The 72,089-nt window shown below is 45.1% G+C and overlaps 1 protein-coding gene and 1 pseudogene across 4 annotated transcripts; one reads left to right on the forward strand and one right to left on the reverse strand.

The window, feature by feature from the left end:
• The first annotated feature begins 6,371 nt into the window (after positions 1-6,371).
• On the forward strand, positions 6,372-25,422 carry LOC123443603 (transcription factor HBP-1b(c38)). Of its 4 annotated transcripts, none has more exons than XM_045120064.1 (9): positions 6,372-6,648; positions 8,497-8,612; positions 10,022-10,099; positions 10,191-10,250; positions 18,117-18,194; positions 18,278-18,329; positions 18,482-18,753; positions 20,045-20,250; positions 24,894-25,422. In XM_045120064.1, exons 2-9 carry the CDS (start codon positions 8,556-8,558, stop codon positions 24,940-24,942), a joined length of 852 nt encoding a protein of 283 aa, XP_044975999.1. In that variant the 5' UTR covers positions 6,372-6,648; positions 8,497-8,555; the 3' UTR covers positions 24,943-25,422. The 4 variants fall into 4 exon arrangements, with proteins under 4 accessions (XP_044975999.1, XP_044975996.1, XP_044975997.1 ...); XM_045120061.1 differs by having other exon boundaries at positions 6,374-6,648; positions 19,999-20,250; XM_045120062.1 differs by having other exon boundaries at positions 6,376-6,648; positions 8,476-8,612; positions 19,999-20,250.
• An 813-nt stretch (positions 25,423-26,235) lies between these two features.
• Positions 26,236-31,120, reverse strand: LOC123441648 (annotated as a pseudogene).
• Positions 31,121-72,089: the final 40,969 nt, after the last annotated feature.

Below are 72,089 nucleotides of genomic sequence, written 5' to 3' on the forward strand. Positions count from 1 at the left end.
CCCAAAGTAAACTTCAGATCGACCGTGTCAAAGCCAAGAAAAAAACACTCATGTCATTCCCCATCAATGCGGACCCGTGACATGTGGACTGATAAGAATGAGACAATGAAATGTGAGCACGTACATGAATATTTGTACTTTTATCCACCCATTAATATATCGGTGGACTGACGGACTGAAAATATAGTAAGTAAATTACCATACCTAGATGCACCACTCTCATTGTTGCTCACAATCATAATAGCAGACTTGGAGTCCTGCTCTGTCGTCTTGTACTTGTCTCGAAACTTGTTGGCCAACATTCGTCCAAACCACAAGTGAAGCAGCCATCTTTCTTCTTGTTCTTCTTGAAGGTCTTCTTACCCTTCTTCTTAAAATCACCATTATGTTGGACGTCGTTCTTTTCCTCGAACTTGTGGGGGTTGGAGAGCCTTTGTATCATATTTGCAACAGAAGTTCCATCGATCCCTTTTTCGTGCGAGTCATTTGCTCTCGACTTCTGTTCAACACTCAAATGACCAAAGACATCCTCGACTGAGAATTCTCGTCTCTAATGTTTCAGAGTTGTAGCAAAGTTCTTCTAGGAAGTTGGGAGTTTAGCGATGATGCATCCCACAACAAATTTAATTGTTAAACACACTTAAGAATATCGAGCTCCTTAACGATGCACTTTATCTCATGAGCATGTTCCAATACATAACGATTCTCAACCATTTTTTAATCGCGGAATTGCTCGATGGCATACATCTCTCTACCAGCATCGGTCGCGTCGAATTTAGAGTCGAGCACCTCTCACAAGTCCTTGACAACCTCCATATGTAAATATGCATCGACCAACTTATCCCCGATCACACTAAGAATTGCTTCGTGAAAGATGATGATGGCCTCCCTTAACGCCTTCTCCTTATCAAGAATAACCATTCCCGTGGGAGTAACACTATCGACCGAGAACACGTTAATAGATGTGAGCCATAAGGTGGTTTTGTCGTGCCAACGCTTAAAGTATGTACCGACAAACTTATCCGGTTTCAGTGCAGGGGCAAAGCCATGGACCGAAAATTGCCTACACATATTAGGTTTTTGGATTGTTGAGTCTATTAGCAATATTTCAATTAATTTAATCCACGAGTAAATCATGAGCACATCGTTGACAGAATTAATTACATACTGATTACGATCCAAGTAATCACGTACTACACATATAGTTGAAACATCTATGGACATAGTTGGTACTCTTAAGACACAAATAGACATGAGCGGAATCAACGAGTTATAAACTCCAGTAGGCATTGTAGAAGCTGCGTCGACGGTGATAGTCTCCTCGGCGAGACGGTCGACTTTGTTGGTGTTGGACATGATGATGATGGAAACAACACACAAGTATACTATGTAGTGGAAGCACACGAACACAGACGAGCATTCACATAGGAGACGCTCCCCAAAAACCTAATCACCTCTCTCTCGTACATCATGGAAAGACGGGGTTCCGAGTGAACGGAACGTTGCATGGGAAACAAAAAATTTCCTACGCACACGAAGACCTATCATGGCGATGATCATCTACAAGAGGGAGATCGGATCCACATACCCTTGTAGATCGCTAAGCGGAAGCGTTAATAAACACGATTGATGTAGTGGTACGTTTTCACGATCCGTCCCATGAACCGTCTCGTGGTCCGTCCCGATCAAGTGCGAAACGGACAACACCTCCGCGTTCCACACACGTACATATCGATGACGATCTCCGCCTTCCTGATCCATCAAGAGAGATGGGGATGTAGATGAGGTCTCCGGCAGCGCGACGACGCTCCGGTGGTGGTGGTGATCTATTCCTGCAGGGCTCCGCCCGAGCTCCGCAAAAAACCGATCTAGAGGAAGAACTACGATCTAGAGGAGAGGGCAGCACGTGGCAAAGTTGTGTCTCAAAAAGCCCTAAACCTCTAGTATATATAGGAGGAGGGAGGAGGCAGCCTTGGCGCCACAAGGGAGAGACCCTTGGGTCGGCCGAAGTGGAGGAGGGAGGAGTCCTCCAACTCCACTTGGATTAGGACCCCTTCCTTAATTTCCCACCTCTTTTGGAATTTCCACTTTTTCCTCATGGGCTTTCCTTGGATGAATTTGTCAGCCCATTATGCCTTATTGTGCATCCAATAAACCCCATGTGGACCCCTTGGGGCGTGGTGGGCCCACCCAGTGGGCCCCCGGAACCCATTCGTCACTCCCGGTACACTGCCGTCAATGCCCAAAAACCTTTCGGAATCCAAATACCAACTTCCTATATATCAATCTTCATTTTCGGACCATTCCAGAACTCCTCGTGACGCCCGAGATCTCATCTGGGACTCCAAACAAAACTTCAGTCACGAACACATATAACTCAACTATATCGAAACATCACCGAACCTTAAGTGTGCAGACCTTGCGGGTTCGAGAACTATGTAGACATGACCTGATACACTCTCTGGTCAATAACCAACAGCAGGACCTGGATGTCCATATTGGCTCCTACATATGCTATGAAGATCTCTATCGGTTGAACCTCTATGTCAAGGATTCATATAATCCTGTATACTATTCCCTTTGTCCGTCGGTATGTTACTTGCCCGAGATTCGATTGTCGGTATCACCATACCTAGTTCAATCTCGTTACCGGCAAGTCTCTTTACTCGTTCCGTAATACAAGATCCCGTAACTAACTCCTTAGTCACATTGCTTGCAAGGCTTGTGGTGATGTTGTATTACCGAGTGGGCCTCTCCGTCACACGGAGTGACAAATCCCAGTCCTGATCCATGCCAACCCAACAGACACCTTTGGAGATACTTGTAAAGCACCTTTATAGTCACCCAGTTATGTTGCGACGTTTGATACACACAAGGTATTCCTCCGGTGTCCGGGAGTTGCATGATCTCATGGTCATAGGAACAGATACATTGACATGCAGAAAACAGTAGCAATAAACTGACACGATCATATACTACGTTTATAGTTTGGATCTTGTCCATCACATCATTCTCTCAATGATGTGATCCCGTTATCAAGTGACAACACTTGTCTATGGTCAGGAAACCTTGATCATCTTTGATCAACGAGCTAGTCAACTAGAGGCTTATCAGGGACAATGTTTTGTCTATATATCCACACATGTATTTGTGTTTCCAATCAATACAATTATAGCATGGATAATAAACGATTATCATGAACAAAGAAATATAATAATAACTAATTTATTATTGCCTCTAGGGCATATTTTCAACACAGAGTTCTGCTTGACTCATTCCCGCAACCCGTGGTATGGCGTGGCGGGAGGCGAACGATGAGCTTGGAGGAGCTACTTCCATTCTTAAGCTCCAATAGCATGCGGAAAAGAATCTGTTATAAGGAGATCTAATTCCTCTTCAACTAGCAATGTGAGACTAAATTTTCAACCACATCCATTGCTATATGAGTCCTTGTAGATTTTTTGAAACTGTTAGATGGGCCCTAGATCCACCCTCATATTTCAACACCTTATAATGTTTGACTTTTAAAAGAATCCATACGCTATAATATGGAGTGGGAGTAGTACAAAATATAGGCTCCAATACCGAAAATACGAAGGAAAACATGATATCACGCGCACCTATGCGAATAGTGATTCATAAAAATACTGAAAAACATTTTTTTTAATTTCACGGTATTCTACTCACGTGGGAAGTTTTGTAGTGTGTCGACACCCATAATAGTTCTAGTAAAGAACATATAATTATGACCACACTATTCATCAAAAAACATTTCTTTAATATAGCATCGATTTTGTTTTTTATGCCCAGATTACTATGGATGTGATCTTTTCGTGAAACTTCATACGCGAGTATACTGGTTGATTACGTATATTACATAAAATAGATACTGATTTTTTAATTTATTTATTTTTTTGAGACAATTTAAATTTATTTCCCTTAATAATAAAGCACGCAGTGCTTCTTTCGTACGTTGTCGGTCATTTTGCAGAAACACCCCTTGCTTTTTCGGTATTCAAGCCGCAGTATGTTTTTAAGTTATAAAAAACGTTTCGCTCATTTACATAAACCCCCCTCCTCGACTTATCCATTCCCGTCCTGAGAGAGAGAGGACGCACGACGCAGACGTTGACTTTGTCGGGGGAGGGGTCGGCGAGGAAGGCCTCGGTGACGCCGAGGATGGGGTCCTTGGGCGCCGGCTCGACGTGGCCGAGGAGCGACGCCATGGCCCGCGCCGGGAGCATGGACGGGGCCCGGCGCTGCCGGATAGCGGAGGCCGCGTGGCGGTACAGCGCCATGGCGGATCCGGCTTGAGGGGTAGGCGGTGGGCTTCTTGGCCGGCTGGTCGGTCGTCGGAGCAGGGGAGGGGAGGGGAGTGGTGGAAGGAAATTTGTGTTTGTGTGTGTGTGTGTGTGTGGAAGCTCGCCAGAGATTCGGCAGGGGGAGAAGATCGCATGGTACGCGGACGGCGAGACTGTCGTGCACGGCGAGCACAATCCCAACATCGCTTATGCCTACGGTATGTAAATCCGAGTGATTGATGGTGAGACTCACTAAATTTGAAGTTTTGGAGGATGAGTGGATTGCTTGAGGGCCCGAAGTAGTAACAGAAGCATAACTGCTACCTTCTGAACAATGCCACGATTCTGGTCTTCTGCACATATGCTGAGTAATAGTGTAACACGGTCGATAAATTATACAGAAATGTTGATATATAATTGTGTAGGCATATTGTTCAATGGAATGATCAAATGTTTCTGCTTGAAATCGTTGCCGCATTCATTAAGTAACAGCAAACTCTGTTTTTAATTTCAAATTTCTCTTCTAAGTGGCTAATGTGAAATTTGCAACCAGATTGTGTGTTTGGACCAACTACGACAACACAACAGGTATATGATGTTGCCGCTCAACATGTTGTCAGTGGTGCCATGGAAGGAATAACTGCTTCTGATCATGTATTCTCTTATTCCTCTGCATTCTGTTTTGTAAAGAATTCTTAATGTTTTGTGGATAGGAACGAGAAAGCAGATGGAGCAACAGAATGGAAGAGAGGAGCGGTGTAGTTTTTTTTATTGCTTTTGATAGCAGAGAGAGCGGTGGGGATGGAGATGAATGTTAAGTTTTTAGGTGGAGGTAAAGCTCCTCTGTCCTACTTCCTCCTATGCGTCTGTAGGAGATCGAGCGAGGAAATAATCAGTTGAGACTTGAGAATGATTGGTAGAATAATAGGCAAGGAATTGTGGTGGTGGAACTCGGGTGAAGACTGAAGAAAAGAGAAACATAAGGATTTTTGTAGCACCTTTCATGTAAGCGGTTTGGGGAGGCAGTGAACGATAGAGAAAATGCAATTTTTATGTGCAAAGATCGTGCTGAAAGTAACACCACGTTGCACACATTTTACTTAGCTGGAACCCATATGCCGACACTTTGCCGAAACGCGGTCATGCTCCACCCGAGGTTGCAATTTTCAATGCCTGAATTTTTTGTTGGCCAAACTGTTAGAACAAAACCTGAAAGTATTAGCTTACCATGTGCTAGAAATTTCAAATCTGCCTCGGAATGTTTTAGTCTGTTCATGTGTTTATCTTGGAATCAATAGATAATCACATACCAGAACTACTGAATCAATATATAATCACATACCAGAACTTTGGTAGTATATAGCTCAAACACAAAGCTGGATTGTTAAGCTTATCAGAAGAGAAACCTCACATGTAATGGTTCCATGAAACTGGTTTACATTCTTCATTGTTGTGCTTCTGGCACAATGGGTGTGTAGAATGGACAGATTTACGAGACATACGTGTTTGCATCAACACATCAAAGTTTCTTTGCGTACTGGTAGTTCTACTTCCGATGTTTCTGCAGTATATTTCTGTGGGATATTGTTCTGTTTGTAATGGCTCTGAATGTGAGGGTGCTAAGAACTACTTGCTGTGTTGTGTTGTTTCCTTCATTACATGAAGTAGATTGAATGACAGTAAAGACTCGTGATATGATATCTCACTATATGTCTATATGTCTATTTCAATCTACTCTTTATGTTTCTAAATATAGAACCTTTTAAAGATTTACCTTATAAATTATATACGATGTATATAGATATATTTTAAAATATACATTAATTAGTTCATAATGAAAAATATTCTCTTCCATTTGATAAGTGACGAATACATAATTTTGTTACTTGTTGCAACACACGGATTTTTTCGTCCGATGCAGCGCACGGACATTTGTACTATTATTTGTAAAAGGTGTGGGCTGAACCATGTTCACAAAATCCGCTTTCGCTCCACATCGAAGGATGGTATGGGCCATGAGGAGCCAGGAGAGGCAATACATATGTTTCCTTTTTTGCTCACGTAAAAAGAAGAAAAGGGAAGAAAAGAAAACTAGGGTTTGTTCCAGTCCGTTTCCGGGGAGCCCCCCTCCCCCCCAACTCGGCAACCAAAGACGCGTCGTCGTCGTCGGGACCTACGGCGGCAGGAAGCCGCAGTCGCGTACTGGTCGCTGGGCTCATCGTGCCGGCCAGGAGCGGCGGCCGCGGTAGCTCGGGGAGCTTGCAGCAGCGGTGGCCGCAAAAGGATCGGCGACGGCGGCACCCTACTACCCCGTAGCCTCCGATAGAGGCCCCTCTTCCTGTTCGAGGTGATTCGAGGCCCCTCATCTCGTTCCCTTGTTTTGCTGCGGGATGGATTTACTGCTAGCTCGCAGCGAGTTTACACGGTTACATTTTGGTTGTCTTTCCAGATTGTTGCGCTAGCTTAGCTCCAGTCATGTTCTACGTACTGCAGTAGATTGCAATGATAGGAAGGCAATCGGTTCCTAGACTTAGTAGCCTACTATGAGTTGTGCGAACTTTAAGTGATCGGAATGTTAAAAAGTTCTCTTTTTTAGGTCATGATAAATAAGCGTCTAGTCTTTGTGGCTGTCGATATAGCCTGCTTTTGGCAATTCTGCCTTTTAGTTGATTCCATTTTTTGTTCGCTGTGGAGGTATTCGTAAGTCGTAGCATTACATTTTTTTGTATCATCCGGTTCTTGTTTAGAACGGAATTACGAATACTCTAGATAATTGCCAGCCCACACGATATTTTTGTTATGTTTCATGCACCAACCAGTTACTCAGATTGTTGCGCCAGCTTAGCTCCAGCTCTAATACAATATTGAAGTCATACGATATTTTTGTTGGGTTCGGGTGTGGGTGTGTGTGTTTCTTAGGGCTTGTTGAGCTGTGCCCTCAGCGGAACCCTTTGCTGGTGTCTTGTGCTACTTATGTGCGTGTGTGTGTGTTGAACTTGTGTCGAATGTTGTGATCTGGCGGTTTGCTTTATTTATAAAGCGGTGCGAAAGCCTTTTTCGGCAAAAGTCAGAATTTATGGAGAAGGTTAGGCATTGCACACATACTTCAACACCACTCACGTGTGCAGGCACTCTCGCCTCAAAGTGGGCATGACAGGCACTCTTGCCTCCATGTTTGTGAATACGGTTGACCAAACGAGCTGGTGTATATTAATTCAAGATAGGTAATTTTCCTCAAGGTCATAAAGATCGGTCATCCAGCGTGGACTTCTGACTCTAAGTGGAAAGTCTTTCTTAGCCAGGACTCGAACTTGAGAACTCTGACCCTGATACCATGTTATGTTTCACGCACCAACCAGTTCACCCAAAAGTCTGAACTTATGGAGAAGGTCTTCCATTCCACATATGCTTCAACAATTTTAAACCAGAATGTTGACCATTTTCTATGTTAGGAAATGATGACCACAACCTTTAAAAAAAAAGGAAATGATGACCACAAGATATACTGTACTGAAACGTGTTTGGTTCCAATCCTTCACTTCCAATCTAACATGAACAGTGGCGGATTTGTTCACGTGAAAAGTGGAAACTATAAATGGAACCGCCTTATATTTGGAGGGGATTGTGCCATAGATTATATTATTTGGGTTTCAGCTATTCACAAATGGAAATATGAGTAATAAGATTCACGTTACCTGGCAATGGCACTTACTTGAGTCATCAATTTATTTCTTGGTTCCAATTGTGTAACTACAGAAATTAACACCTCAAGCCTGCGTGGAAGTCATGAGTATCCATGTCAGGTGTCTCCCCAGGCTGACATTTACTATGCTGCATGTAGAAATTTATTTGTCACATATAAGTTTTGCTTGTTGAACTATGTTCTCTGATATAAATGCATGTTATTTACCAATCTTGTTATTTCAGTCTGTTTTTCAAATTAATTAATCATCTGTTGCTAAGTGCCACCTAGATATTGAGTAATTAGTAAGAAATTGGCAGATTGATCATGTCTGGCTTACATCGGTCTTTAATCTTTGCATAGATATTACTCCCTCCGTCCCAAGATAAGTGTCTCAACTTTGTACTAGCTCTAGTACAAAGTTGTACTAAGCTTGAGACAGTTATTTTGGGACGGAGGGAGTATGTGTCATTGAAATGGTCTGTTCATCAGTGTTTAGGCATATATCTGCAGCTTTGTCACAACAAAGGAATCTCTCTGGGAGTTACATTGAGCACTAGGAATAATCTGCAATGGCAGAGGCCAGTCCTAGAACAGAAACGTCAGATGATACTGATGAAAATCTTATGGTAAGTCTTTTCTTACCTTAATTAGCCCAGCTATTGTATGTACAACAGCCTGACTTTTTTTACTGAATGTATATGAGTGATGATACGATGATGGTAACCAACGATATCAATAGTGAGGTTTATCATTTTCATTTGGAAACAGAATCAGTGGTTATGAGATCAACTATTACATTTAAGAATGTGAGCAATAGTAGCAACAGAAGTTGAAATAAGAGGGGTTGACCAAATGTAGAGGATGTTCTGTAAGATATTTCTATTTGCTTGCGGTTCATTCAATGGTCTAAATTCGCGGGAGATGTGTAAACTAAAAAATCGGTATACAGTGATCTGCACTATGCTGCTACTTTTTTTTTGAGATCTTGTTATGAAAGAGGCACTCTTAGAATGCTGGGTAGATTGGAGAATTTGTATGGTATCCATCAGGCCTGTTTAGATTATACTACACAATAGAACATAACCTTCACATTTCATAATCCAATCCAATATAACTATGTGTTGTGAATTGACAGTTCACATAGATATTCATCAAATTAGGAGTGAACAAAACATGAACAGTTGTCTTTACCTATTAAGATATCTAGCACAATATTATTTTTGAAATATAATACTCTCTCCGATCCATATTACTTGTCTTATATTTGTCTAGATACAGATGTATCTAACACCAACACTTGTCTAGATACATCTGTATCTGGACAAACCTAAGACAAGTAATATGGATTGGAGGGAGTATAACACTTGTTAAGTTGGCTCACTGCTTGATACGATCCTCAGACCTCTTGACCTTGTCTTAGTTCCTCAATAACCATTTATTTGTATTTTATCTTTATGATAGGTTGTTAAATTGGACAATCAAGAGCATCACATGTACAATTACAAAACACATATAACATAGATCTTGTAACTCATCTTCTGAGGTCCATGTAGATTATGTGGTAGTTGATAATGGTAATTTTGACAGTTATGATATGGGCACTCGAAATACCTTATGTCTGCGATGCAGAACATACATGTCCTTGATAGATGATAAAACAATATAGTAAACAAAAGGATACACAAAACGGGAGCTGCTATGATAAGTGGCCATATTCATTTTTTGCATATAAGTGACTAGGAAGATGCCCTAACACCCTTAACTGGTCCACTAGTTTTTCAGGAGCAGAAGCATAAAAGAAAAGTAAACTAGTTTTGCTTTTCAGTTATGTAGTGGAAAATCTTGTTCAAAATTTATCCTGAAACATTGGGAATCTAGGAGAGGGAAATTAATTGTTTAAAAATAAGAATAACACGAGCTTGATAGTTATGTTGTCATCCGCAGCTTGAACCAGTTTTTTCAGCAATCTAGGAGAGGGAAATTAATTGTTTAAAATAAGAATAACACAAGCTTGATAGTATTTTGTCGTCCGCAGCTTGAACCAGGGAATGCTGCTCTTGCTGTTGCTTCTGACTCTAGTGACAGATCCAGAGACAGAAACGGAGATCAAAAGGTGAAAGTTTTCAAGTAGCTTTCTCCATTTCATTTCACATTATCGCTCCTGCAACTTGCAAGAAACACTTTGCTAATAGCGTATATTGCAGACAATGCGTCGGCTTGCTCAAAATCGCGAGGCTGCAAGGAAAAGTCGTTTGAGGAAAAAGGTACCTGGATGTTACTTTTAGCTTCTTTACTAATGACAGTGCTTTTGTTTTTATGAGACTTTTGGTTCACTTGGTATTGCATTCTACTAGTACTTGAATTATGCTACTCATATGATTAAACGGTATTTTGCTATATATTTTTTTCTGTTGGGGCTCAATTATTGTGGGACGGGGGTCAACAGGAAGTTGGAGTTAGTAAGGAGGCAAACCTTGGAATCGTAAGGTTTTAGACTTAGTAGGACTAAGACCGAGTACATGAGGTGCGCTTTCAGTACTACTAAGCACGAGGAGGAGGGAGATGTTAGCCTTGATGGGCAGGTGGTACCTCAGAAGGACACCTTCCGTTATTTTGGTTCAATGTTGCACAAGGATGGGGATATCGATGAAGATGTGAACCATCGAATTAAAGCCGGATGGATGAAGTGGCGCCAAGCTTTTGGCATTCTCTGTGACAAGAGGGTGCTACAAAAGCTAAAAGGCAAGTTCTATAGGACGGCGGTTCGACCCGCAATGTTGTATGGCGCTGAGTGTTAGCCGACTAAAAGGCGACATGTGCAACAGCTAGGTGTGGCGGAGATGCGCATGTTGAGATGGATGTGTGGCCACACAAGGAAGGACCGAATCCGGAATGATGATATACGAGATAGAGTTGGGGTAGCGCCAATTGAAGAGAAGCTTGTCCAACATTGTCTGAGATGGTTTGGGCATATTCAGCGCAGGCCTCTAGAGAGGTCGGGGTAGACTGAACTTGACATGGGAAGAGTCCGTAAAGAGAGATCTAAAGGATTGGAGCATCACCAAAGAACTAGCCATGGACAAGTGAGCGTGGAAGCTTGCTATCCATGTGCCAGAACCATGAGTTGGTCGCGAGATCTTATGGGTTTCACCTCTAGCCTACCCCAACTTGTTTGGGACTAAAAGGCTTTGTTGTTGTTGTTGTTGTTGTGGGGCTCAGTTATTGTTGGCACTAGTGCGGTATACACATTATATTGCTGGAAAAATATAGAAAGGATTGATAAACTCGTGTAGGCCTGTATATAATTTTTAGATTAGATCAAGGACAGAAGCAGGTCTAGTGGTTTTGCCTGTAACCCGTTAAAAAGGTTCAAAGTTTCTACTGGTTGGCTTCTTAAGGAGCTTCCGGTGAGCATGTTGCGGAGGTTTCGGGTGAACTGTTGCACTGTTGAGAATCAAACGGTAGTTCGGTTATGGAGAACATCACAAAATTTAATTCATTGCTGCAAAGTCATTATTTTTTTTTCTTTTTTCGAGAAAGCGCAAAAGACTTTTGCGGTTCATTGTATTGAAAAGAAGGGGTTTAGTACAATCCTCCTAGGAGGCATATTTACAAGGTGAACACATGCACACTAGTGGACGTCCCATGTCTGTGGCAAGATGGCCCGGAGCCCCAAGGCGCCCGCTCTGGCCCATAGGCCGGCCTCTTCCTTAATCGTAGCCGCCAGGGAGGTAACCGACGGTGTGACACCCTCAAACACGCATCCGTTGCGATGCTTCCAAATCATCCAAGGGACGAGCAAAGCAACGGAAGCCAATCCCTTGTGCATAGGCCTAGGGGTGTCGTGCCGCGCAGAGCACCACCAATCGTGTAGAGTGGCATCGTTGTTGGGCAGCGGGCAAGAGAGGCGCAACCATGAGAGGATCTCGTGCCACACTTCGCGGCTGAAAGGGCATTCCAAGAGAAGATGATGAATCGTCTCCGGAGCCTGATCGCAAAGAGGGCAGCGCTGTGGGTGCGGCAGGTTGCGCCTCGCTAGGCGGTCGGCCGTCCAGCACCTATCAAGGTTGGCAAGCCAGTGGAAGAAGCGCACCCGAGGCGGTGCCCAGCACTTCCAGGTAAGTTTCCAAGCCTGGCATCTCGCGGAACCGTGGAAAGTGGCGAGGTATGCGGACTTGGCGGAGTACTCGCCGTTCACGGTCCACTTCCAGCGAATGTTGTCTGGTGCGTCAGTGAGGACGGTTTCGACGATCATGTGCCAGAGGCGCAGGTATTCTCCAATCTCCGGGATGCCAATCATGCCGTGGATGTCCGCGGCCCATTGGTTCTCGTGAAGGCCGTCCGCAACAGTTCTTGACTTGCGACGCCGTTTGGGGATGAGATCAAAAAGGAGAGGCGCGATCTCTCGGATTGCACGCCCGTTGATCCATCGGTCCTCCCAGAACAGGGGGCGCTGGCCATTGCCGATAGCCATGGTGGTAGAGGCAAAGAAGAGCGCGCGCTCCTCGGATGCGAAGTGCAGGTCTAGGCCGCTCCAGGCCCTGCCAGCATCGACTCGGCTGAGCCACTGCCACCGCATGCGAAGGGCGAGGCCAGTGTGCTCGAGGTCGTGGACGCCGAGGCCCCCAAACTGGATAGGCCGGCAGACGCGCCGCCAGTTGACATGACAATTGCCGCCGTGGGCCTCGGCGCGGTCAGCCCAGAGAAATCCTCGCTCAATCTTCTCCAGGAGTTTGATGGTCTTCTTTGGCGGCGCAAGCACGAGGACTCTGATGAATGGGAATCGCGCTCAAGACAGCCTTGGCGAAGGCAAGGCGGCCGGCTTTGTTCATTAGCCAGGCCTTCCAGGAGGGCAGCTTCCCAGCGACCTTATCGACGACGGGTTGCAGTTGGGCAGCCGTGGGGCGACGCAGTGTGAGCGGGATGCCCAAGTAAGTAAGTGGGAAGTCGACGATGGGGCAGCCCAGGTGCGCGACAACATGAGCAGCGTCCTCGGTGTCGCAGCGGATGAGGGCCGCATCGCTCTTCTGGAAGTTCACGTGCAGGCCCGAGGCGCGCCCAAAGAGCTGCAGAATCTCCTTCACCGCCGCGATATCGTCCGGCGATGGGTGGCAGAGAAGAATTACGTCGTCGGCGTAGAGGGATATGGCGGGGATGGCGCGGCGCGGATGCAGCTGCTGCATGACTCGGAGCTCGACCGCGCGATGGAAGAGCCTGCCCAGCGTATCCACAACAAGGACGAAGAGCTGCGGGGAGACGGGGTCACCTTGGCGCATTCCACGGCGATGCCAAATCGCTGGTCCAGGGTTGCCGTTGAGGAGAACCTTGGTGCTGGCCGACGACAGGAGAAGGGCGATCCAACCAAGGAAGCGGTTGCCGAAGCCATGGCATCGCATCACCTCGAATAGGAAGGGCCACGAGACGGAGTCGAAAGCCCGTGCTAAGTCAAGCTTCAGCAGCACTCGAGGGGCACCCAGCTGATGCAATAGCCGTGCGGATTGACGCACTAGGATGAAGTTGTCGTGAAGACTTCGCCCAGGGATGAACGCGTTCTGGACGTTGCTGACGAGGTTGTTGAGCCTGGGGGCTAGGCGGATCGAAAGCAGCTTGGCCAGGACCTTGGCGACGATGTGAATTAGGCTTATGGGCCTATAATCCCCCAGGCCAGTGGCCTCGGCGCGCTTGGGGAGGAGCGTGATCAGCGCCTGGTTAAGGCAGCTAAACCCTCGTCCACGCAGCACGTAAATCTGGTCGAAGACGCATCGAAGGTCATGCTTGATGATCTGCCAGCAGGATCGGAGGAACTCCGCAGTGAAGCCGTCGGGGCCGGGCGCCTTGCGGGACGGCATGCTTTTGATGGCTTGCCAAATCTCATCCTCGCTGAATGGCGCGTCAAGATCTTCCAGGTTTGAGGGCTCGATGAATTGTGACAGGTTAATGGTGCAGTCACGCTGCATGTCTGTCCCAATCCGGCTGTCAAAGTGCTCGAAAGTGGCCGCGGCCATGCCGGCAGGATCGGTGATAGCGGCGCCGTCGACAGAGATGCCATGTATCCGGTTCTTCTGCTCGCGGTATGCACACTGGCGGTGGTAGAATGTCGTGTTCGCGTCGCCATCTCTGAGGGAGGCAATGCGAGCGCGCTGCCGGGCGATCGTCCGCTCGAGGGAGGCAAGGCCAAGGTAAGAGAGCTTGAGTTGACGATGCAGCCAGTCCTCCTGTGGTGATAGGGCCCGTTGCTCTTGCGCGGCGTCGAAACGGAGCAGCAGCTCACGCGAGATCGCGAGCTGGTCTCGCACGTTGCCAACGGAGCGCGCGCTCCAGCTAGTGAGCTTGCGCGCTGTGGCCTGCATGCGCCGCATGAACCGCTGGAACGGGTCGGCTTCATCCACCGAATGCCACGAGGCCGCTACGATCTCCGAGAAACCGGCGAGACGAGTCCAGTACTCCTCGAAGTGGAATCGTCGACGCGTTGTTGGGAGTGGCGAGCAGTCGAGCAAGAGGGGGGAGTGATCCGAGGACCGAGGCCAGGCAACGCAAGTGGCATTCGCCGTGCCGCTCCTCCCAGTCCGTGGAGCACAGCACCCGATCAAGATGGACCAGGGTGGGCGGGTTCTGTTCGTTGGACCATGTAAAGCGCCGGCCGCTGAGATAAATCTCCTTGAGCGCGAGGTCGTTGAGAACGCGACGGAACCACCCCATCATTCTCCGATTGAGATTGCCGTTGTTCTTGTCTTCGTCGCGATAGATCATATTGAAGTCCCCGCAGATGAGCCATGGCCCGGGGCATGCGTCGCGGACGTCGCGAATCTCCTGCAGGAAGGCTATCTTGGCGTTGTTGTCCTGGGGGCCATAGACGATAGATAGCCACCATGGCAAGCTCGTGCTACCAGTTGTGTGAACCCGGGCGGAGATGGTATTGGTGGTGAACATCAGGTCCGTGATCGTCACGTCCCGGCTCTTCCACGCCAGTAGTATCCCGCCACGGGTGCCGTTCGCTGGGAGATAAACGTATTCATCAAACTCAGAGCCCAACGTCTCAAGGACAGTCGACGAGTAGACGAATTCCATTTTAGTCTCTTGAAAGCAAGCGATCGAAGCGCTGGAAGTTACAACAAGCGAGCGAACTGCCGTACGTCTGGCACGGGCGTTGAGGCCCCGAACGTTCCAGTTGATGATTTTGAGGCCGTGATCCATTAGGCAGAGGTCGACAGATGGGCACGCGACGGCTCAGCTAGGCCTCTATCGGGCTGCCCGATATCACCGTGGTGACAGGCGCCGTGGACGGGTCGGCGGGCAGCGCGCGGCCAACGAGCGCGGCAATGGCCGTCAACACAGCATGCGAGAGGGGCGCAACAAAGACCCCATCATAAGCCTTCATGGCCTCGGCAGAGATCACCTGATCAGTGCCGATGATGCCGAGGGTGCGCGGTATCTGAACCTGCGCACGGCGCTCAGCGGTGGGTGGCACGCCGGGTTTAGTCTTCACAGCGGTGGCAGATCGTCCTTTGCGCGGCGAGAAGTTGAGGGGCTGTCGGCGACGTTTGCATCCGGGGTTGGGAAGGGCAGAGCAAGTTTGCTTAGTTGCCGCGGCGAGGAAGTCTCCAAGGGTCCAGGAGCTGGCAGAGGCCGGCTGCCTGGCACGTCGCAGGGTGATTGGCGGCGTGGCAAACCGCCCTGCGCTGCGCACGAGAGTCGCATGGGACGCAGGGGTGGATTGTGGCGTGGACGGGCTTGGAGAAGCGGGCATGGGCCTTCGCAGAATGCTCCTGGGCTCCTGGGCCGCGGGGGAGGGGCAGCCCAAGTCAGCGTTTCCGAGAGGCGCGGTGGAAGGCGAGATGCATGGTGTCCCACCACTCGCGTCCCACGATGGCGAGGAGAGGGGGCCATGCAGATCCGGCAGGGCCGCAGGGGTGGACGTGGGCACTGCATCCTGTGTAGTAGTGGCGGGGCCGGCATGCAAAGCAGTAGGTGACAAATCAGCCACAGGAGCTGACGAGGGCGAAGCATCGCTTTGCCCCGACAGCGGATCAGCCTCGGGAGCCACAGGTGGTGAGGATGGGCCGTCCTGATCCCCAGACGCGCAAACATTGGACGTGGTGGGTCCATCGCCCGAGGGGGTGTCTCCCTGTGCGCTAGGCGACGCGCACGACCGGGGCTTTGCGGGTCCAGCTGCAGGAGGAGGGCGGGCGGCCGCCAATAGGCAGGTGCCAGCTGTCCGGGTGGCAGGGACCAACGGTGGGGTTGGCGACCCGGTCGGCCTAGGATCCGCTGCAGCTGCAGCTTTGGCCAGCGCAGCCTGAATCCTGGCGTGCTTTTTCTTTCCCCCACGCTTTCCTCTTTTGGCTTTGCGACGAGGCAGGTGGGTCCCAGCCTGGGGCCATGCATCCATGCATCTGGCACGGGATGGTACGGGCGGGGGCGCATGCACAGCCGCGGGGCGCCGGCCAGCCAGGGTCGACCGCCTCGCCATCGGCCCGTAGGCGGCCCCTGGAGCAAGTCCAGCCGGCAGCGTCAACTGCCATGCCGTCGGCGCGTCCATCAGGGGCGGAGGTTGGTCGGCGACGTTTCCGGCCACGGCGGCGTTGCTGCCCGCGTCCACGACCATGGCCTGCGGGGTCAGGCATGCTGCCATGAGCCTCTCCATCTCCAGTGCCATCGCCATTGGTAGCATCCTCAACCACCCTGGGAAGGGCGGCGGATCGCACCAGCCGGATGGAGATAGGATACTCCAGGGTGCGGACGGCCGGAGGCAGGTCAGGCCGGACGGCGGGGATGTGCTCGACAATCTCCAGGATGGCATCCCTGCGAATGGAGGCCAGGTCTCGCACGCGCCCGGTGAGCCGGAATACGGCAAGGTCCGCACGGGAGCGCGTGCCTGGGTGCAGCCGCTCAACCCAACAACCAGTCCCGAGGATGTGCTCGGCCGTGGACAGGTGCCACGCCTGCGCCGGGATGCCGCGGAGCTCGAGCTGCACGGAGTATGCAAAGCTCCCAGCAGTGGCGTGGGCGAGTTTGCACCAGGGGCGGAGCAGCAGGGAGAAGCGGGCGGCGTTGATGAGGTGGTCGCCGGCCATCCGGTCCATGATCAGCCGCGAGGAGAAGATGATGAGGAAGTCCTCCGGGGTGTGCTTGTGAACGGTGAAGTTGTCGTGCTGCAGTTCGAACATAGCATGCAGGGAAGCCTCCACGTCGGCTGGAGAGACGGAGGGCCTGGTGCCGGTGATGGTGGCCACCATGCCACGCGCGAGCACCTCCTCCGCTTCCTCCATCTCGATGGAACGAGCGATGGTGATACGCGCTGGCGCGGGGGCGGGCGGCTGGGGCGGTGCTGCGTTACGAGGCTGCGCGGCGTCGTGGGGGAGTCGAGGAGGAGGGTTGCGCGGCGGGGAGTTGGGCACCTGCTGGTGAACCGCCTGAGGCTGCGCACGGTGGTCGCCGGGCAGCCGTGTCTCGCAGCAGTTGGACTCATGGCCGGAGATGAGACAGCGGCGGCAGCGCACGGGGTTGGTGCAGGCACGCACCCGGTGTCCGCCTTCCAGGCACCTGAAGCACAGGCCGGCGACTTCCTCGGGCGACGGGCTGCGGCGGCGGCGCTGGGAAGGAGGGGTGGCCGCGCGACGCACGCGCGGGTGACGGTTCCTCCTCCGCGGCTGCTGGAATCCATCGGCGTCGAGTACAGGGCCTCCAGACGCACGGTGAACTTCCGAGCGCGGTCCCACGCGGGCGGCCGGCGCGGTCGAGCGGAGCGGCACCAGGGCCGAGGAAGCAGGGGCCTGGCGCGGCGCGGCCGGCGACGGGGGGCCGTGCGGAGCCGGCGGGGTGCTGAGGACCTCGCGGTAGGAGCGCGAGTCAGAGGATTCGCCCGCAGAGCCGCTCCAGCGGATGCGACCGTCGGGGCTGGAGTCGTCGGAGCGGGTGTCGGCGGAGGCCATGACCGGAGGGAGGGGGAGGAGGAGGGCTACCGGCGGGGATTCGACGGCGGCGAGGCTGGTGGGCTAGGCTAGGCTAGGGAGCGAGCGGGGAGCGGGGCATGGTCCTCATAAAAAGTCATTATTTTCACAGTTCTACTATAGATTGACCGTGGCCTGTGTATTGTATATTTGTTTTTGTAATGTTGCTCTCTTTTGTAGGCATATGTTCAACAATTGGAGAATAGCAGGCTAAAGCTTACCCAGCTAGAGCAGGAGTTGCAACGAGCTCGTCAACAAGTTTGCTTTTATTGCTTGTCACTGTCTTGAGTTCTGGTTACAAGACTTCATTTGAAGTTTGCTTACTGAAATTTCCTTCACAGGGCATTTTTATATCTAGTTCAGCAGACCAGTCCCATTCCATGAGTGGAAATGGTAATATCAGATCTCTACAGTGATTAATATGTAATCTTTATATGCCACATGAACTATTTTCTTAATCTTCACCATGGACGTGTCCAACAAATACATGCCACATTCTCTTCTTTTTGTATAATAAGATATGACTATGCTACCTTTTGTTACAGGGGCATTGGCTTTTGACACGGAGTACGCACGGTGGTTGGAAGAACACAATCGACAAGTTAATGAGCTGAGAGCTGCAGTTAATGCTCATGCAGGCGATACTGAGCTGCGCAGTGTTGTTGAGAAGATCATGTCACACTATGATGAGATTTTTAAGCAAAAAGGAAATGCGGCCAAAGCAGATGTCTTTCATGTGTTATCAGGCATGTGGAAGACACCAGCTGAGAGGTGTTTCCTATGGCTTGGAGGTTTCCGACCTTCTGAGCTTTTAAAGGTGTGTAATGCAGCCTTGTGCTTTACTTGTAGTCCTTTGGAATATCAAACCCATCTAGCATGACCAATGTTGCTCTAGAATATAGTCTGAAAAAATTGTCAGTACAAATCCTCTGTTTCAAAACAGATGACCTTTTAGGCTATCCAACTTCTCTCAAATACTTGTCCTTGTGCACTTCCATTACAACTTGAGTCATTGTGTTTCTATTAGGGCATGTACAATAGTACAGACAGGTACTGTTCATAATATCCCTCCATGTCACATACAGACCATGCTATTAGATAGCCTGTACAATGATCTGCCTGTTAGTAGTCTTTCTACTCATAGGTAATTTTGATTAAAAGTTACAAAGACCATTCAGACAATAGAAAAAACTCGTCTTGTCTGTAAAAACTCTACAGGCTGTGACACTCTTTCTCCTTTTTCTCTTTCTGCCACATCATCAAAATTCTTATGTGGCGCCTCGCCTGTTACATACAGCTTGTATAGGTCTATTGTACACACCCTTACCCTTCATCAATGCCATAAAAATGGGAACTAATTGAGTCATGCTTGCATGCCTTGCTTTGAGGAGGAAAAATAGGGCATTTTAATGCCTCGGTGAGAAGAAAGCAATGGACATGAAAATAAACGGAGGGCAATATAGACATCTTACTCACTCTTAATTCATGTGCCCAACTCTAAAACGACATTTATTTGAGAATAGAGGGAGTATCTGTGCATCTTCCTCTGTGCTACTCCCTCCGTTCCTTTATATAAGGTGTATTTATTTTTTGATAAAATTCCACAATGTAAGGTGCATTTCTTCCAACTCTTTGTAATTCCATCATTAGCCCTTCAAAAAAAGGAAAGTATCTCTCCCCTGATTGCATGTATCTCTTATTATAAAGAGAAAAAGGAAAGAATCTCTCTCATGATTGTGTGTATCTCTTACTTTCCTAGCCTAAATGATTTTATTGCCTCTAATCAATGATTTGGCCAAGGTTAATTTCGTCTTAACATGTGTATAATTATGCGCCTTGGTCACCGTGCCGGAAATAATACACCTTACATAAAGGAATGGAGGGAGTATATATTACCAGGTTACACTAAATAATACTATATGGGGATGTAGGAGAATTGCAGATTTCGAGAACGCAACATCACGTGTCTTGTTTTGCATTCTCTTTGATACTTTGTCTCCTTTATTTGTTTGAAATGCTTATGTATTTATTGACGGGTTACTAATAGTCAAAGAAACTGCAGCTTCTTTCAACCCAGCTTGAACCTCTAACTGAGCAGCAGCTGTCAGGGATATGCAACCTTCAGCAATCATCACAACAAGCTGAGGATGCTCTTTCACAAGGAATGGAGGCCCTTCAACAGTCTTTGGCAGAAACATTGGCTGGGTCTATCGGCTCTTCTGGATCTGGATCAACAGGAAATGTGGCAAACTACATGGGTCAAATGGCCATGGCCATGGGAAAGCTTGGAACTCTTGAGAATTTCCTTCGCCAGGTATTTACTTTACTCTGAATATATGGTTAGTAGAGAGTATTATGATATGATACTGTAGGAGCTGGGCAGGAGTATATACCTCTGTAGGCTATATAATTCAAAAGAGAAAAGTCTATTTTTAGTCCCACAACTCTTGCGTAAGTCTAGATTTGGTCCCTCAACTTCAAAATCGTACACTGACCATTAACTCTTCAAACCGGAAAAGTTTAGTCCCTTGTCTCAGCCGACCAGGTATCGCTGCTGACTCGGCCCGTCTGTGACCGGTCTTCGCTCACGTGGCAAAATTTCTCTTCTACTCTTACTATATCTTCTTCCTCCCATCTCTCTAGTGGGCATTTGATCAAGCAACTCACACACATGACTTCTGCTACCAACATTAGCTGGTCGTCCAACTAGGCCACATCAGCTAGGAGCACGCCACCAGCACTACTGGCCAGACCTACACGTCTTGGTTGGTCGTCAATGAAGGCCACCGGGTCCGGGGCTCGGCCTCTTGTCGACGTCGTCGGCGTAGCTGTGGCGGAGGCGCCTGGGTTCGCCGACTCTCTCCCTGTCGTCGCCGATGCTCGATGGTGGCACGGTGGGTGAACACAGAAAGTTCACGCGGAGGATGTGCACAAGCTGTGAAGCGCCTCTCTGCCGACAATCGTGAATCCAGTGCTGAGTGGGAGGTGCTCGGTAGCCTGAGCCACTGTTATCTTCATGATCTAACGACCTATATTGCTCTCCATTGGCGAGTGCTCAACATGTTTAATGTGTGATTAATAACATACCAAATATAGACTATCCATGTAATTAACCCGTAATTGATATCCTACTTGATACTAACATGCAATAAATTTTCTGTCTGATATCAACGTGCATTGCACGTTCTCTCAAAATATCCAGGGTAAAACAATTACTCATCCAATACAACTCCCATCATTTTGTTTTGAACAACCGTGCATGCACAAGATAGGCAAAAATAATTTACATAACAAGGGAGGGAAGGAGGGATGCAAAAGGAGTGAGGATGAAGGAGAAGGTCAGTCAGATGTGGCCATTGGCGTCGGAGGAATGGCCTGCAGCGAGCAAGTGAAGGGTTGGCCCAGATCCGGCTGATTCAGGAAGTGGTAGGAGAAGGGTGGAGGGAGGAGGGAGTAGGGGGGAGGAGAAAGGAGGGCTGGCGACGTGGAAGGGTGGAAGGAGTAGGGAGTAGGGGGGAGAAGAAAGGAGGGACGGTGGCGCGGAAGGGTGGAGGGGGGAGGAGAAAGGAGGGCCGACGACGCGGAATGGTGGAGGGAGGAGGGAGTATGGGGGAGGAGAAAGGAGGGACGCCGGCGCCGGCCGGTCGGTTAGACTAGGGCCGCGGCGAACGGGGATAAAAGAGGGAAGAGGGAGGAAGGAGGGAGGGAGGGGAGTGGTGGAGGGACGAGAGTGTACCTGGGCTGGCAGTGGTGCGCTGCTTCGGGCGGCAGCGGGGGTTGGAGGGAGAGTCCGTTTGCAGTAGCTGGCGGCTGGCGGTTGCTTGGTCGTCCGGGAGTGCGACTAGGGGGTGCAGGGGCGGAGCCAGGATTTAGATATAGGGGGGTGGGGGGCAAGTCAAGTAGACAAAAAAAATCCGGTGCAAAAAATTATCTTATAGAACAAGGTTCTGCTTCGGCCACACAAAAGTATAATTATATTTGTATTAGTTTAAACTAGGAAACATGCCCGTTGCAACGGGGAGTAAACATTTTATTTTATTTAAGCTATTATTTTAATTTTGATTCAATTTTGATTCTGACTCATCATATTGATGGCGTGCACTTACGATTTTTATCTAAGCCATTATTTTAATTTTCATTCAATTTTGATTCTGACTCATCATATTGATGGCGTGCATTTACGATCACTCACACAACATCTGGGTGGGCCGTTCGACACTAACGAGTCCGACTTATAAATTAAGTTTATTTAAGAAAGCCTATATGTATCACTTTCACATACACCGGATGGAACACAAATTAAGATCGTTCTTATCGGTTCAATATTAACGTTCATGACTATCACACAAATAGTTTGGATATTTTTAAAATAAACCATCATGTACTTATAATGTTCATGAATTTATAAATGTATCTACATTCACAAAATTGCTTATATGTTCACTATAAAAAGATAGTGTAGTCCGATGGTAAGTATGCACATGGATTTCACCAAAAAAAGGTATGTACGTAGGGTCCTAGATCACGCAACATGTACAAAGAGAGAACCTCATGCAAGTATAGCATGTCCAAGGACTATATTTTTTTCCTTCGCTCGCTCCTTGCCAACCAACGCCGGTACAAAATAAAGACGAATCGTGTACCATCGATTAACGTTGCACCCTAAATTGCATTTTAAAAAATAAACCTGTAAAATAACACCATATTCAAATTCTAGTCATTTTTCTAATCAAATTTCATATATAACATGTTAAAATTGGAGTTACGGTTTAAGAGATATGTTTATTTGAAAATATATATTAATTCTTAATAGATGCGGGATGATTAACACATATATTAGGGGGTTTTGTGTAAAACTGAAAAAAACGTTCATTGTCACTTAAAGAGGGACTGCGGGTTAGTTAGGATAAAATATAGGGGGTTGTGCGCAAAATGTGAAAAACCCGGTTCGACCCGACTTAAAAAGGACTGTAGGTTAATTACTTGAAAAGATGGGGACTTTTCTGCAAAACCGCGACGACGTACGGCAGAAGAAGTATTTGTCTTTATAGCTGCTGAATTGCGATCTAATTTCAACATTTTTTTTTGCATCAAAGATAGGAACTAGTACAAAATAATTTGCATCATGATCGTGATAATTTCTAGGACATGTACGGAATAGGAAGTTTTGAAGTTTTCATAGAATCATAGTGTCACAAATCACACAATCAAAACAACAAAACTCTGATGTATCAATCGATTCCATTCAACAATGATACAAGATGAGGATCGAGAGAGATTAATAGTAGTACGATCTGTTGGAGCCGGAAAAATTGATGAGTGCAGCAGGTAGCGTCGCGCCCTCGCTCAATACCTGAATCAGGTGAGGGGGCTCCCTTCGTTTCTGCGAGGCTGCTGAGAGGAACAGATTAAAGCGTTACATTCACTTGGGAGTGGCAAAGGTGGTAAATATTATCCAACTCCTAGGGGACAGCTGAAAACGGTTGGTTGAGAAGCTCGCTGTCAAAATTACCCCTTTGGTTAGCTAATAGCTTCTTCAAAGCAGAAGTTGGATAAAAAAGCTTAACCAAACACAACCTTCCTCTCATGTCTCTATTGCGCATTTGATCAAGCAAGTCACACACATGCATTTCCGCCACAGGCACCACCTCGTCATCCGACTAGGCAACATCAGCTCGGAGCATGCCACCAGCACCACTGGCCGGACCTACACGTCTTGGCTGGTCATGAACGACAGCCACTGGGTCCGGGCCTTGGCTTCTCGTCACATCGACGATGGTAGCTGTGGCGGAGGCGCCTTGGTTCGCCGGCTTCGTCTGTGTTGCCAATGCTCAATGGTGGTGCGGTACGCGTCACATGGGTTGGACACGCACAAGCCGTAAAGCGCCTCTCCCTGGACCATGCCACCGGTGCTGGCAATCGCGAGTTCAGTGCCGAGCTGGTGGTCCTCGGTAGCCTCAGCCACCGTTACCTTGTGCGCCTGGTCGACTCCTGTGCAGCCGGACATGACCGCTCCTCGAGCGAGCCAGCCTCGACGCTTCGCTGGTGGCCCGCGTGCCTCCGCGTCACCTGCGGTGCCACGGCCGCCCTTGCCGACCGATGGATCGTGCGCCACTGGCTAGGGCCTCCAGGGGGGCCAGCCGCCGACATCCGCTGCTCCACCCCTTCAGTCTTGCGCACAGCCACGCTTTACCGCACAACGATAAAAAAAAGGTGTCCGTCTCTCCGAGCACCAGTAGCAGCTAGCACCCCGTCCTCTTCTGTCGCCACCATACTATCCAGCTCCTGTCCATGGTAGCGTGAGGCGACCATGCTACAGACCCCGTTGTGGATGGAGATGGTGGCTGAGGCGGCTCAGCATGCAGAGGGCGGCTTCCCCTTCCCAAGTGTGGTCCTCGCTTCCTTCCAGGCGAGGCCTCACACCGGGGTAGGAATGGCGGTGGCGTTGACCATCGTCTCTTTGGTTCAGAGGAGCGCCCCATGCCCCGAGCTGCTGCGGTGTCCCGTGCCCCGTGCACGGTGCAGTCATAGACCAGGGCCGATATGTCTGCCGCGAGGTGGTGCGTACTCTGCTGCGGGGAACTGCACTGGCTGCGGCTGGGACGGAGTGGCTGCGGCATACGACGGACACCAAATGCTCGACTAAATGTCCACATTGGAGGTAGATGGAAGGAAATAGATATATTACCACGTGGACAGAACCCGGTCAAAACCGCGCCATGTTATGAAACAAACCGCTTTCAGTTTTGGAGAGGGACCAAAGGTGTCCGGTTTGAAGAGTTAAGCGTGCAAGATGTCTGGTTTGAGAGTCGAGGGACGAAGTCTGCACTTTGCAAAGAGTTGAGGGACGAAAAATAGACTTTTCTCAATTCAAAATCATCTGCAAAATCTTGTTTAACTATATGCCCTTATGACTTGTGTGTTTATGACATCCTTTCTTGTTTTAATACCATCAAGGCTGACAACCTGCGGCAGCAGACTCTTCAGCAGATGCAAAGGATCTTGACGACAAGGCAGTCTGCCCGTGCACTTCTTGTTATAAGTGATTACTCATCACGGCTTCGTGCCCTAAGTTCTCTCTGGCTTGCTCGACCGAAGGAATAACAAGTCCGTCCGTGTGATTTGACTGCAATGCATTTTTGCAGTTTGGGGGTTGATGGTGATGGCAGTCATGCAACGACTTGATTCAGAGAAACTTGCACATACTGTAATCCAAAGAGATGTTGTGTTCAGGTAGCTTAGCCATATAGTGAAGTTGAGTGCATTAGGGCCGGGTCCTTGTCGTACCGTTAACCGTTGTAAATTTGGTATCTAATGGTTGCCAAGTAATTTTTAAAATCCTAATTTGCAGAGAACCATCCCATTAGATGCACATTTATAACTTTTGTCGCTAATCGGATTTATTGACTGCTGGGTACTTTTGACATCATGTTGTACAATGCCAGGCTAATCTACTGACTGTATATTACCATTTGGTTGCCTTGAATTTGAGTGCTGTGATTGATACGGTATGTTTGTATTTGTACCATTATGTACTGGATAATATATTTGTGACTTGTGATTATGGTGAGATTGGAATTATTCCTCTCATCCACTTGTTGGAATTATTCCTCTCATCCACTTGTTGAGCGTGTGCTCTGTTAGTACGGGGCTTAACAGCCACCTTTCATCCAAAAATGTAAGGTGCGCACGTTTGTCCAGCTTTACATGTGATGGATAATTAGTTTAAAGTTTGGTACAGTTTTTTTTGTATTTAATAGAAGCAACGTACACATTTTTTTATTGGGAAACTTTTTCGCCAGCGCGCCGGCCGAAACGTTCGGCCGGTCGCGTGGCTGGCGTTCGACGATCTCTTAGATCTTGCGTGGCACCGGGTCTTCCTCCCTTCCTCCCTCTCCTTCTTCCCTCCTCTCCCCCTTCCCCTCCAACCTCAGTTGCTGTCGGCGAGCGCCGTGGCTTCTTCACCGGCAGCTGCTGCGTCTGATGGAGGTGACCGAAGGTGATCACGTGAGATGCTGCAGCCGGGGCGATGGCTGAAACTTTTTTCATATACGGTTGAAGCTTTTTCTATCAACGTTTGCAACTTTTTCCTCGTTGAAGTATTTGGTTGAAGTTTTTTTTTAATGGTTCAAGCTTTTCTATACACGGTTGAAACTTTTTGACGAGTGACCACGCGAGATACTGCAGTCGGAGCGGCATTTGAAACTTTTTTCATATACGGTTGAAGCTTTTTCTGTCAACGTTTGCAATTTTCCCTCGTTTTTGGTTGAAGCTTTTTTTCTTAACGGTTGAAGCTTTTCTATACACAGTTGAAACTTTTTTTCCAGCGTTTGCAACACAGGGGGATGAGGTGCGACCGACGAGGTGAAGACCGACGGGCATGAGCAGCGGCGAGTATGCCGGCGAGCGGCGAGGTAGCGAACGGTGGGCGAGCTGAGTCCCGGAGCACGGGGCAGCCGGGGCAGTGAGCGGTCTGGACGAGCTGAGTCGCGGAGCTGCATCCATGGTGCTTCGACGAGCGGCCGAGGCAGCGACCGGCGGTGAGGGCGACCATCGGTGAGGAGGCGATGCGAGGCGGTCGGCGCGTGCTGGGGCCTCGGCGCGTGCGAGGCGGACCTCTTCCTTTTCCCGTGCGCGTTCTGGAGGTTGGGGACGACAGGATCCGACGGCTCGGGAGAGGCAAATCTAACGGCTGCAGGTCGATCGGCCCAACAGTTGGGCCGGCGCGCCTAGCAGAGTGCTGGCCTTTTTTATTTGCTGTACTGTATGCATATTGTTGGTCAAACAAATGTCTGAAAACATGTTATATTTCCAGACGGGGTGTAGTACCCCCTTGTTTTTTTTTACTTTGTATATTAGCTTGGTCTCAAGTCAACCTTTGTAAATTTTGCTGAAGTTTATACAAAAAATTGTTAACATCCACAATACCAAATCATTGCCATTATAATCAACATTGGATATATTTTTTTCCTCAGTAACATAATATAAGATGAAATATTATGTTACGCAGGGAGCATTTGTTATTGGGAAAGTTTATATATTTTGTAAAACAGAGGTAGTATATATATGAAATAACAGGGTGTGGACTTGACAGCAAAACTGCTATAGAATTCCTGGTCAAGCTGTGTTGACATTTTCTCCTGAACTTAGTTTGTTTCCTTTTTAAAAGGGCAGTGTTCTCCGTCGGCGCGTCGGTCGAAACTTTCGGCCAGCCGCCTGATCCGCCAGATCGAATCTGGTTGGACCGTCAGATCTATTCATGCAACAAAATTAACGAAAATCATTGATTGAAGCAAAAATAAACAGCGACGTAGCAAATTTGATCACGGATGCAGCAAAAATATGGTTGTAATAAAAAATATTAATGTGGTCGTAGCAAAAAAACAACGCTGATGGTGCGTAGTAGCAAAACAAAAATGTGGGTTGTAACAAAAACAATCCGATGAACTTGGGTTGCAACTCTGATGAACGTGTATGCAACTTTTTTACTGAATGGTTGTTGCAAAAAATGATACTCCCTCCGTTCCTAAATATAAGTCTTTTTAGAAGTTCCATGGAAAACAGTCATCGAAGATTGCCGCTGCCGCTCCTGCTGATTATCCTCCGTCCTGCATGGTCTCAATTACCTCCATATTATCCGAGTTAATAATAAGATGATTACATCCCGCCCTTTGTGTCAAAGTTATAACAAATTTTAGTGCTGAAGCTTCTGTTGTCAGTACGTCCGTGCAGAAATCAGTTTTCCCATTCCCTCCTCTGATGAACCTGCCTTTGTTATCTCTCAGAACCGCTCCCATGGAACCGCTAGGTCATGGTCAAAGGAGGCGTCAACATTCAGTTTTACAAAACCCCTCGGCTAACCCCCATTTTTTTATGTCAGCCTTTGGGGACAAGGCAGTAGCGAAATTTGATGTAAGGTCTAGGATCCCCATTGAGATCTGATGAACATTTTGAGTTACCTCTTTATGCACCAACTTTCGTCTTTCCCATCATAAATATCATGCCGAGATTGCAATCATTCCCCGGACATTGTGATGGACCAAAATCCTCAATTCTTGGTCTGGTAGACGAAGTAAGTATTCCATAACTGCCTCTCCCGCACGGTCCACCCTGCAAGCTTTTTCAATAATATCCGCCAACCCGAGCCTTCTCCAAACCTCCTTTGCTTTTCTGCACATAAACAACATGTGCTTTGTATCTTCTTACCCTTCTGAGCAGGTAGGACAAATGGGTGAGATCTTCATATGTCTATTTGCGAGAGTAACCCAACATGGAAGCGTGCCGTGTAGAGTGCGCCATGTAATTTTTTTACTTTTGCCGGGCGAGCTAACTTTTAAATCTGACTCCAAATAGGATTAACTATAGTTCGACCCATCCCATTAGAATGTCTTACCTTACTCCCATATTGGTGAGCCCACTCCACACAGTAAGCAAACTGAATCGAGAATATACCCTTTTTTGTGTAACTTCAAGCAATGAAATCTGGCATTTCATGTTGCGAGAGTGGAATTGAAAGGATTCTTTGTACATCAATTGGCCACATAAATTGAATGATCAGGTCTTGATCCCAGCCATTGGAGATAGGATTAATAAGATCACTCACTTTGGATAACAGTTGTCTCCCCTTAGGCGTCACAATTTTCCTTGTTGCACAATTTGGTATCCAGGCGTCTTCCCAAATGTTGATATTTTGTCCATTCCCCACTCACCATATATGGCCACGATTTAGAGTATTTATGCCTATCATAATACTTTGCCACGTAAAGGAAGAGCCTTTCTTTAGCTTGATGTTCAACAAATCGCCATTAGGATAGTACTTAGCCCTCAGAATAGTGGCGCATAAGGAAATCCGACTTATCAAGGAGGCGCCACGCCTGTTTAGCAAGTAGTGCCAGGTTAAAGGAATGAATATCGCGAAACCCCATCCCTCCTTTATTTTTAGGAACGCACATCTTCCACCAGGCCATCCAATGCATCCTCCTTTAGTTCTCCTCGTCTCCCCACCAGAAATGCACCATTGCGTCAATGATTCCTTTACAAATTGTTTTAGGATTTTTAAAGACCGACATTGCATAGGTGGGTATGGCTTGGACAACAGGCTTAAGTAGGATCTCCTTCCCCCCGTAGATAGTAATTTTTCTTTCCACCCACTAATTCTCTTCACAATACGTTCAATCAAAAATTGAAAACAATTAGTTTTATCTAACCCCACATTTGCTGGCAGCCCCAAGTACTTATCATTGAGAGCCTCAGTCATAATATCTAGTTTTGTACACATTTGTTTTCTAAGCTCCACCTTCGTGTTAGGGCTAAAGAAAATGCTAGACTTTTCAACGCTTACCAATTGACCCGATGCCTCACAATATAAATCTAGCACTAATTTTAGAACATCCGCACTCTGTTGGTTGGCTTTCATAGGAATTAATGAGTCATCCGCGAAAAGGAGGTTTGTGATGGGTGGGGCATCTCTGCAAACCTTTACTCCTGTAATATTTTCATTTTCCTCTGCATTTGTCGGTAAAGCATTCAACCTCTGTGTACACATCAAGAACATGTATGGTGATAACGGGTTTCCTTGCCTCAGTCCCTTTGAAGGCTTAAAACTCTCACTTTCCTCCGCGTTAATCCTAACTCTGTACTCAATAGTTGAGACACATTCCATAATAAAATTCACCCAATCCTGACGAAAGCCCAATCTCAACATAATCCCCTTCAAGAAGGCCACTCCACTCTTTCATAAGCTTTGTGCATATCGAGTTTTATAGCACACAAGCCCTCTCTACCTTCTTTTTTAATTTTGATTGTGTGAAAACACTCATAGGCTACTAAAATGTTCTCCGTAATCGATCTACTAGGCACAAAAGCACTTTGAGTTGGACCAATAATTCCAGGTAGGAGAACCTTCAAACGAGATGCCGTCATTTTTGTAATAATTTTATACACCACATTGCATAAGCTGATAGGCCTAAACCGTGTTACCTTCTCCGGTGAGTTAACCTTTGGGATCATTACAATTACCGTGTCATTCCACCCCGATGGGATAGAGCATGTGTTTATTGCTTGCAAAACCTCCTGAATTAAGTCATCCCCAAGCATGGGCCAAAAACTTTTATAAAAAATGGCATGGAGTCCATCTGGACCTGGAGCTTTTAAGTCCCCAATATCGAAAAGTGCCTTACGAACATCTTCAGCGGTGTAAGGGGCAGTAAGAGCATTGTTCATTTTAGCCGACACTCTCTTCTTGACAAGGGATAGCACTTGTTTATTCGGTTCCTGCACTTCCGAAGCGAAAAGCTTACAAAAGTAATCAGTAATATGGTCCTTCAACTCCTTTTCTTTTATCCAAATCCTAGAGTCATCTAGTAGCTTCTTAATGTTATTTCATTTTTTTCGTGTCATCGCTGCATTATGGAAGAAAGACGTATTGCGGTCCCCGTGCACCAACCAGTTAGCAAGACCTCTTTGTAGCCAAAGGATTTCCTCTTGATCCCATAGGTTTTCAATTAAAACAATAACTTCCACTTGATGACCACGAGATTCTGTATTCACGGGGCCACGCTTCAGTTTTTCAAACTCCTTCTTTAATTTGTTAATTCTACGTTTCAGGCTTTTGAGAATTTCCCTATCCCAGGAATGTAAGTCATCATGCACAACTCTTGTTCGATCAGCAAGAGAAGAGCCAATTCCCGCTAGCTTTGCTCTCTCCCATGAGGCTTTTACAATTTCTGTGAGTGTCTCTTCCTTTAACCACCTAGCTTCAAAACATTTTAAACGCCTGTCAGGTCGCTTGAAGATACATACCTTCATCCAAAAAATCCATATCCAGGACTAGTAGGCGATGGTCAAAATGAAGATGTTCTTCATTAATCACAATTCTCGAGGGAATTTGTGTGCCCATCTAATATTACAAACTGCTCTATCAAGGAGCTCCTAAATCTCATCTCTTCTCCAAGTAAAAGGGTCACCAATGTAGCCTAAATCCTCTAGTCCACAATCCATAAGGCATTCACAGAAATCCCTCATCATTCCACTTGGTCTCGCATTGCCATCCTCTTTTTGTGACGAATAGCACATCCTCTTTTGGTAGGGTTTCAAACGATTGGGAGTTTTATCTCATGCTTTTGTCCATAGAGACAAACCCATTGGCTGCCACCGGCCCCTCCACAGCCACCCTTGATAGGCATCGTGGCACAGCGACACTGCCTCCCCCTCGCCACTCTGGTTCTGTGCGGTATTAACAACACATTTGTTTATCAAGTACTCCCTCTGTTCCAAAATAACTGTCTCAACTTTGTACTAACTTTAGTACTAAATTGTACTAAACTTGATGCACTTGTTTTAAGATGGAAGGAATATACGAATTGAATGTTAACATGTAGTTACTGGTTACTATGTCATGTGATTATAATAGTTTTATCTATTGCTTGGTTTATTTAATGGTAAAATATACTATTTTATTACTTAAAAACCGACAATTGAACGAGTGAACATCGACCGATAAAAACCTGAACCAATAGGCTTACTAGTTCAATTACCAGTTCGATTTTTTAAACTATGATGTGATGGTGATGATGTTAGTATATGGCTTGTCATTTATCATGCATGGTCGACACATTAGTGCCTTTCGAGTTCCGATGTGCTCAAGGTCGGCGCGTCTCTACCAACTCACTTCCTTTTTTCTTTTCTGTGGTAAAAGATGTGTATTATTCAAGGGAAAGTAAGTTCATCCCTAGACATACTAGGGATATTAAGGCATCTCCAAGGAGAACCCACAAACCTCCCGCAATGAATCGGACCGCGCGATGTGGACCGCGAAAACTATCCAACGCGGTCACGTATCGGCCCGCGGGGCGGTCTTCACACGATTTCTCCCGTTAACCGGAGAAAAACGCTGGGGAGCTTTGCGGGACTTGGGGACGCTATTTTGCACGATTCTGACCGTCCCGACCCACCAAAAAAACCCACCCGCCCTTCCCACACATTCCATCCCACGCGTCGCTTGCCGCATCACATTCATGCCGACATAGATCATGCAGTAGCCGTCATTGAAACCGTGATTTGACCGGAGGGAAAGGCGGCACAGACAGATGCGACCTCTCGGGCCTCGCCGCTTCAATGCAGACGTCGCGTCCCGAGGAACCAACTCCCGTAGCTGCGCCACACTGAAGCGGGGTGACCGCCCCATCGACTGGCCTGGCCGCGGCTATTTAGGTTGCGCTTTGGAGCAGTCCAGATCATCGGATTTTCTTCCTACCCCTCCCATGTCTTTCCTTCGCTACATCCTTTCTGAGCCAAGCCAGCGGCGATGCCGAAGTCGTGATTCTCTGCGCTAGTAGACGGCCTCGGTGGGAGCCCGTCGTCTGGCAGATCATGGCGCTGTCGCCTTCGGTCACCGAGACCATCGCCATCCATGACGACGGGCTAGTTCGGCAAGGAGGTGCAGCCGCAGTAGCGGCCTCATGTGCTACCAGAGGCGGCTTTGACAGACGAAGAATTCGTCTGTCAGATGGGTCCGGCGGCACCATTAGTGGCATGTGTGAAGGATGAGCCACCATCCCCGCCACGGGTCCGCGTCAAGAATGATCCGACATCCCCGCTCCGGCAGGTCAAGGACGAGCCCCCGCCCCCGCCGCGCAAAGTTACCAGAATCACGTTTCTGAATCAGATCGGGGCTCCGTTGGTAGGATCGTGAGTCATAGAATCATAACTACCAGGATCGTAGAAACTTAATTAGATTCTATGAGCAAAATCATAGAATCGGAGGGGATAGTTTGGATTCCAAGGTCTTAAGATACTAAGACTTGAGTCGCGATTCTGAAAACTTTTTCGCCGCGCAACCGTGGCCTCTACATCGGCGGCCACATGAAGCAGGAGACCGTGACGCCCGAGCTCCTTCGCCGTGTGAAGCCCGAGCTGCCATCACCACAACACAACCGCTACGTGTGGATCTATGGGCCTTCATAGCCATCTCGATGTCACTGCCCCCAGGAGGTGTCGCTCGCGATTGCCAAGGTGCGTGGCCGCATACTCCAGTACCTGGGAGACGGGAGGCTACCATGCTGCCCCGAATCTCGGGCCGTGGTATCCGAGATAGAGCGCGCAACACGACAACAAGCGAGGTACGAGCGGCGTATTGCCGGTCACTGCTGCACGTTCACCAAGATGGACGTGGCGCCGAAATGGGTCCGAATGACCCGGACCTCGTGGCGGCATGGGCGCTTGACCGCTCCATGACCACCATGAAGAGGGACACCAAACGTAGTTGCCGCCTTGACGACTAGCTGCCAAGATCGGCGAGGAGTGATCACTTAGCGATTGCTCCGCCAATGCAGGTCGCGGCAAGGCCGTCGCGAGGGCTCCGAAGGCCATGTATTTGTTGGAAATATGCCCTAGAGGCAATGATAAATAGTTATTATTATATTTCCTGTTTAAAGATAATCGTTTATTATCCATGCTATAATTGTATTGAATGAAAACATATATAGATACATGTCTGGATACATAGACAAAACAATGTCCCTAGCAAGCCTCTAGTTGGCTAGCCAGTTGATCAATGATAGTCAAGGTTTTCTGACTATATGCACAGTGTTGTTGCTTGATAACTGGATCACATCATTAGGAGAATCATGTGATGGACTAGACCCAAACTATGAACATAGCATATTGATCGTGTCGTTTTATTGCTATAGTTTTCTGCATGTCAAGTATTTGTTCCTATGACCATGAGATCATATAACTCACTGGCACCGGAGGAATACCTGGTGTGCATCAAACGTCACAACGTAAATGTGTGACTATAAAGGTGCTCTACAGGTATCTCCGAAGGTGTCCGTTGAGTTAGTATGGATCAAGACTAGGATTTGTCACTCCGTGTGACGGACAGGTATCTCGGGGCCCACTCAGTAATACAACATCACACACAAGCCTTGCAGGCAATGTGACTAAGTGTAAGTCACGGGATCCTGTATTACGGAAAGAGTAAAGAGACTTGCCGGTAATGCGATTGAAATAGGTATGCGGAAACCGACGATTGAATCTCGGACAAGTAACATACTGAAGGACAAAGGGAATGCCATACGGGATTATATGAATCCTTGACACTGAGGTTCAACCGATAAGATCTTCGAAGAATATGTAGGATCCAATATGGGCATCCAGGTCCCGCTATTGGATATTGACCGAGGAGTACCTCGGGGCATGTCTACATAGTGCTCGAACCCGCAGGGTCTGCACACTTAAGGTTCGGCGATGTTTTAGTATAGTTGAGTTATATGTGTGGTTACCGAATGTTGTTCGGAGTCCCGGATGAGATCGCACACGTCACGAGGGTTTCCAGAATGGTCCTAAGACGAATATTGATATATAGGATGACTTCATTTGGTTACCGGAAAGTTTTCAGGCATTACCAGGAATGTACCGGGAGTGACGAATGGGTTCTGGAAGTTCACCGGGAGGGGGCAACCCTCCCGGGGGAAGCCCAAAGGACCTATGGGTGGCACACCAGCCCTTCGTGGGCTGGTGGGACAGCCCAAGAGGGCCTATGCGCCAGGAAAAGAAAAACCAAAGAAAAGAAAAAAACAAAGGTGGGAAGGAAGAGAAGGACTCCACTTTCCAATCCTAGTTGGACTAGGATTGGAGCAGGACTCCTCCTCCTCCTTGGCCGGCGCACCCCTCAAGGCAAGACTCCTCCCCCTCCCTCCTATATATAGTGGTGATTTAGGGATGATTTGAGACAACTTTTGCCACGTGCAACTCAGATCTAGACACCATAGTTTTACCTCTAGATCATATTTCTGCGGAGCTCGGGCGAAGCCCTGCAGGAGTATATCCTTCACCACCACCAGAGCGCCGTCACACTGCCGGAGAACTCATCTACTTCTCCATCTTGCTTGCTGGATCAAGAAGGCCGAGATCATCGTCAAGCTGTACATGTGCTGAACGCGGAGGTGCCGTCCGTTTGGCACTAGATCGGAGCGGATCGTGGGACGGATCGCGGGACAGTTCGTGGGATGATTCGCGGGGCGGATCGAGGGACGTGAGGACGTTCCACTACATCAACCGCGTTTCTTAATGCTTCCTGGGGTGCGATCTACAAGGGCACATAGATCCAAATTTGCTCTCGTAGATGGACATCACCATGATAGGTCTTCGTGCATGTAGGAAATTTTTTGTTTCCCATGTGACGTTCCCAATAGTGGCATCATGAGCTAGGTTCATGCGTAGATGTAATCTCGAGTATAACACAAAGGGTTTTGTGGACGGTGATGTTTGATTTGCTGCCTGATACGTCTCAAACGTATCTATAATTTTTGATGGTTTCACACTGTTATCTTGTCTTCTTTGGATGTTTTATGTACCTTTTATATCTTTTTTGGGACTAACTTATTAATTCAGTGCCAAGTGCTAGTTCCTGTTTTTTCTGTGTTTTTGACTCTTTTCAGATCTGATTTTGGAACGGAGTCCAAACTAAATAAAAACCCCGAAATGATTTTTTCCCGAACGGAAGAAGATCAGGGGCTTTTGGGCCAAGCCAGGTGGGCTCCAGGGAGCCCACAAGCCCCCACTCCACCACCAGGGAGGAGGGAGGCGGCGGTGTCAGGGCTTGTGGCCTCCGTGGCCGCCCCCTGACCTAGATCCTTGGCCTATATATTCCCAAATATTCAGCAAAAAATAAGGGGAGGCTGGAAAATACTTTTCCGCCGCCGCAAGCTTCCGTTTCCGCGAGATCTCATCTGGAGACCCTTCCCGGCACCCTGCCGGAGGGGACTTTGGAGTTGGAGGGCTTCTTCATCATTATCATCGCCCCTCCAATGACTCGTGAGTAGTTCACTTCAGACCTACGGGTCCGTAGTTAGTAGCTAGATGGCTTCTTCTCTCTCTTGGATCTTCAATACAAAGTTCTCCATGATCTTCATGCAGATCTATCCTATGTAATCTTCTTTGGCAGTGTGTTTGTCGAGATCCGATGAATTGTGGATTTGTGATCAGATTATCTATGATATATATTTGAGTCTTTGTTGATTTCTTATATGCATGATTTGATATCCTTGTAAGTCTCTTCGAGTCTTGGGTTTTGTTTGGCCAACTAGATCTATGATTCTTGCAATGGGAGAAGTGCTTGGTTTTGGGTTCTACCATGTGGTGGCCTTTCCCAGTGACAGTAGGGGCAGCAAGGCACACATCAAGTAGTTGCCATCAAGGGTAAAAAGATGGGGTTTTTATCATTGGTTTGAGATTATCCCTCTACAACATGTCATCTTGCTTAAGGCGTTACTCTGTTCTTATGGATCTAATACATTGGATGCATGCTGGATAGCGGTCGACGTGTGGAGTAATAGTAGTAGATGCAGAAAGTATCGGTCTACTTGTTTTGGACGTGATGCCTATAGATATAATCATTGCATAGATATCGTCACGACTTTGCACGGTTCTATCAATTGCTCGACAGTAATTTGTTCACCCACCGTCTACTTGCTTTCATGAGAGAAGCGACTAGTAAACACTACGGCCCCCGGGTCTATTCACATTCATCGTTTACACCTACGCTTTTACTTTGCTTTGTTACTTTGTCGCTTTTAGTTCTCACTTGGCAAACAATCTATAAGGGATTGACAACCCCTTCATAGCGTTGGGAGAAAGCTTTTGTGTTTGTGCAGGATCTTGTGATACTCCTCCACCGGATTGATACCTTGGTTCTCAAACTGAGGGAAATACTTACCACCGCTGTGCTACATCACCCTTTCCGCTTTGAGGGAACACCAACGCAAGGCTCCAAGGCCACGGGGGAAATCCTTTGCATACTTGCCTAGGAAGTCCCTTAAGGTGTAGCCGCAGCTGAAGGATTCCTGGTGCCGTCGACACGACTATTCTTGGCGCCGTTGCAAGGGTAGCACAGGTGACATCAGAAGTATTTCTGGCATCGTTGCCGGGGAGGAGAGATCAAGATCTATCCAAGTAGGTCTCGCAAACTCATCTCTTGCATTTACTTTTGTTGCCAGTTGCCTCTCGTGTTCCTCTCCCCCACTTCACATTTGCTGTTTTCATTTGCCTTTCTCCTTTGCCGTTTTCTTTTGCCTTTTGCCTTTTTCGTTCGCCCTTTTCTCTCGCTTGCTTTCTATTCGCTTGTGTGCCATGTGCCTTCAATATGCTTGCATCTTCGCTTGCTGGAAATCTAGTGATATGGATCCTCATCCACTAGCTAATCTCTTTAAGAGACCCACTTATGTGGAACGAATTGCTAGTGAGTTGAGAACACTTGACTATCTTTATGGAGTTTTGCTTCAGATGCGTGAATCCGAAAATCGTGATGAAGAAATTCATGAAGTGATTCACGAGAGCTCCTTGGATGAAAAGCATGATTGCAATGGTTTCACTATAAATTCTATTAGTGACAATCATGCTAAAAATATGCAAAACCCTAAGCTTGGGGATGCTAGTTTTGCTATGTCCACGGCTTGTTGCAATAATCATGATTGGGGTGATGATCTTTCTTATGATCTTGAAAATTTGTTTAAACCTCATGATGAATATGATATTTGCAATAATATTGAAAGTGGGTTTGGAGAAGTCATGACTTTAGTTGATGATAATCCCACTATTTTTGAAGAGCGTCAACTTTGCATGCATGTGGATCATGAAAAGAATACCTATGTGATAGTTACATTGTTGAATTCGAATATGATCCCACATGTAATTGCTATGAGAGAGGAAAATATTTTGGTAGAAACTTTCATGTTACCAAATTACCTCTCGTTATGTGGAGGTTGCCATTGTCTCTTTCTTCTTCCTTGCATATGGAAACTATTGGTTGTCTTGACAATCTGTTTTCCTATAAAACGCCTATGCATAGGAAGTATGTTAGACTTAGATGTGATTTTCACATGCTTTAGGATGCTCTCGTTGTGCTTCAATTCCTGTCTTTTATGAGAGCATCATTCAATGCCTAGCTAAGGGCGTTAAACAAAAGCGCTTGTTGGGAGGCAACCCAACGAATCTATCCTTTTTCTTTGTGTTTTGTGTTTTCCACACTTTCATAATTCTGTTATGATTGTGTTTTTTGTGTTTCTTTTGGCGTTTGTGCCAAGCAAAACCGTTATGATTAGTCTTGGGTATGATCGTTTGGTCATGCTGGAAAAGACAGAAACTTTCTGCTCACGAAAGAATTTTAATTTTTTTTCTGTAAGAGATTTTGAGTTGATTCGTTTTTCTGCTGATTGCTACGCAAATTCTTTAGACTGTCGTAAGTTTTCAGAATTTTTGAAGTACCATAGGTATGCGAAATATACAGATTTCTACAGACTGGTCTGCTGTTAACATATTCTATTTTTGTTGTGTTGGTTGCTTATTTTGATGAAACTATGGATAGTATCGGGGGGTATTAGCCATGGAAGATTGAAAATACAGTAACCCAACATCAGCATAAGTAGAATTTAAGTTTTCTACAGTACCTATGGAAGTGGTGGTTTGCTTTCTTGTACTAATGTTATCACGAGTTTCTGTTTAAGTTTCGTGTTGTGAAGTTTTCAAGTTTTGGGTGAAGTTCTTATGGACAAAGAGATAAAGAGTGCAAGAGATCAAGCTTGGGGATGCCCAAGGCACCCCAAGAGATTCAAGGATGCCGTAAAAGCCTAAGCTTGGGGATGCCCCGGGAAGGCATCCCCTCTCTCGTCTTCAATCCATCGGTAACGTTACTTGGGGCTATATTTTTATTCACCACATGTTATGTGTTTTTTCTTGGAGCATCTTGTATCGTAGGAGTCTTTTTTGTGTGTGTCACAATCATCCTTGCTGCACACCTAGAGAGAGAGACATGCACTCACCTTGATTTTTTTGAGCTTCATTTATATCTTTTGGTAGACAATTCAACTCACATGTGCTTCACTTATATCTTTTGAGCTAGATACTTTTGCTCTATGTGCTTCACTTATATCTTTTAGAGCACAGCGGTGCGTGGCTTGGTAGTTGATCTATGCTTTGAAAGTAGTCTCAAAAGGGGTAGTTATCCAAAGGGATACGAAAAGTTCCACCTTCATGTGCATTGAATAGTTAGAGAAGTTTGATTCATCTTAGTTAGTTTTGAGTTGTGGTTATGGTAATTTTGAAGTCATGCTAGTAAGGTGTTGTGGATCTAGAAATACTTGTGTTGAAGTTAGTGATTCCCGTAGCATGCACGCATGGTGAACCTCTATGTGATGAAATCTGAGCATGATTAGTATATTGATTGTCATCCTTTGCGTGGCGGTCGGGATCGCGCGATGGTTTATACCTACCAACCCTTCCCCTAGGAGTATGCGTTGAATGCTTTGTTTTGATTACTAATAAATTTTTTGCAACAAGTATATGAGTTCTTCATGACTAATGTTGAGTCCATGGTTTAGATGCACTTTCACCTTCCACCATCACTATCTTCTTAGTGCTGTGCAACTTTCGCCGGTGCACAAAACCCACCATTAGCCTCCCTCAAAACAGCCACCATACCTACCTACTATGGCTTTTTCGAAGTCATTCCGAGTTATATTGCCATGCAACTACCACCATGACATGTGCCACAACGTCTACATTGCTATTGCATGATTGTAAGATAGCTAGCATGATGTTTCCATTGATGTCTATGCCATGCTAGATCATTGCCACGGTACACTACCGAGGGCATTCCATATAGAGTCATAGTTGCTCTAAGTTTTGAGTTGAAAGTGTGATGATCATCATTAATGGAGAATTGTCCCATGTGAAGAAATAAAAGAGGCCAAAAAAGCCCACCAAAAAAAAGAGGCCAAAGAGCCCACCAAATAAAAAAAGAGAGAAAAAGAGAGAAGGGACAATGCTACCACTTTTTCCACACTTGTGCATATTAAGCACCATGATCTTCATGATTGAGAGTCTCTCGTTTTGTCACCACCATATAGCTAGTGGGAAATTTTCACTATATAACTTGGCTTGTATATTCCAATGATAGGCTTCCTAAAAATTGCCTTAGGTCTTCGTGAGCAAGCAAGTTGGATGCACACCCACTAGTTTTCTTTAAGAGCTTTCACATACTCGTAGCTCTGGTGCATCATTTGTATGGCAATCCCTACTCATTCACATTGATATCTATTGATGAGCATCTCCACAGCTCATTGATATGCCTAGTTAATGTGACTATCTTCTCCTTTTTGTCTTGCAACCTCCACCACACTCCACACCATCTATAGTGCTATAACCATGGCTCACGCTCATGTATTGCGTGAGAGTTGAAAAGGTTTGAGAAAGTAAAGGTGTGAAACAATTACCTGGCCAATACCGGGGTTGTGCATGATTTAAATTCGTTGTGCAATGATGATAGAGCATAGCCAGACTATATGCTTTTGTTGGGATAACTTTCTTTTGGCCTTGTTATTTTGAAAGTTCATGATTACCTTGCTAGTTTGCTTGAATTATTATTGTTTCCACGTCAATAGCAAACTATTGTTTTGAATCTAATGGATCTGAACATTCACCTCACATAAGAGGAATTACAAAGGACACCTATGCTAGGTAGCATGAAAGCATCAAAAATTCATTCTTTATCACTTCCCTACTCGAGGACGAGCAGGAGTTAAGCTTGGGGATGCTTGATAAGTCTCAAATGTATCTATAATTTTTGATGGTTTCATGTTGTTATCTTGTCTTCTTTGGATGTTTTATGTACCTTTTATATCTTTTTTGGGACTAACTTATTAATTCAGTGCCAAGTGCTAGTTCCTGTTTTTTCTGTGTTTTTGACTCTTTTCAGATCTGATTTTGGAACGGAGTCCAAACGGAATAAAAACCCTGAAATGATTTTTTCCCGAACGGAAGAAGATTAGGGGGCTTTTGGGCCAAGCCAGGTGGGCTCCAGGGAGCCCACAAGCCCCCACTCCGCCACCAGGGGGGAGGCGGCGGTGTCAGGGCTTGTGGCCTCCCTGGCCGCCCCCCTGACCTAGATCCTTGGCCTATATATTCCCAATTATCCAGCAAAAAATAAGGGGAGGCTCGAAAATACTTTTCCGCCGCCGCAAGCTTCCGTTTCCGCGAGATCTCATCTGGAGACCCTTCCCGGCACCGTGCCGGAGGGGACTTTGGAGTTGGAGGGCTTCTTCATCATCATCATCGCCCCTCCAATGACTCGTGAGTAGTTCACTTCAGACCTACGGGTTCGTAGTTAGTAGCTAGATGGCTTCTTCTCTCTCTTGGATCTTCAATACAAAGTTCTCCATGATCTTCATGGAGATCTATCCGATGTAATATTCTTTGGCGGTGTGTTTTTCGAGATCCGATGAATTGTGGATTTGTGATCAGATTATCTATGATATATATTTGAGTCTTTGCTGATTTCTTATATGCATGATTTGATATCCTTGTAAGTCTCTCCGAGTCTTGGGTTTTGTTTGGCCAACTAGATCTATGATTCTTGCAATGGAAGAAGTGCTTGGTTTTGGGTTCTACCATGTGGTGACCTTTCCTAGTGACAGTATGGGCAGCAAGGCACACATCAAGTAGTTGCCATCAAGGGTAAACAGATGGGGTTTTTATCATTGGTTTGAGATTATCCCTCTACATCATGTCATCTTGCTTAAGGCGTTACTCTGCTCTTATGGACTTAATACACTAGATGCATGCTGGATAACGGTCGACGTGTGGAGTAATAGTAGTAGATGCAGAAAGTATCGGTCTACTTGTTTTGGACGTGATGCGTATAGATATAATCATTGCATAGATATAATCACGACTTTGCGCGGTTCTATCAATTGCTCGACAGTAATTTGTTCACCCACCGTCTACTTGCTTTCATGAGAGAAGCCACTAGTAAACACTACGGCCCCGGGTCTATTCACATTCATCGTTTACACCTCCGCTTTTACTTTGCTTTCTTATTTTGTTGCTTTCAGTTCTCACTTGGCAAACAATCTATAAGGGATTGACAACCCCTTCATAGCGTTGGGAGCAAGCTTTTGTGTTTGTGCAGGATCTTGTGATACTCCTCCACCGGATTGATACCTTGGTTCTCAAACTGAGGGAAATACTTACCACCGCTGTGCTACATCACCCTTTTCGCTTCGAGGGAACACAACCGCAAGGCTCCAAGGCCACGGGGGAAATCCTTTGCATACTTGCCTAGGAAGTCCCTTAAGGCGTAGCCGCAGCTGAAGGATTCCTGGTGCCGTCGACACGACTATTCTTGGCGCCGTTGCAAGGGAAGCACTGCTGACATCACTGCCCTCCTTATTCTTTTCTCGATTCGGCGGTATTGTTGGATTGAAGCGGCCCGGACCGACATTATTCGTACGCTTACGAAAGACTGGTTTCATCGCTTGACATGCAACCTCGTTGCATAAAGATGACTGGCGAGTGTTGGTTTCTTCAACTTTAGTTGAATTGGTTTTGACCGAGGCGGTCCTTGGAGAGGTTAAATAGCAATTTGCACAGCTCCGTTGTGGTTTTTGTGTAAGTAAGATGCGATCTACTAGATACCCATAGCAGCCACGTAAAACATGCAACAACAAATTAGAGGACGTCTAACTTGTTTTTGCAGGGTATGCTTGTGATATGATATGGCCAATGACATGATGCAATATATTGGATGTATGAGATGATCATGTCGTAATAGTTAATATCGACTTGCACGTCGATGGTACGGCAACCGATAGGAGCCATAAGGTTGTCTTTAAACTAACGCTTGTGTTTGCAGATGCGTTTACTATATTGCTAGGACGTAGCTTTAGTAGTAATAGCATAATTAGCACGACAACCCCGATGGCGACACGTTGATGGAGATCATGGTGTGGCGCCGGTGACAAGAAGATCGTGCCGGTGCTTTGGTGATGGAGATCAAGAAGCTCATGATGATGGCCATATCATGTCACTTATGAATTGCATGTGATGTTAATCCTTTTATGCACCTTATTTTGCTTAGAACAACGATAGCATTATGAGGTGATCTCTCACTAAAATTTCAAGACGAAATTGTCTTCTCCCCGACTATGCACTGTTGCTACAGTTTGTAGTTTCGAGACACCATGTGATGATCAGGTGTGATAGACTCAACGTTCACATACAACGGGTGCAAAACAGTTGCACACGTGGAACACTCGGGTTAAGCTTGACAAGCCTAGCATGTGCAGACATGGCCTCGGAACACATGAGACCGAAAGGTCGAGCATGAACCGTATAGTTGATATGATTAGCATATAGATGCTTACCATTGAAACTATCCTCAACTCACGTGATGATCGGACTTGAGCTAGTGAATTTGGATCATGCACCACTCAAATGACTAGAGAGATGTACTTTTTGAGTGGGAGTTTAGCAAGTAATTTGATTAGTTAAACTCTAATTATCTTGAACAGAGTCTAAGTCCACTTTGAAAATATTTGTGTTGTAGATCAATGGCTCACGCGATAGTCACCCTGAATTTTAATACGTTCCTAGAGAAAGCTAAGTTGAAAGATGATGGAAGCAACTTTGTAGACTGGGCTCGTAATCTTATGTTGCTCCTGCAAGGTCGGAAGAAGGATTATGTCCTTAATGCTACGCTAGGAGATGAACCACCCGCCGCGGCTGACCAAGATGCTAAGAACGCTTGGTTAGCACGCAAGGAGGACTACTCAGTAATTCAATGTGCAGTCTTCTATGGCTTAGAGCCGGGACTTCAACGTCACTTTGAGCGTCATGGAGCATATGAGATGTTCCAGGATGTGAAGTTTATCTTTCAGAAGAACGCCCATATCGAGAGGTATGAGACCTCCGATAAATTCTATGCTTGCAAGATGGAGGATAATTCGTCTGTCAGTGAACATGTGCTCAAAATGACTGGGTACTCAAACCGTCTAACTGAGCTGGGGATTGAACTCCCGCAAGAGGCTATCACTGACAGAATTCTTCAATCACTGCCACCAAGCTACAAGAGCTTTGTGTTGAACTATAACATGCAAGGGATGAACAAGTCACCCCGCGAGTTATTCGCGATGCTGAAAGTCGCAGAGTCAGAACTCCGTAAAGAGCATCAAGTGTTGATGGTGAATAAGACCACTAGTTTCAAGAGAAACGGCAAAGGAAATAAGGGTAATTCCAAGAAGAGCGGCAAGCCTGTTGCCAATCCGACGAAGAAACCCAAAGCTGGACCTAAGCCTGAAACGAAGTGTTATTATTGCAAGGGTATGGGTCACTGGAAGCGGAACTGCCCCAAGTATCTGGCTGATAAGAAGGCGGCCAAGGAAAAATCAGGTATATTCAATATACATGTTATTGATGTGTACTTAACCATCTCTCATAGTAGTGCCTGGGTATTCGATACCGGTTCTGTTGCTCATATTTGCAACTCGAAACAGGAACTGTGGAATAAGCGAAGGCTGGCGAAAGATGAAGTGACGATGCGCATGGGAAATGGTTCCAAGGTTGATGCAATCACCGTTGGCACAGTTTCAATTCAGTTACCATCAGGATTAGTTATGAACTTAAATAATTGTTATTTAGTGCCTGCGTTAAGCATGAACATTATATCTGGATCTTGTTTATTGCAAGACGGTTACTCGTTTAAGTCAGAGAATAATGGTTGTTCTATTTCTATGAGTAATATCTTTTATGGTCATGCACCCAATGTGAGAGGATTGTTCATATTGAATCTTGATAGCGATGATTGATACGTCTCCAACGTATCTATAATTTTTTATGGTTTCATGCTATTATCTTATCAAACTTTGGATGTTTTGCATGCTTTTTATTTATTTTCTGGGACTAAATTATGAACTCAGTGCCAAGTGCCAGTTCCTATTTTCCCCATGTTTTTGACCCCTTTCAGAGGAGATTTTGAAACGGAGTCCAAACGGAAGAAAATCCCCGAAAAGATGTTTCTGGAACGGAAGAAGATCGGAGGACTTAGGAGCCAAGCTTGAAGAGCCCCAGGGGCCCCACAAGCCCCCACCCCGCGGCCAGGGGGGCCGCGCCATGCAGGCTTGTGGGCCCCCTGGAGGTCCCCTGACCTAGATCTTGCGCCTATATATTCCCAAATATTCCCAAAAAAATCAAGAGACGATCGCAGTTACTTTTCCACCGCCGCAAGCTTCTGTCTCCGCAAGATCCCATCCGGGGCACGTCCTGGTGCCCTGCTGGAGGGGGGATTGGGACACGGAGGGCTTCTTCATCAACACCATGACCTCTCCGATGATGCGTGAGTAGTTCACCATAGACCTACGGGTCCATAACTAGTAACTAGATGGCTTCTTCTCTCTCTTGGATCTTCAATACAAAGTTCTCCATGATCTTCATGGAGATCGATCCGATGTAATCTTCTTTTGCGGTGTGTTTGTCGAGATCCTATGAATTGTGGATTTATGATCATATTATCTATGAATCTTATTTGAGTTTCTTCTGATCTCTCTTATGCATGATTTCATATCCTTGTAATTCTCTTCGAGTTGTGGTTTTTTTTGTCCAACTAGATCTATGATTCTTGCAATGGGAGAAGTGCTTGGTTTTGGGTTCATACCGTGCCGTGACCTCACCCAGTGATAGAAGGGGTAGCGAGGCACGCATCATGTTGTTGCCATAAATGGTAAAAAGATGGGGTTTTCATCATTGGTTTGAGATTATCCCTCTACATCATGTCATCTTGCTTAAAGCGTTACTCTGTTCATCATGAACTCAATACACTAGATGCATACTGGATAGCGGTAGATGTGTGGAGTAATAGTAGTAGATGCAGAAAGTATCGGTCTACTTGTCTCGGACGTGATGCCTATAGGTATGATAATTGCCTTAGATATCGTCATGACTTTGCGCGGTTCTATCAATTGCTCGACAATAATTTGTTCACCCACCGTATTACTTGCTATTTTGAGAGAAGCCTCTAGTGAACACTATGGCCCCCACGGTCTACTCCACACCATATTTTCAGCCTTACACTTTTTACTTCATTGCACTTTCCGCCTTCAGATCTCACTTTGCAAACAATCTTGAAGGGATTGACAACCCCTTTGAAGCGTTGGGTGCAAGCTTGTTTGTGTTTGCGCACGTACTCTGGACTTGACGAGACCCTCCTTCTAGATCGATACCTTGGTTCTCAAACTGAGGGAAATACTTACTGCTCCTATGCTGCATCACCCTTTCCTCTTCAAGGGAAAAACCAACGCAAGCCCAATCTCCGTCAACGTGTCAATTTCTGACGCTGTTGTTTGAGAAGTAGCAGAAGGATTTCTAGCGCTGTTGCCGGGGAGGAAGATCAAGTCAAGAACTCATCCAAGTAGGTGTCGCAAACTCATCTCTTGCATTTACTTTGTTTGCTAGTTGCCTCTCGTTTTCCTCTCCCCCACTTCACCAATTTGCCTTTTTCGTTCGCCTTTTCGTTCGCCCTTTCGTTCGCCTTTTTTCTCGCCTGATTTTTGTTTGTTTGTGTGCTTGCTTGCCTGCTAAAGCCCGAATGGCCCCACTAAGGGATTTTGATGCTCGCTTTGCGAAGTTAGAAGAGATTGAAACTAGTGTTAAAGGCTTCATGTCTACACAGTTTGAATATAATAGTTACTTCCGTAGAGAGCTGAAGGAGCAAAATTCTTTTCTGGCTTTTATGAGTAGAGAAGTTGATGATATGGCCAAAGAATTCCTTGCGCTTAATTCTCAGTTTGCTCGTCTTGAAAAGCTAGTAGGCCATATTTCTGATAAGCAAGCTACTTTAGTCAATAAAATGGCTGCTAAACCCGAAACTCGTGATGAGAATCACGAAGATCTTAAAGTGCTTGGTGAGACTCCCATTGAATCTTTGTTTTCTTATGTCAAACCTAATGATTATGGGGCTGGATATGAATCCACTTTGGTTGAAAAGTGCCCCAATGATTCGGAGTCCATCTACCATGATGCTAAAAGCATTAAAAGTGGAGTAGAAGACGTTAAAACTTTGAGTAGTAATGAAATTACTACCGTGGATTTCAAGGAATTCAATTATGATAGTTGCTCCTTGATTGAATGCATTTCTTTGATGCAATCCGTGTTGAACTCTCCACACGCTTATAGCCAAAACAAAGCCTTTACCGATCATATCGTCGAAGCTATGATAAAAGCTCTTGAAGAGAAACTTGAATTGGAAGTCTCTATCCCTAGAAAGCTTCATGATGAGTGGGAACCTACCGTCAAAATCAAAATAAAAAACAATGAGTGCAATGCTTTGTGTGATTTGGGTGCTAGTGTTTCTGCGATTCCAAAGTCTTTATGTGATGTTCTGGGTTTTAATGAGATTGAAGAGTGTTCTCTTAATTTGCATCTTGTTGATTCTACTATCAAGAAACCCATGGGAAGGATCAATGATGTTCTTATTATTGCAAATAGGAACTATGTACCCGTGGATTTCATTGTACTTGACATTGATTGCAATCCTACATGCCCTATTATTCTTGGTAGACCTTTCCTAAGGACTATTGGTGCTATTATCGATATGAAGGAAGGGAATATTAGATTTCAATTTCCTTTAAGGAAGGGCATGGAACACTTTCCTCGAAATAAAATAAGATTGCCTTATGAATCCATAATGAGGGCCACTTATGGTTTGAGCACCAAAGACGACGATACGTGATTCTATCACTCCTATGCCTAGCTAAGGGCGTTAAACAATAGCGCTTGTTGGGAGGCAACCCAATGAATTTATCCTTTTCTTTCTGTTTTGTTGCGTCCACACTTTGATAATTCTGTTGTGATTGTGTTTTTTGTGTTTCTTTTTGTGTTTGAGCCAAGCAAAACCTTTATGATTAGTCTTGGTAATGGTTGTGCTGGAAAAAGACAGCAACTTTTCGCTCACGAGATGATTTTTCATTTTTATTCAGAAAGAGATTTTGAGTTGATTCTTTTTGCTGCTGATTGATATGCTTTTTCCCCAGACCTTCGTAATTGTTCAGAGTTTGTGAGGTACCAGAAGTATAGGAAGTATACAAATTGGTCTGTTTTCGACATATTATGTTTTTGTTGAGTTGGTTGCTTGTTTTGATGAAACTATGGTTAGTATCGGGGGGGGGGGGGGGGGGTACCAGCCATGGGAAAGTGAGAATATAGTATCCCATCATCAATATAGATGGAATTTCTACAGTACCAAAAGAAGTGGTAGTTTGTTTTCTTGTACTAATGTTATCACAAGTTTCTGTTTAAGTTTTGTGTTGTGAAGTTTTCAAGTTTTGCGTGATGTTCTCATGGACAAAGAGATAAGGAGTGGAAAGATATCAAGCTTGGGGATGACCAAGGCATCCCAAGCCAAATTCAAGGACACCAAAAAGCCTAAGCTTGGGGATGCCCCGGGAAGGCATCCCCTCTTTCGTCTTCAATCCATCGGTAACATTACTTGGAGCTATATTTTTATTCACCACATTATATGTGTTTTGCTTGGAGCGTCTTGTATCTTAGGAGTCTTTCCTTTTTGTTGTGTCACAATCATCCTTGCTGCACACCTTTTGAGAGAGAGATACATGCACTCATCATGATTTTGCTAGAATGCTCGTTGTGCTTCACTTATATCTTTTGAGCTAGATACTTTTGCTCTTGTGCTTCACTTATATCTTTGGAGCTATATACTTTTGCTCTTGTGCTTCACTTATATCTTTAGAGCACGACGGTGCGTGATTTGGTAGTTGGCTTATGCTATGAAAGTAGTCCCATGTGCTAGGTACCCAAAGAGGATGCATAAACCTCCATCTTCATGTGCATTGAGTAGAAAGAGAAGTTTCGATTCCTCTCAATTAGTTTTGAGATATGCATTCGGTAATATTGAGAGTTATGTTAGTAGGGTGTTGTGAATCTAGAGATACTTGTGTTGGAGTTAGCGATTCCCGTAGCATGCACGTATGGTGAACCGCTATGTTAGGAAGTCGGAGCATAATTGATCTATTGATTGTCATCCTTTGTGTCGAGGTCGGGATCGCGCGATGGTTTACACCTACCAACCCTTCCCCTCGGAGTATGCATTTAGCACTTTGTTTCGATTACTAATAAAAACTTTTCCAACAAGTATGTGAGTTCTTCATGACTAATGTGAGTCCATGGTATAGATGCACTTTCACCTTCCACCTTTGCTAGCCTCTCTAGTGCCGCACAATTCTCGTCGGTACTCAAACCCACCAAATTCCCTACTCAAAACAGCCACCATACCTACCTACTATGGCATTTTCATAGCCATTCCGAGATATATTGCCATGCCACTCCCACCGTTCCGTCTCATGACTTGTGCCGTCACTCTCATATTGCCATTGCATGATCGTACTAGATCGTTGCACATCCCGGTACATTGCCGGAGGCATTTCCTATGGAGTCATCATCATTGTGATCTTTGATCTGTGAGTAAATAAAAGTGTGATGATCATCATTATTAGAGCATTGTCCCATGTGAGGAAAAAAGAGAGGCCAAAGAGTCCAAAAACAAAAAAAAAGAGAAAAGAAAATAAGAAAAAAGAGGCCTAAGAGCCCAAATAAAAAAAAAGAGAAATGAGAGAAAAAGAGAGAAGGGACAATGCTACTATCTTTTTCCACACTTGTGCTTCATGTTAGCACCATGTTCTTCATGATTGAGAGCTTCTTGCTTTGTCACTACCATATGCTAGTGGGAATCTTCATTATATAACTTGTCTTGTATATTCCAATGATGGGGTTCCTCAAAATTGCCCTAGGTCCTCGTGAGGAAGCAAGTTGGATGCACACCCACTAGTTTTCCTCTTGAGCTTTCACATACTTATAGGTCTAGTGCATCTCTTGTACGACAATCCCTACTCATTCACATTGATATCTATTAATGGGCATCTTCATAGCCTATTGATACGCCGAGTCAGTGTGACCATCTCCTCCTTTATGTATCACAACCACCACCACACTCGATTCCACCTATAGTGCTATATCCATGGCTCGCACTCATGTATTGCGTGATAGTTATAAAAGGTTTGAGAAAGTAAGAGTGTGAAAACAATTACTTGGCCAATTCCGGGGTTGTGCATGATTTACATTAGTTGTGTGAGGATGATGGAGCATAGCCAGACTATATGATTTTGTAGGGATAACTTTCTTTGGCCTTATTATTTTGAAAGTTCATGATTACTTTGCTAGTTTGCTTGAAGTATTACTGTTTTCATGTCAATAGCAAACTATTGTATTGAATCTTACGGATCTGAACATTCATGCCACGTGAAAGAAGTTGCAAAGGACAACTATGTTAGGTAGCATTCCACATCAAAAATTCATTCTTTATCACTTCCCTACTCGAGGACGAGCAGGAGTTAAGCTTGGGGATGCTTGATACGTCTCCAATGTATCTATAATTTTTGATGGTTTCATGCTATTATCTTGTCAAACTTTGGATGTTTTGCATGCTTTTTATTTATTTTTGGGACTAACTTATTAACTCAATGCCAAGTGCCAGTTCCTGTTTTTTCCCATGTTTTGACCCCTTCCAGAGGAGATTTTGAAACGGAGTCCAAACGGAAGAAAATCCCCGAAAAGATTTTTTCTGGAACGGAAGAAGATCGGAGGACTTGCGAGCCAAGCCAGAATATCCCCAGGGGCCCCACAAGCCCCCACCCCCAGCCAGGGGGCGCGCCATGCAGGCTTGTGGGCCCCCTGGAGGTCCCCTGACCTAGATCTTGCGCCTATATATTCCCATATATTCCCAGAAAATCAAGAGACGATCGAATTACTTTTCCACCGCCGCAAGCTTCTGTCTCTGCAAGATCCCATCTGGGGCACGTCCTGGTGCCCTGCCGGAGGGGAGATTCGGACATGGAGGGCTTCTTCATCAACACCATGACCTCTCCGATGATGCGTGAGTTGTTCACCATAGACCTACGTGTCCATAGCTAGTAACTAGATGGCTTCTTTTCTGTGTTGGATCTTCAATACAAAGTTCTCCATGATCTTCATGGAGATCTATCCAATGTAATCTTCTTCTGCGGTGTGTTTGTCGAGATCCGATGAATTGTGGATTTATGATCAGATTATCTATGAATCTTATTTGAGTTTCTTCTGATCTCTCTTATGCATGATTTCATATCCTCGTAATTCTCTTTGAGTTGTGGGTTTTTTTTCTGGCCAACTAGATCTATGATTCTTGCAATGGGAGAAGTGCTTGGTTTTGGGTTCATACCGTGCGGTGACCTCACCCAGTGACAGAAGGGGTAGCGAGGCACACATCATGTTGTTGCCATCAAGGGTAAAAAGATGGGGTTTTCATCATTGGTTTGAGATTATCCCTCTACATCATGTCATCTTGCTTAAAGCGTTACTCTGTTTGTGATGAACTCAATACACTAGATGCATGCTGGATAGCGGTCGATGTGTGGAGTAATAGTAGTATATGCAGAAAGTATCGGTCTACTTGTCTCGGACGTGATGCCTATATGTATGATCATTGCCTTAGATATCGTCATGACTTTGTGCGGTTCTATCAATTGCTCGATAGTAATTTGTTCACCCACCGTATTACTTGCTATTTTGAGAGAAGCCTCTAGTGAACACTATGGCCCCCAGGGTCTACTCCACACCATATTTTCAGCCTTACACTTTTTACTTCGTTGCACTTTCCGGCTTTAGATCTCACTTTGCAAACAATCTTGAAGGGATTGACAACCCCTTTGAAGCGTTGGGTGCAAGCTTGTTTGTGTTTGCGCAGGTACTCTAGACTTGACGAGACCCTCCTTCTGGATCGATACCTTGGTTCTCAAACTGAGGGAAATACTTACTGCTCTTGTGCTGCATCAGCCTTTTCTCTTCAAGGGAAAAACCAATGCAAGCCCAATCTCCGTCAACGTGTCAATTTCTGGTGCTGTTGTTTGAGAAGTAGCAATGATACACATATACATAACATTGAGACCAAAAGAGTTAGAGTTAACAATGATAGCGCCATGTTTTTATGGCACTGCCGCTTAGGTCATATTGATGTAAAGCGCATGAAGAAACTCTATACCGATGGACTTTTGGAGTCACTTGACTTTGATTCACTTGACACGTGCGAACCATGCCTCATGGGCAAGATGACTAAGACTCAATTCTCCAAAACAATGGAGTTTGCAAGTGACTTGTTGGAAATCATACATACCGATGTGTGCGGTCCGATGAGTGTGGAGGCGCGCGGCGGATATCGTTATTTTCTCACCTTCACTGACGATTTGAGTAGATATGGCTATGTCTACTTGATGAAGCACAAGTCTGAAACGTTTGAAAAGTTCAAGCAATTTCAGAGTGAAGTTGAAAATCATCGTAACAAGTAGATCAAGTTCCTACGGTCTGATCATGGGGGTGAATATCTGAGTTTCGAGTTTGGTGCTCACTTAAGACAATGTGGAATTGTTTCACAGTTGACACGGCGAGGAACACCATAGTGTAATGGTGTGTCCGAACATCGTAATCGTACTTTATTAGAGATGGTGGGATCTATGATGTCTCTTACCGATTTGCCGTTATCGTTTTGGGGTTATGCATTAGAGACAGCTGCATTCACTTTAAATAGGGCACCATCAAAATCCGTTGAGACGACACCATACGAACTGTGGTATGGCAAAAGATCAAAACTGTCGTTTCTTAAAGTTTGGGGATGTGATGCTTATGTCAAAAAGATTCAGCCTGAAAAGCTGGAACCCAAAGCGGAAAAGTGCATCTTCATAGGTTACCCAAAAGAGACAGTTGGGTATACCTTCTATCCAAATCCGAGGTCAAAGTGTTTGTTGCTAAAAACAGAGCTTTTATTGAGAAGGAGTTTCTCTCGAAAGAATTGAGTGGGAGAAAGATAGAACTTGATGAGGTTGTCGAACCTATAATTCCTCTAGATGGTGGCGCAGGGCAAGGGGAAACCCCTGTTGCTGCGGCGCCGATTGAGGAGCAAGTTGATGATGATGATCATGAAACTTCGGATCAAGTTACTCTCGGACCTCGTAGGTCGACAAGATCACGTACTGCTCATGAGTGGTACGGTAATCCTGTCTTAACAATTATGTTGTTGGACAACAATGAACCTGCGAATTATGAAGAAGCAATGGTGGGCCCGGATTCCAACAAATGGCTGGAGGCCATGAAGTTCGAGATAGGATCCATGTACGAGAACAAAGTGTGGACTTTGGAAGTACTACCTGAAGGCCGCAAGGCTATTGAGAACAAATGGATCTATAAGAAGAAGACAGAACTAGATGGTAATGTGACCGATTATAAAGCTCGACTTGTGGAAAAGGGTTTTTCACAAGTTCAAGGAGTTGACTACGATGAGACTTTCTCACCGGTAGCGATGCTTAAGTCTGTCCGAATCATGTTAGCAATAACTGCCTTTTACGATTATGAAATCTGGCATATGGATGTCAAAACGGCGTTCCTTAACGATTTTCTTAAGGAAGAGTTGTATATGATGCAACCTGAAGGTTTTGTCGATCCAAAGAATGCTAACAAAGTATGCAAGCTCCAGCGATCCATTTATGGACTGGTGCAAGCATCTCGGAGTTGGAATAAGCGCTTTGATGAGGTGATCAAAGCATTTGGGTTTATACAAGTGGTTGGAGAATCTTGTATTTACAAGAAAGTAAATGGGAGCTCTCTGGTATTTCTAATATTATATGTGGATGACATATTGCTGATTGGAAACAACGTGGAGCTTTTGGAGAGCATAAAGGATTACTTAAATAAATAAAAGTTTCTCTATGAAGGACCTAGGAGAAGCTGCTTACATTCTAGGCATTAAGATCTATAGGGATAGATCGAGACGCCTGATAGGACTTTCACAAAGCACATACCTTGATAAAGTTTTGAAGAAGTTCAAAATGGATCAGTCCAAGAAAGGGTTCTTGCCAATATTACAAGGTATAAAATTGAGTAAGACTCAGTGCCCAGCAACTGCGAAAGATAGAGAACAAATGAGTTCCGTCCCCTACGCTTGAGCCGTAGGTTCTATCATGTATGCAATGCTGTGCACTAGACCAGACGTCAGCTTGGCCATAAGTATGGCAGGCAGGTTTCAGAGTAATCCAGGAGTGGATCACTGGACGGCGGTCAAGAATATTCGGAAGTACCTGAAAAGGACTAAGGAAATGTTTCGCGTGTATGGAGGTGACAAAGAGCTCCTCGTAAAAGGTTACGTCGACGCAAGTTTTGACACCGATTCGGATGACTCTAAGTCGCAAACCGGATACGCAGTTATTCTTAATGGGGGTGCCGTAAGCTGGTGCAGTTCCAAGCAGAGCGTCATAGCAGATTCTACATGTGAAGCGGAGTACATGGCTGCCTCGGAGGCAGCAAAGGAGGGTGTCTGGATGAAGCAGTTCATGACAGATCTTGGAGTTGTGCCAAGCGCACTAGATCCTTTAACTCTGTTATGTGACAACACTGGTGCCATTGCCTTAGCAAAGGAACCAAGGTTTCACAAGAAGACCAGACACATCAAACGACGCTTCAACCTCATCCACGACTACGTCGAAGGAGAGGACGTAAATATTTGCAAAGTGCTAACGGATCTGAATGTAGCAGACCCGCTGACTAAACCTCTTCCACGGGCAAAACATGATCAACACAAGAATTGTATGGGTGTTCGATTTATTACAATGTAAATCGCATGGCGATGTGAGGACTAGATTATTAACTCTAGTGCAAGTGGGAGACTGTTGGAAATATGCCCTAGAGGCAATGATAAATAGTTATTATCATATTTCCTGTGTAAAGATAATCGTTTATTATCCATGCTATAATTGTATTGAATGAAAACATAGATACATGTGTGGATACATAGACAAAACAATGTCCCTAGCAAGCCTCTAGTTGGCTAGCCAGTTGATCAATGATAGTCAAGGTTTTCTGACTATATGCAAAGTGTTGTTGCTTGATAACTGGATCACATCATTAGGAGAATCATGTGATGGACTAGACCCAAACTATGAACGTAGCATATTGATCGTGTCGTTTTATTGCTATAGTTTTCTGCGTGTCAAGTATTTGTTCCTATGACCATGAGATCATATAACTCACTCGCACCGGAGGAATATCTTGTGTGCATCAAACGTCACAACATAACTGGGTGACTATAAAGGTGCTCTACAGGTATCTCCGAAGGTGTCCGTTGAGTTAGTATGAATCAAGACAGGGATTTATCACTCCGTGTGATAGAGAGGTATCTCGGGGCCCACTCGGTAATACAACATCACACACAAGCCTTGCAAGCAATGTGACTAAGTGTAAGTCACAGGATCTTGTATTACGGAACGAGTAAAGAGACTTGCCGATAACGAGATTGAAGTAGGTATGCGGATACCGACAATCGAATCTCGGGCAAGTAACATACCGAAGGACAAAGGGAGTGACATACGGGATTATATGAATCCTTGACACTGAGGTTCAACCGATAAGATCTTCGGAGAATATGTAGGATCCAATATGGGCATCCAGGTCCCGCTATTGGATATTGACCGAGGAGTACCTCGGGGCAAGTCTACATAGTTCTCGAACCCGCAGGGTCTGCACACTTAAGGTACGGCGATGTTTTAGTATAGTTGAGTTATATGTGTGGTTCCCGAAAGTTGTTCGGAGTCCCGGATGAGATCACAGACGTCGTGAGGGTTTCCGGAATGGTCCAGAGACGAAGATTGATATATAGGATGACTTCATTTGGTTACCGAAAAGTTTTCGGGCATTACCGGGAAACGACCGGGAGTGACGAATGGGTTTCGGAAGTTCACCGGGAGGGGGGCAACCCTCCCGGGGGAAGCTCAAAGGACCTATGGGTGGCGCACCAGCCCTTAGTGGGTAGGTGGGATAGCCCAAGAGGGCCTATGCGCCAGGAAAAGAAAAACCAAAGAAAAGAAACAAAAGAAAGGTGGGAAGGAAGAGAAGGACTCCACTTTCCAATCCTAGTTGGACTAGGATTGGAGTAGGACTCCTCCTCCTCCCTGGCCGGCGCACCCTTGAGGTCTTGGACCTCAAGGCAAGCCTCCTCCCCTCCCTCCTATATATAGTGGTGATTTAGGGCTGATTTGAGACAACTTTGGCCACGTGCAACTCATATCTAGAGACCATAGTTCTACCTCTAGATCGTATTTCTGCGGAGCTCGGGCGGAGCCCTGCAGGAGTAGGTCCTTCACCACCACCTGAGCACCGTCACACTGCCAGTGAACTCATCTACTTCTCCGTCTTTCTTGCTGGATCAAGAAGGCCGAGATCATCATCGAGCTGTACGTGTGCTGAACGCGGAGGTGCCGTCCGTTCGGCACTAGATCGGAGCGGATCGTGGGATGGATCGCGGGACGGTTCGTGGGAGGGTTCGCGGGGTGGATTGAGGGACGTGAGGACGTTCCACTACATCAACTGCGTTTCTTAGCGCTTCCTGCTGTGTGATCTACAAGGGTACATAGATCCAAATCTCCTCTCGTAGATGGACATCACCATGATAGGTCTTCGTGCGCGTAGGAAATTTTTGTTTCCCATGCGACGTTCCCCAACAGTCTTCACTAGTCGTGGCGACACTCCACATGATACATCAAGAGGTGAAGCGGCTCTTCCACAAGTGGCAACAGGCTGCCGTCGGACAAGGTTGCCGCAGCCCTCCGACGCCTTTCCACCGCTGGAGGGACTACGACGACACGGTTGGAGACGGCGATGCAAGAAGGCTTGGCGGCCACACATACGAGGTGGTCGTCCGGTATGGGGTTTATGTTTGATCTTGTTTTTAGTTAAACGTTCGAAATATCAGCCTTTTTATGTAAATTAAGTTTGAAATTGAATGAAATCCGCCCTTTTAATCAAATGTCATGAGGTTGATTCAAACTATTGGCTATAATTGGATGTCATGCTTCCGCATCCGTGTCCGCAGACTACCCCCTGTCCGCGGAGGAATACGGGAGAAAATTTGTGGGTTCCGTTGGAGATGCCCTTAGCTAGTTCAGAACAGAGCCAAACAACCATGCAGTTTCTCGTTCTATCAAAGTTTGCTAGAACATGAATTACATTATTTTGCTCTCTATGAATATGAGTAACTACACACTCTTTTTGACCCAAAAGAAACTTGATCTTAGAAATTACCATGGCGTATATAAATATATTGTGTTGTGTTGATGTGATCTATTGGAATTAACCACGATGTCTGAGTCCGGCTTCGACTGGAAATAGTGACCGTATGGGTTTTGTATAGGGACAGGGTATCTTTATATACCTATGTAATCCACATTGTATTACAACAGATCAGTAAAGTAATACAGAAATAACAAGCTCAATATGAGCCTGTGGCCATCGATTCGTTTTAGTTTGCAAGTTTCGTCGATGCCGTCGGGTTACGATCAGGATACTCACGTACGCGTATATGACGAGAGTGCAACTGAAATCCATCCAGCAGCTTATGTTCTTGCTAGCTTGGAAGTACACACACCGTGTAGCTCCTAGGTGATTTGATCTAGGGATCAAAACCAACAATTGGTATCTAGAGCCTCGACGATCTACATTCTACGATGACGGAGACAGACGCTAAGTCGGTTAGGTCCGGCAATGGCGGTTCCAAGGCAAACAAGAACGTCGACAAGGTGAAGAAGGGCAGCAAGCCAGCAACCAGTGGTGGAGGGATGAGCGGCGCCAACATCCAGGCGCATCGCAACATCCTCATCTAGTACCCGATGCTCACCGACACCAACTATGGTGTGTGGGTGGTGAAGATGAAGATTATTCTCCCATCCCTTCGAGTGTGGGAAGCCATCACGGACGACGACGTGGACGAAGAGCGCGACGGAGGTGCCATGCCCACCATAGCCTAACCCGTGCTAGATTTCGTGCTGATGACATTGGCGGAGTTCAAGACGGCAAGATAGGCGTGTAACACACTCAAGGAGATGAAGATTGGAGAAGATCGCATCACCAAGTCTTGGGCACAAGTGCTGAATTGCCAATTTCACAAGTTGCAGATGGAGGAAACTGAATCGGTGAACGACTATGCCATGTGTCTTACTACTTTGGTGGGAGAGATCCACGCACTTGGTGCAAATCTCGAGGAGACCGAGATTGTGGAGAATTATTTCAGCTTGGTGACTCATAAATTCACGTACATTATCGGCACACTCGATTAGCTTTACGACATCGACGACATGACCATAACGAAGGTGATTGGACGCTTGCGGACATGTGAAGAGAATGCTCGGGGCTGTCGAAAAGGCAAAGGAAGAGGTAGTGACCAACTCATGTACTCTCGCGCAGATTGGGAGGCCCCAAGTAGCAAAGGATGGCGTGACAATGGCGAAGGCTCAAGCAACACGTAGAGCGATGGACAAACCAAAAAAGGCAAAGTAAAAGGCAAACCACGAGGTCGTGGTAAGGTAGACTAATCTAAAGAGCGGAAGCCACAAAACTTGGACTTGTCCGAGGTCCAGTTCTATAACCGCAATGATATGGGTCACTTTGCGAAGGATTGTCTGAAGCCTAACAATCAGGAGATCAAGGCAAATTTGGCAAAGCAGGAAGGCGAAGGTCCAGGTCTTCTGATGGCTGAAGTTTGTGATCTCGCTAAAATGGTGGTTGTGTAACCAAGCTGGAAGGTGCCACTTTCATGAGAAGAAAGTGACACTGAAGTTATCCGGTGATCAGAACGTGTCACGGTAATATCGACACGGGGGCCACTAACCACATGATGGGGTGCAAGGAGAAATTCCTTGAGCTGGAATAAGATGTTGACAGCTCAGTCAAGTTCGGTGATGGTTCAACTGTGGAGATTTGTGGGCAAGGATCTGTCCTCTTCGAGGGTCTCACAGGCAAACATCACATACTCACCGGAGTGTACTACATCCCACGGCTTCGCAACAACATCATCTCTATAGGGAAGCTTGACGATAATGGATGCAAGGCGGATATTGAGAACAGAGTGATGACGATCTTCGACAACCTCCAAAACGTGCCAGCTCCTGTTACTCGCACACATAACATGCTCTATATCCTCAACCTTGATCAATCTCAACCGGAGTGTTGGATCACCAAGAGTGATGATGATTCGTGGTTATGGCATGCTAGATTTGGACATGTTAACTTCTACGCCTTGAAGAAGATGTCAAAGACGAAGATGGTATCTGGGATGCCATTTATCGACCATGTTGATCGAGTATTTCATGGGTGCTTGGTTGGAAAACAATATCGTAAACCCTTCCCTGCTCGGTCTACCTATCGTGCAAAAGATGCACTCGAGCTGCTCCGTGGTGATCTATGTGGCCCTATCACCCCGGCAACTCACGTAGGAAAGAAGTACTTCTTCCTTGTGGCAGATGACTACTCGAGATATACATGGGTCGTTCTCCTACGATCTAAAGATGAGGCATTTGAAGCGTTCAAGAAGATAAAGGATGCAACGGAGATGGAACACAAGTTGAAGGTTCACGCTCTATGGACAGATCCCGTAGGAGAGTTTACGTCGAATGAGTTCAATGACTACTGTGATAAGATGGGCATAAAAAGGTTCCTCACAACATCTTACACGCCGCAGAAGAAAGGGGTCGTTGAAAGGCGCAATCGAACCGTCGTTGACATGGCAAGGAGTTTACTCAAGAGCAAGAACCTGCCAGGCCTGGAGTAGTTCTAGGATGGGTGACCGACCGAGAAGTTGATCCCGAGTGCGCATGAGTGAGGACAAAGTGCGCAGAAAAGACTAGTATTGATATGTGGGGCCAGTCTAGATCCCGCCAGGAGTAATGATTGCCAGCGGGTTTGTCCGGGGCGTTACAATACTGAACACCTTGAAGACCAACTGGATGACCGAGAAGAACCGCGCGAGCATACTGAGCCGGCAAGCCATGAAGCCATGGATGCTGAAGCTAACCCGGTAGGTGAACTTAATCCGCCTAATCCTCATGTTGCAACTGAAGCTTCCCAATTATGAAGACTTCACTGCTGAGGAATTGCATGCTGGTTATCTAAGCCGCCTCACTACAAGCCGCGACATGGACGCCAGCTTGGTTAGCATGGTGAAGAAAAATTACGAGGTATACTCAACTTTTACTTTGTCTTGTATATATCCCGTAGCCCCCAAGGGCCGGCTCATCTTCATGAGGTGAGCCGGGTCTTGTTAATATAAAAACTTTTGAAGAATACACCTATAGCCCCCAAGGGTTGGCTCATCTCGAGGAGAAGAGTCGGGTCTTGTAAATATAAAACTTCTGAAGAATCAACGTGTAGCCCCCAAGGGCTAGCTCATCTCCATCAGGTGAGCCAGGTATTTTCACTAGAGTACTTTTGAAGAGCTAATATGTAGCCCCCAAGAGCCGGCTCATTTTCCTGAAATGGGCTGGGTCTTTTCTGCACCATGTGGAGAAAAACTGATATGCATTAGCCCCCCAAGTGCCAAGTATGTTTCTTGCAATCTGCTTGGGACTTCCAAAATTTATACTTGTCATAGCCCCTCAAGTAATAATCAACACCAAGCTGTCGGCTTAAAATAATACTGAACATTGTATCCCTCATTATGCACGAGGCTGTAAGAGCAGCCGAGTCAAATGTGACTGGCTTGAAAGAGCAACTTGAGCTGGAACAAGCCGCCCAAGCCAAGGCTGAATTGAACGTGCAATCTTCGTTGGCAGAATTGGAAAAGGTTAAGGTAGAAATTGAAGCAGCAAAAAGTACTTTCAACACTAAAAGGGCCGGCTTGATCAAGCGTGCCGAAGATGCCAACAACCAGTTGAAGCCAATTTCCGAAGAACCGAGCCGACTAAAGCAGCATATCACTCACATGACCCAAGCCATCTTTGATAAGTTTTTTTTTATGAATTCTTGATAGCTTGATCGTATCATCTTGCACAAATCTAGACCCGCCTGGCAGCTCACACATTGCAATTTTTGCAGGCATCTGGACTTGCAATCTTCAAGACAACAACCTGAGGCAGCTAAAAGTTGTATACTCTTTGGCTGAACAGTTGTATGCTGGTAGCCTCTGTACCATCAGAGCAATTATGGGTGATAAAAATCCAGTGAAGTTCATCAAGGATGCACTCAGACACCTATCAACTATGCCAAAACAAATTGAGGAGCTTAAAAGGTCAACCATGTGAGCAGGTGCGATAGCATCTTTAAGCCGGGCCGTGGCTTACTCAACAGACATGGGCCATGCAGATATGACTGGAGGGTTTCCTCGGTACAAAGTTGACGGGTTAGACTTTACTGATGTTGATTATCTACACTGTGTAAGGGAGACTCGAGTATTGGCGAGCCAACTGGTTGCAGAGATGGACTTCAAGAGTTATGAGGTAGCTTATGATGATAACAATTGGCGAGTTCAACTGCCCACCTTTGAAGCTATAGATCTGACTCCGCAATGTCGTCAACATATTTTTGCCCCTCATGTTGACCCATCCCCCATCTTGAATGAAGAGGCTGTTTTCCAAGCTTTGATCAATGTCAACTGGGATTTGGACAACCTTGAGATTCAAGACACAGAAGAGATGGCGCACGATGACCCGGAGGCAGCACCGCGAGTAGTTAACCCAGAGTTAACACGGACAAAGCTAACCCGGATGGTTCAACAACCGGGTCATAGGAGGAGCTCTTTTACTCATAAACTTTACAGCTTGAATTCTGGCTTAGTTTGAAGCCATGTAAAAACTTCACAAACAACTGATTGCCCATGTCGTGCCTTCGTGCACATTATACATTTTGATCCATCTCAACTTGCTTTTGATGTTGACTTGGATTTTGTACAGCCTATTTCTTGCACGTGTGTTTGATAAACCACATGTTAGAAATATTAAAGAATAAATAGCATACCTTCAAAATAAATTCCACCCAATAAATCTTTGAAGTGGAGAGATCCGGTGAGTAATCGACCAACGACTTATAGTCATTTATGAGATCTCTTAGATAATATGCGACTCGTCGTCGAAGATACTCAAGGATGAGCAAGGATAACACGGAAAGTTCCTTGACCCGGTGATTATAAATCAAAGAATTTTTGTAAATAAACAATATCTACATATGGAATAAATTATAAGTCAGGTTTTGTGAAGCTCAAATCTTACTTCGATGAAACTAGCATGATAGCCACTGGTTTATCCTCGCTTGCTGTAAGCTAGCCCTCACTTGACCCAATCGATGTTTTAACCTGATAAGTGCAGATATGACTTATCGAGAGTACACGAGGATGGAGTAGAAGCTTGCGAACAGACAAGTTTAACCAAGTTTCAAAGAAGGTGGCTCATAAGGCCATGGAGTATCTTCCCTTTCTATTTTGCTGGATCTCACGTGACACAGGCATGTTTTAACCTGGATAAGGTCAGGGTCCCAAAGGATTGACTTATCTAGAGTACACGAGGTCACCTTTTTGGGGAAGTATCTTGCAAACAGGAAGGTTTAACCATCAATGTGGCACTGCGCCGTCTCAAGAGGGTAAGAAAGCTAAACTCGATGAGTTGGAAGCCCCCAAGTGAACCATGTATTTGTAGCATTGCGCCAGCTCAAGAGGGTAAGAAAGATAAACTCGATGAGTTGGAAGCCCCCAAGTGAACCATTGTATTGTGGCATTACACCGGGTCAAGAGGGTAAGCAAGCTAAGCTCAATGAGCTGGAAGCCCCAAGTGACCAATGATCAGTAAAAGCAGAACTCCATGTACAATTTTATGAGATTAAACGACAAAGGCCCCGAGTTGTGGGGATGCCAGATTTATTATTTCTTGATAATAAAAAGTACATTATGTAGGTATATACAATGACTGAACCCAATGGCTTTTAAGTGCAGTAAGGCTGAAGGGGAGCAACGTTCCAGGGCATCTCCACCTTAGAGGTACGTGATTTGGTGTGTTCACGTATGTCGATCAGATAATATGATCCATTATTGAGATTCCTGCTAACCACAAAGGGCCCTTCCCAAGGAGGTCAGAGTTTATGCATGCTTGTCTGGTCCTGAATCAAACGAAGCACTAAGTTTCCCTCCTGGAAACTGTGCCTGCGAATTCTTCGAATATGATAAAAACGAAGATCTTGCTGATAAATTGCAGACTAAGCCGTGATGACCCACAAGTGTAGGGGATCTATCGTAGTACTTTCGATAAGTAAGAGTGTCAAACCCAACGAGGAGCATAAGGAACTGACAAGTGGTTTTCGGCAAGGTATTCTCCGCAGGCACTGAAATTATCGGTAACAGATAGTTGTGTGATAAGATAATTCGTAGCGGGTAGCAAGTAACAATAGTAACAAAGGTGCAGCAAGATGGCCCAATCCCTTATGTAGCAAGGTACAAGCCTGGACGACTCTTATATAAGGTAAAGCGCTCCCGAGGACACATGGGAATTTCTGTCAAGCTAGTTTTCATCATGTTCATATGATTCGCGTTCGCTACTTTGATAGTTTGATATGTGGGTGGACCGGTGCTTGGGTGCTGTCCTTACTTGGACAAACATCCCACTTATGATTAACCCCTCTCGCAAGCATCCGCAACTACGAAAGAAGAATTAAGACTAAGTCTAACCATAACATTAAACTAGTGGATCCAAATCAGCACCTTACGAAGCAACGCATAAACTAGGGTTTAAGCTTCTGTCACTCTAGCAACCCATCATCTACTTATTACTTCCCAATGCCTTCTTATAGGCCCAAATAATGGTGAAGTGTTATGTAGTCGACGTTCACATAACACCACTAGAGGAAAGACAACATACAACGCATCAAAATATCGAACGAATACCAAATTCACATGACTACTTATAGCAAGACTTATCCCATGTCCTCAGGAACAAACATAACTACTCGCAAAGCATAGTTATGTTCATGACCAGAGAGGTATTGAATAGCATTAAGGATATGAACATATGATCTTCCACCGAGTAATCCAACTAGCATCAACTACAAAGAGTAATTAACACTACTAGCAACCTTACAAGTACCAATTGGAGTCGCGAGACGGAGATTGGTTACAAGAGATGAACTAGGGTTTGGAGATGAGATGGTGCTGATGAAGATGTTGATGGAGATGAGTCCCCTCTGATGAGAGGAGTGTTGGTGATGACGATGGCAGCGATTTCCCCCTCCGGGAGGGAAGTTTCCCTGGCGGGACGGCCCTGCCGGAGGTCTAGATTGGTTCTGCTCAAGTTTCGCCTCGTGGCGGCCTCTCTTTGTGATTTTTTTTCTGGTACGAAACCCTCCTTATAGCAGAAGATGGGAGCCGGAGGGGTAACAGGGGGCCCACAAGCCACCCAGGTGCGGCCAGGGGGGTAGGGCGTGCCTGGCAGGCTTGTGGCCTCCTGGTGGCTCCCCTCTAGTACTTCTTCCGCCGAGTATTTTTTTATAAAATCCAAAAGAATTCCTCGTTGATTTTCACGGCTTTTGGAGTTGTGCAAAATAGGTATCTCAAACTTGCTCCCTTTTCAGCCCAGAATTCCAGCTGCCAGCATTCTCCCTCTTCATGTAAACCTTATAAAATAAGAGAGAAAAGGCATAAGTATTGTACCGCAATGTGTAATGACAACCCATAATGCGATAAATATCAACATAAAAGCATGATGCAAAATGGACGTATCAACTCCCTAAGCTTAGACCTCGCTTGTCCTCAAGCGGAAGCCGAGATCAATAAATATGCCCACATGTTTAGAGATAGAGGTGTCGATAAAACAAAATACAGACATGCATGCATCATGCTCATATTTAGAACAACAATAACGTCAAATAAAATCTTATACTAAAGTGACAATTCCTTCACAATGTAAAGTATGGATCAAGAACCTTATTGAGAATTGACAACCAATAGTCTTTAGTCATTGAAGCAATTGCAATTTATCATAACATCGGAAAGAGTCAAATAAGAGCTTGTAAAGCAAATCCACATACTCAATCATCTTTTAGTTTTCTACAATTGCTGAAACTCATGTGATACTCATGAGATCAAAGTTTCAGTTGGACACAGAGAAAGAAAGGGGCTTATTGTTTCGCTTCCCAACTATTTACCTCAAGGGTAATGTCAACAATAATACTTCGTGAGTACTTACTTCCAAGTTGAAATATGAATATAGATCTTTCCCTAGGACATGACGTTAGCCAAGATAATGGTGAAATAAGTAATTGGTGTTGATCACGATGACTCTTTTAAAGATAAAAAGTAAAGGTACAAGATAGGCCCTTCGCAGGGGGAAGCAGAGGTTGTCATGCGCTTTTGAGGTTTGGATGTGTGATCTCTTAGTGTCGAGGAACGTCACTTTATATTGCCTCCTATGATAAAGAACTTTATTATGCAGTCTATCACTTCTATGTCTTCCTCATCACAGGTTCGTACAAAGCTTATTTTCCACACACTAATAGATCATACATATTTAAGGGGCAATTTTTATTGCTTGCACCGATGACAACTTACTTGAGGGATCTTAATCAATCCATAGGTAGGTATTGTGGACTCTCATGGCAAAACTGGGTTGAGGGTTTATGGATGCACAAGTAGTATCTCTACTTAGTGCGGAAGTTTTGGCTGATATGAGGTGGAAGCAATCGTCATATGCTAAGGGATCTCTAGTCATATAACATTGTTCAGAACTAAGCAAACATACTTCATTATGTTGTCTTCATTGTCGAACATCTACCTCTTAGCATGTAATAGTTTAATGAGTGTTCACAATCATAGACGGTGTCAAAGATGATATTTTTATATGTGAACCTCTCTTTCTTTATTACTTCCTATTAATTGCAACAATGACCAAGGTCTACGTTTGTCCACCCACAACAAGTTTCAATCAACATTCTTTTTATATGTGAAGCCATCACTTCCCATAATATCATTACATGATCTTTCATGCTTTTGTTCTTTTATTATTCTTTTCTTTAGATCATGGCATCAAGAAAGGCCCTTAACTAAAACACTCCTTATTATAACTCACGAACTCGATTACATTAGGGGTAACATAAAGCAAAACTCAAGCCTAGATCGTACTAAGAACTTTATTCTACTAGAAAAGATAAAACCAAAAAGGATCGAACTAAGATAAAGGTAAAGGCAAAAGATGTGATGGTGATACGATACCGGAGCAGCTCCCCCAAGCTTGGCACAAGCCAAGGGGAGTGCCCATACCCATGCTTAATTATCTTCCTTCAAAGGTGATGGTGGTGGAGTTGTTGCAGAGTTCTTACACTTGTTTCGTTTCCTCTTGAGCATAAGATTCTGCTTCTTCAGATTGCTCCTCAAGCCTCAGCACCCTTTGTCATAGGTCTTGCTTACTCTCCTGCAAAAGACGAGAAGGGGTAAACAAAATCTTAGGCTTCTTCCTTGAGTCAGGGAGGCTCGACTTCTTGAACTCCACATGTGTGTCTCCGGGTTGGGGTAGAGGAGCCTCCTCTTCATCGGAACTTGTTCCTTCCTTCCCCTTGGTATCATAATCTTCTTCCTCATCAGTGGTCCAACCATAAGGATCCAAGTCCCCATAGACCATGGGGTTAGCAAGTTAATCGGCCACATAGCTCCCCCCTCTAAATCTTGAGAAGACATCTTGCTCTAAATCTGCTACTAAAACAGGCTCGAAACAGAAACAGAGGATATTTGCGTGATACATGGGTCAGACCTTTCGGGAGAATATATAATGAATTTTTCCCGACCAAAGGGAGTATTCCACAAGAAAACGGAGTTCAGGAGACACACGAGGTGCTCAAGCCACCCAGGTGCGGCCAGGGGGTAGGGCGCGCCTGGCAGGTTTTTCGCCTCCTCGTACGCTTTCTGGACTACTTTAAATTTTTCTATTTTTCTAAATATTCCAAAACAGAGAAAAATTGCTACTGGAAAAGTTTTGGAGTCGGTTTACTTACCGAATCACATACCTCTTTGTTTTTGGAGTCTGAAACGAGCTGGTGAATATCCCTTATGTACTCCTCCGAAGTTATGGTATTAATAATATTGCTTTCAACATTTATGGGAGTACATGAGATATAATGCTTGATTCTTTGCCCATTTACAACTCTCGGAAAATTCCCTTCCATGTTGTTGATTTTTATGGCACCGGAACGATACACTTCTTTGGCAATGTAAGGACCTTCCCATTTGGAGAGAAGCTTGCCTACAAAAAATCTTAAACGAGAATTGTATAGCAAGACATAATCAACTACATTGAACTCACGTTTTTGTATCCTTTTATCATGCCACCTCTTAACTTTTTATTTAAACAACTTGGAATTTTCATATGCATGAGTTCTCCATTCATCAAGTGAGCTAATATCAAATAACCTCTTCTCACCAGCAAGTTTGAAATCAAAGTTGAGCTCTTTGATTGCCCAATAAGCCTTATGTTCTAGCTCAAGAGGTAAATGAGATGCTTTACTGTAAACCATTTTGTACGGAGACATGCCCATGGTATTCTTATAAGCAGTTCTATAAGCCCACAGTGCGTCATCAAGCTTCTTAGACCAATTCTTTCTAGACCTATTAACAGTCTTTTGCAGAATTAGTTTAATCTCTCTATTACTTAACTCTACTTGACCACTTGGGTGAGGGTGATAAGGAGATGCAATTCTATGGTTGACATCATACTTAGCAAGCGTTTTACGGAAAGCACCATGAATAAAATGTGAACCACCATCATTCATCAAATATCCGGGGACTCCAAATCCAGGGAAAATAACTTCTTTAAGCATCCTAATGGAGGTGTTATGATCAACACTACTAGTTGGGATAGCTTCTACCCACTTAGTAACGTAATCAACAACAACTAGAATATGAGTGTACCCGTTGGACTTTGGAAAAGGTCCCATATAATAAAAACCCCAAACATCAAATGGTTCAATGACAAGTGAATAATTCATAGTCATTTCCTGACGTTTACTGATATTACCTATTCTTTGACATTCATCACAAGACAAGACTAACTTACGAGCATCCTTGAAGAGAGTAGGCCAATAGAAACCGGATTGCAATACCTTGTGTACAGTTCTATCTCCCGCACGGTGTCCTCCATAAGCCTCGGAGTGACACTTCTATAGGATCTGTTCCTGTTCATGCTCAGGTACACAACGTCTAACAACACCATCTATTCCTTCTTTATAAAGGTGAGGATCATCCCAAAAGTAATGTCTCAAATCAAATAATATTTTCTTCTTTTGTTGGTATGTGAAACTAGGTGGTATATATTTAGCAAAAATATAATTTGCATAATCAGCATACCAAGGTGTACTACATGAAGCATTGATGACATTCAGTTGCTCATCAGGAAAGCTATCATCAATAGGTTGTGGGTCATCAAGAACATTCTCCAACCTAGACAAGTTATCTGCTACGGGGTTCTCAGCACCCTTCCTATCAACAACATGCAAATCAAATTCTTGTAGCGAGAGAACCCATCTAATAAGTCTAGGTTTAGCAACTTTCTTTTCCATGAGATACTTAATAGTAGCATGATCAGTGTGAGTAGTAACTTTGGAATCAACAATGTAAGATCTGAACTTATCACATGCAAACACGACTGCTAAAAATTCTTTTTTAGTAGTAGCATAGTTTATTTGGGCACTGTCTAGATTTTTACTAGCATAATGAATAACATTCAATTTCTTATCAACTCTTTGTCCTAGAACAGCACCAACAACATAATCACTAGCATCACACATAATTTCAAAAGGTAGGTTCCAATCAGGTGGTTGAACAACAGGTGCAGTTATCAAGGCCTTCTTTAGTATTTGAAATGCTTCCTCACAATCATCGTCAAAAACAAAAGGAATATATTTTTGCAAGAGATTGGTAAGAGGCCTAGAAATCTTAGAGTAGTCTTTGATGAACCTTCTATAGAAACCAGCATGACCAAGGAAACTTCTTATACCTTTAATGTTTGTAGGGCATGGCATTTTCTCGATCGCATCAACTTTAGCCTTATCGACTTCAATACCTCTTTTAGAAATTTTATGTCCTAAGACGATGCCTTCATTAACCATAAAGTGACACTTCTCCCAATTCAAGACAAGGTTCGTATCTTGACATCTCTGCAAAACTCGATCAAGGTTGCTCAAGCAATCATCAAAATAAGATCCGTAAACGGAGAAACCATCCATGAAAAACTCAACAATCTTTTCACAAAATTCAGGGAATATAGCCATCATACATCTTTGAAAGGTAGCAGGTGTATTACATAGACAAAAAGACATACGTCTATAAGCTAAGGTACCGAAAGGGCAGGTAAAAGTAGTTTTCTCTTGATCAGATTGTGCAAAAGGTATTTGGGAGAAACCAGAATAACCATCTAGAAATCAAAAGTGTGTGTGTTTAGACAATCTTTCTAGCATTTGGTCAATAAAAGGCAAAGGGTAATGATCTTTCCCAGTGGCTTTATTCAATTTCCTAAAATCAATTACCATCCTATAGCCAGTAACAATTCTCTATGGGATCAATTCATCTTTATCATTAGGGACAACGGTAATACCTCCCTTCTTAGGGACGCAATGCACCAGACTTACCCAATCACTATGAGCAATAGGATAGATAATACCTGCTTCCGGGAGCTTTAGTATTTCTTTTCTTACCACCTCTTTCATCTTAGGATTTAATCTTCGTTGATGGTCGGCAACTGGTTTGGAATCAGGATCAGTTTTGATTTTATACTGACATAGAGTGGGACTAATACCCTTAAGATCATCAAGAGTATATCCAATAGCAGCATGGTGCTTCCTTAGAGTTTTCAATTATTTCTTTTCTTCATGTTCTGAAAGGCTAGAACTAATAATAACATGATATATCTCTTTTTCATCGAGATAAGCATACTTAAGAGTATCAGGTAATTGTTTAAGCTCAAACACAGGATCACCCTTTGGTGGAGGTGGATCTCCAAGTAATTCAACATGCAAATTATTCTTGAGGATATCATGTTGTTCAAAGATAACTCTATCTATCTCATTCCTTTCATCCATATGCATATCATTTTCATGCTCAAGCAAGTATTGCTCTAAACGATTAGTAGGAGGCACAACAATAGAATCTAGAGAAATAATTTCATCCTTACTAGACAATTCTTTTTCATGAGGTTGTCTACCAAACTTGGAAAAATTAAATTCATGTGATACACCTTCAAAGCCAACAATAACAGTTTGCTTCTCACAATCAATCTGAGCATTAACAGTATTGAGAAAAGGTCTACCAAATATGATGGACAAAATCTATCTTGTGTGGTAGCAAGAACGAGAAAATCAGCACGATACTTAGTATTACCACACAAGACTTCAACATCTCTAACAATTCCACACGGCAGATAGTATCTCTATTGGCAAGCTGAATAGTAACATCGATAAATTCCATCTCGACAGGTGCAATCTCATCTTTAATTTCATTATATAAAGCTTCAGGTATTGCACTAACACTAGCACCCATGTCACATAAACCATGATAACAATGATCTCCTATCTTAACAGAAACAACAGGCATGCCAACAACAGGCTTATGTTTGTCTCTAGCATGAGGTTTAGCAATTCTAGCAGCATCTTCACAGAAGTGAATAACATGCCCATCAACATTGTCGGACAAGAGATCTTTAATAATAGCAATGCTAGATTCAACTTTAATTTTCTCACGGGGTGTAGGTGTTCTAATGTAGCCCTTACGTATCACAGTTGAAGCTTTAGCATGATCCTTTATTCTAACAGGGAAAGGTGGTTTCTCAATGTAAGCACTAGGAACAATAGGATCATTATAAGCAATGATTTTCTCTTCAACTGGATTGGGTTTTACTACATTGAATTCTATGGGAGGATGATATTTAAACCACTTCTCCTTAGGGAGATTAATATGAGAAGCAAATGATTCACATAATGAAGCTACTATCTCATAGTCAAGTCCATGTTTAGCGCTAAAATCACAAAAGGTATTTGTTTCAACAAAGGATTTAACGCAATCGAACTTAAGATTCATACCTGACTCCTTACCTTCATCAAACTCCGAATCTTCAGAGTTGCGTTTAATTCTTTCCAATAAATTCCATTTGAAGTCAATATCTCACTTCATAAAAGAACTGGTACAAGAAGTGCCAAGCATGGTGCGATTATCATGAGAAAGCCGAGCATAGAAGTTCTGAATAACAATTTCTCTCGAGAGCTCATGGTTGGGGCATAAATATAACATTGACTTAATCCTCCCTCAAGCTTGAGCGATACTTTCTCTATCACGAGGCCGAAAATTATAGATATAATTCCGATCACGATGTACCAAATGCATAGGATAAAACTTTTGATGAAATTCCAATTTCAATCGGTTGTAGTTCCATGATCCAGTATCATCACATAGCCTATACCATGTCAATGCTTTATCCCTCAAAGATAAGGGAAATACCTTCTTCTTGACCTCATCCTCGGGCAAACCTGCAAGCTTAAATAAACAACAAACTTCATCTAGATAGATTAGATGCAAGTCGGGATGTGATGTTCCATCTCCTGCAAAAGGATTAGCCAACAGTTTCTCAAGCATACCCGAAGGAATTTCATAATAAATATTTTAAGTAGGTGCAGTAGGTTGAGGAGAAACTCCTTGTGCTTCTGGTCGAGGTGAAGATACCCCGAACAAGCTCCTCAAAGGATTAGTTTCCATAGTGACAAGTGATAATAAATTTCAGCACACTATATAAATGTTTCCTTACCAAATTCCACTTACCAAAGGCGCTTCACTCCCCAGCAACGGTGCTAGAAAAGAGTCTTGATGACCCGTAAGTGTAGGGGATCTATCGTAGTCCTTTTGACAAGTAAGAGTGTCGAACCCAACGAGGAGAAGAAGGAACTGACAAGTGGTTTTCAGCAAGGTATTCTCTGCACGCACTGAAATTATCGGTAACAAATAGTTGTGTGATAAGACAATTCGTAGCGGGTAGCAAGTAACAATAGTAAAAAAGGTGCAGCAAGATGGCCCAATCCATTTTGTAGCAAGGGACAAGCCTGTACGAACTCTTATATAAGGTAAAGCGCTCCCGAGGACACATGGGAATTTCTGTCAAGCTAGTTCTCATCATGTCCATATGATCCGCGTTCGCTACTTTGATAGTTTGATATGTGGGTGGACCGGTGCTTGGGTGCTGTCCTTACTTGGACAAACATCCCACTTATGATTAACCCCTCTCGCAAGCATCCGCATTGACGAAAGAAGAATTAAGACTAAGTCTAACAATAGCATTAAACAAGTGGATCCAAATCAGCCCCTTACGAAATAACACATAAACTAGGGTTTAAGCTTCGGTCACTCTAGCAACCCATCATCTGCTTATTACTTCCCAATGCCTTCTTCTATGCTCAAATAATGGTGAA

This window comes from Hordeum vulgare, chromosome 3H (assembly GCF_904849725.1).
Source record: "Hordeum vulgare subsp. vulgare chromosome 3H, MorexV3_pseudomolecules_assembly, whole genome shotgun sequence".
NCBI classification, from domain to species: Eukaryota; Viridiplantae; Streptophyta; class Magnoliopsida; order Poales; family Poaceae; genus Hordeum; species Hordeum vulgare.

Bases quoted from the DNA above. Each gene is read 5' to 3' on its own strand.
- LOC123443603 (XM_045120061.1), top strand. From the start codon at position 8,556: ATGGCAGAGGCCAGTCCTAGAACAGAAACGTCAGATGATACTGATGAA. The intron at 10,100-10,190 runs GTGAAAGTTTTC...CGTATATTGCAG, and splicing joins ACAGAAACGGAGATCAAAAG to ACAATGCGTCGGCTTGCTCA. The intron at 18,195-18,277 runs GTTTGCTTTTAT...TTTCCTTCACAG, and splicing joins TGCAACGAGCTCGTCAACAA to GGCATTTTTATATCTAGTTC.